Below are 72,089 nucleotides of genomic sequence, written 5' to 3' on the forward strand. Positions count from 1 at the left end.
TATATATTTTCATACCTATATTTTCTATAGAATATATAGTATGTATTTTCTATAGAATTTTAAAAAATATGTACTATGTATTTTTTCATACCTAAATTTTCTCTATGTTCTTTTTTATGACTTCTTCACTCTGCTTGATATTACTGATATCCTTTCTTATCTCTTTGAGAATAATTAGTGTGCTCATTTAAAATTCTTTAGGAAGATTTTCAGGCTGAAGGAAAACTTACACCGATTATAAACTTGGATCTACAGAAAGGAATGAAAAACATAAGAACCAATAAATGTGTAGATAAAGAAGACCTGTATTTAACCATTTCTTCGTATGTTTAAAAGATAGTTTGCTTTTTAAAATAAAAATAATAACAATGTGTTGTGGGATGTATAACATATGTGAAATTAAAATGTGTGATACAATAGCACAAAGGAGGAGGTAACTGAATGTATTTATATTACACATGAATACCACAATATTAATTCAAGGTTGAGTGTAATGAGTTAAAAATATATATTGTGATTCACAGGCAATAACCAAAAATACAAAACAAAGAGGTATGACTAAAAGTCAATACAAGAGATAGAAGGAGTACTTAAACACTCTATCCAAAAGACTGCAGTAAAGCAGAAACAAATGTATAAAGACCAAATGGGACAAACAGAAAATCACTAACAAAATGGTAGACAAAAGTATAATTATTAAATGTTCAGAGATAAAAGGAAGACTAAAAACCATAGGGCAGTAGTAATAGGATCATTGGAGGGTAGGGTGTCAGACAAATTAAAAACAAATACACTTTTTAAATTGAAAAATATATTGTCATTGAAATGAAAAACTCATTAGGTGGATTAAACAACAGCTGAAGAAAAATAGTGAATCAGAAGTCAGATAAAAGGAAATTATTCACAATGTAGCATAAGGAGCTACAGAGGTGAACAGTTAAGGGACATGAAAGAAAGAAACATTAGAGGGCAAAAGTCAATGGGATTTTATTTTCAATGTGCTAAAAGAAAAATAAGTCTAACATTTAGAATTCTATACCCAACTAAACTCTCATGCAAGAGTAAGATGGAATAAGACTTTTTCAGTCAAAGACTGAGAAAATTTATCTCTATAGATCCTTACTGAAGGAAAATACAAAAGTTGTTCTTCAGTAAAAAAGAATTAGGTTTATAAGGAAACAGTGAGATGCAAAAGCAATGACAAGCAAAAAATTTAAAAATTTAACAAGTGGCCAGGTAAGCATTGATTGATTGATTGATTGATGTGGCAGCTAACATGGGGGACTAAAACAATAAGAAATTAAAATCCTAGGAATTATAAGATATAAGATGGCAGAAATGTAAAAAAAACTTTACAAATTCTAAGATATGTGGACTATTCAGTAGACAGAAGAAATAATTATTACCTTTAGACTTGTTAAGTTAAATAGGCACAGTACTATTTTAAGAGTTAAAAAGAAATATTAATAGTATATATAACTTTAAAACAAGTAGGTAAGAAAAAGAGATTTTTAAAAATATTCAGCTTCTAATAGAAAATAAAATGATGTTTTAAAAAAAAGCATGATAAATAGACAACAAAAAGAACATAAAAGGAATACACTTAAACATATTCATAATAAATGTAAATGGATTAAACTATCCAGTTAAAGATCCGTATTTCCAGATTAGATTCTTTAAATTCAGCTACATGTAAAAATGTATCTACTAGATCTACCTGTATAAACATAAATAAAGCTCATAATATAATGTTCAGTGAAAAAAGCCAATTGAAAAAAGAATAGAATATCCTCCAATAGAATATACAATTTTAATTATATATTTAAAATATGTAAAGCAAAAGTATAAAAACAAAGTGTTACATACCAATTTTAAGATAGTGGTAATTTCTGGGGAAGAATGGAGGAAAATTTGATGATGGGGGTGGATACAGATGGGAATTTCATTTGTACCTGTAGAGTTGTATTTCCTTAAAGAAAATTCTAAAGCAAACATGAAGCAAGATTTTAAAAATTGGTTAAATCTAGTTGGGCAACTATTATATTTTATATTCGGGGTATGTTTAAAATATCTCATAATAAAAAAATTAATTGAGTAACTGAATAAAATAAAATTACATATATAATAAATCTCAATTTTATGTTTTTTTCAAAACGTTTTCATGTTGGGAAAATATACAAATATGTAAAATATAATCCCTATACTTTTTTTTATTTTCCCAATTTTCTATGAATATTATGTTTTTATAAATAAAAAATATTCATTTTAAAATAACAGAACATTTTCTAGACAGAAGAATGAATAAAAACATTTTCTCAGAGAAAGACTCTTTCTATGTAAAAATAAGCCCATTGCGTTCAGTTACTCCACCTCAGCAAGACCCTGTACTCTGATGGCGCTTGAACCTAATACCTTTTCCGACCAGCAGGTGGCGGTAATGCAATGGTCATTTTAAACCAAGAACTTAAAATCCAGACATCGTTGCTGATGTGAAATAGTGTTTAGGTCACATCTGATTTTTGTACCAAAGTGTCTGGCTTCTGTGTGTTCTCCCCACACCCATCCGTTTCTCCCCGTTCACTAAAGAATCTGTTCCAATGCTTTGGGTCTTCCCCCTCCGTTTGCAGAAGCAGTCCCCTGGCGAAGCAAGGAAGTCGCAAAGCCAGAGGTAAGGAAGCGTGGAGCTCTGGCCGCCTCATTCCTTTCCACTAATGTTGTGAATTCAACATTTACCAGCTTGCTGAAAAAAATGTGAAGCAAAATTCAAAACTTTGCCGGATGTTTCCAGCATTCTCTGAAAAAACTCTCACCACCTAAATGCCACCTCTGTACACTCTAAAGTGCTCAGAGGGAGAATCCTGCGAATAGTTAAGGTTTGTCTAGTGCGTGTTGAAGGTGGAGACATCTCTTAGCCCACACACGTGTCCTGTGATTGCTAACTCAGACTGGACATTGGCACCTAACCGCATAAACCCCGTGTTCACATCAGCCCAGACTCTGACCGCGGAAGCTGATGATTCTCTCCTCTGCCCTCCCTGAGGGCTTGCTGGCTATGTGAGTGACTTGCTTCCCAGAAGGTTCTCTGTCCACCTCCTAGTGTCCACCCAGAGACTTCTTCCACTTCCCATCTCCCCAGACTCTTCTCAAAGTCCACAGAGACATTTCAGCTACTTCTTTGCACATTAAAAAACCCAGACTGAAGGCAGAACCCTCCCAGCTTCCTCTAAAGAAGGAATGTTCTGATCATTCTTTACCTCTTTGCTTTGCTTTTATCTCGCATTAGTCACTTCCAAGCTCCATGGGCCCCTCCCTAGGGTCATCTGCCATACATGGAATGAGGGAATGACAGAAGTAATCTTGTTTGCATCCCTTCAAGCTGCTTTGGGCATCGTTGCACATGGGAAAGGCAGGACATTCCTTCTGCTGCTAGTGATTATGAAGATAATGTTCAAGTCACTTTTACTGGGGAGGGACCAACGAGTCATTCATTGTACCTTCGAGGTATATCACAGGCAACAACAGTGACTACTTCTCTCACCTCCAAATCTCACTCACCTTCAATCTGTAAGGAATCATTTTTTAATTTCACTATTTTTTGTATTTTTGTGTCTTTAACATATTACTTCATTGAAGTAATTGAAGACCCACCTGACTGGGCGACTGGACTCCTTATCTCAGAGTCCCTATGCTGATGTCACTGCACACCCCAAAAATGTCCCCCTCTTCATATGACCTCCTTCCCTGGGATTCTACATTCATCCTTGTAACTGCCCTATGATGTAGGTACTACAGGATTCCTGTCCTGAATCTCGCTGGTAGAATATTTGTTAGAAAGCTTTGCAGAGAGGTTTACCCCAAATTCACTATGTGGTGCTCCTGCATCTGATGAGACGCTGCCTGAGGCTGCTCTGCTGTCCCAAGACCCAGACATGCTCATTCACTGATTTAATTCAAACATTGTTTAAATATGGTGTGTCTTCCTGCAGTTATCTTCTCTGCATTACTATGCGAAAATGTCTTCTAAGAAACTGGAAATCCTGTGAAGAAATCCTGTGAGATTCAGAGGCCTAGAAAAATGTGTGCATTCAAAGACAACGTCGAAGTGAGAGAGACAGACACATGAAGACATACCTGTGGTCATAAACAAGCCCACAGGACTTGATTATTTTTCTATGCATAAGAAAACAAAGAAAATTATAAAAGTATGATTGGCTGTGGAAAGCTTCACAGTGTTGCTCAGGAAAGCATAATTGAAAAACAAAAAACTAGCAAAAGCACCTGGTAAGGGGCTCTATGGCCACTATGGGATGTTGCCAGCACCCTTTGCACACAACATAAGGTGAAGATCATCTTCTACATTTTGAAAAAGGTGCAGAAGAAGGGGAGAGAGAATTCAGCGGGGAAGCTCAGTTTTGAACCAAGGTCTGGATGGTTGGAGAAAGACAAGGAAGAATGAAGTATGAGAGATTGAATGCTTTCAAGATCACAGGTCTCCAGCAGCTGCTGCTCACAGTGAGGCTGCAGCCGGCCACCCTCCCCAAGGCGGGCAACCACAAAGCAAGTTTTTGTGTTGATAAAACTACCTGCTTTTTAAAAATATACACATGGCAGGCCGGGCGCGGTGGCTCACGCCTGTAATCCTAGCACTCTGGGAGGCCGAGGCGGGTGGATTGCTTGAGGTCAGGAGTTCAAGACCAGCCTGAGCAAGAGCGAGACCCCGTCTCTACTAAAAATAGAAAGAAATTATCTGGCCAACTAAAAATATATATATACAAAAAATTAGCCGGGCATGGTGGCACATGCCTGTAGTCCCAGCTACTGGGGAGGCTGAGGCAGTAGGATCGCTTAAGCCCAGGAGTGTGAGGTTGCTGTGAGCTAGGCTGATGCCACGGCACTCACTCTAGCCTGGGCAACAGAGCAAGACTCTGTCTCAAAAAATATATATATACACATGGCATTTTATATATACATTTCAGAAAACAAGAAAATGTACCTGTACAGAAATCCTCTAAAGAGAGGCTAATGCTATTTTGGGAGGAAATCATGAAGAAGGTATTAAGCTACAACTCTTTGATTTATTATTTCAACAAACGTAGTGCCCTTTAGAGCCACGTTGGGGGGAAAGCGTGTCTATCACATAGCATTTGAATCATAAGCCTGTACCGATGATTATATAGGAGCTTTCTGTCACTATCCATTAAAGAATATATGAAGAATGAAAATTTTGCAATCAACACTTTGTTGTTGACAGAGGATATTCCTCCTGGGGCTGGTAATTATGAAGACAATGTTCAAGTCACTTTTGTTGGGGATGGACCAACAAGTCATTGTACCTTCGAGGTATATCACAGGCGACAATAGTGACTACAGTTCCATCTCCCTTCTCTCACCTCCCAATCTCACCCACCTTCAATCTGTATGTCTTCAGTCTGTAAGGAATCATTTTTTTAATTTCACTATTTTTTTGTATTTTTGTGTCTTTAACATATTACTTCATTGATCATTTATATTAGAGTATATGTTTGATGAAGCATAGAAGGAAAATAATTCCTATAGTTACTATACACACAAGGATACCCACCAGTGAGTTAATTGTTTAAAAAATGAGATAAATGATATCTCATAAAAAATGAGATAAACTTTGTGTTATACACGAATCATTAGTAGATTATAATGAAAATGTCTGAGTTTTAGGAGTTTAGAGGAAGTCAGTTGGGACCTTAGGATGAGCTGGACAAGTATTCGTTATTTTTCTCACAAGCGAAATATGCCAAGCACAAAAAGACAAATGCCGCATGCTCTCACTTACATGTGAAATCTGAAAAAGTCAAACTCAGAGAAGCAGAGAGTAGAACAGTGGTTGCCAGGGGCTGAGGCAAAGGGGTGATGAGGTGATGTGATGTTGGTCAGAGGATACAAAATTTCAGTTAGACAGGAGGAATACATTTAAGAGATCTATCTATTGTGTATCCTGGTGACTACACTTAATAGCAATATACTGTATTCTTGAAAATTGCTAAGAGAATAGATTTTAAGTGTTCTCACCATAAATAAATGATAAGTATGTGAGGTAATGTATATCTTAATTACCTTGATTTAGTCATTCCTCAATATATACATATTTCAAAACATCATGTTATACACCATAAACATATACAATTCCATGTCAATTTTAAAAATAATTAATTAATCAATTAATTAATTAAGTGGATATAGACCCCTGCTCTAGGAATATTCATTGCCTTGCATAGCTTCGGGAACAAATTTGTTTTGGATAATGAAGGATACTTGTATTATTATCCTCTTATATAGTCGAGGGAGCTGAAGCCCAGAGAATTCCAATAACTTGCTCAGGATCGCCCAGAGCAAGTGGCAGAGCCAGGAACTGAACCATACTCAGCCACCTCTGCAGCCCAGGCTGTTGCCTCTACACCACGCCGGCTCCCAGGAAATACTTGTCAGGGTAGGAAAAAAAAAAAAAAAAAACAGAGTAATGGCCCAACCAGACTCCCCAGACTAGAAAAAATAGGAATGCATGCAGTTTAAAATATTTCAATAGTTGAAAATTCCATGTGACAAGCAAATACATTACATGGTATTATCTGCTCTACAACAGGCTCTTTAGCATGGGGCTAAGAAGAGTATTTTTATTTCAATTTTGCAAAAGAATTTATTGTCAAGTTCCTTGAATCCCAGATTTTTCTGGTTTGTCTAAACAGCACATTGATTATTAAAGAACAGTATAATTTACCATAATCCAACCACACAGAACGTGTAAATTTAAGTGACACTCATACCTGGAAGAAAAAGTTAATTCATATTGGGGAGTTATCATGAAGTCCAAACTTCAGAACGTGCCTTGGAGTCAACAAAGACAGGTTCTAACTATTTTGCAAATCTAAAGTACTGTTAAAGTGAATTAAAATGAAGACCAGGCCTGAAGAATCCCTGGACAAAGCCAGTTAGGCTTCATAAGGGACATGAACCTTGCTTGATTTGCAAATATAAGCAAAATTAATTAAACTCAAGCTATTTCTTGTAATGCCCACATGAAAGGAAAACAGAACTGAAGCTCAACCAATTAGAAGCATCCAACAAGCCTATAACTACCTAACTAGGGACTTTCCAGCAGGATAGACCAAGTAAGGCAACTTGATAACTGTAACCAATTCAATATTTTCTTTGCATTATTTCCCCTTTCACTCTGTAAAAACCTGCCCCTTATGCTTCTGAGTCACTTTTTTGGCTTTTTGTTTGTTTGTTTGTTTGCTCTGTTGCCCAGGCTAGAGTGCTGAGGCATCAGCCTAGCTCACAGCAACCTCAAACTCCCAGGCTCAAGTGATCCTCCTGCCTCAGCCTCCCAAGTAGCTGGGACTACAGGTGCTCACTACTATGCCTGGCTAGTTTTTTATATTTTTGGTAGAGACAGGATCTAGCTCTTGCTCAGGCTGATCTCGAACTCCTGAGCTCAAGCGATCCTTCTGCCTCAGCCTCCTAGAGTGCTGGGATTACAGGCATGAGCCACCGTGCCCAGCCTGAACCACTTCTGGTTTGGAGCTAATTCATGAAGCGTTGTTTGCCCAAATGGACTGTTTCCAGTTTTGTTGTGCATCAGTTTACCTTTTAACAGTACTCAGCATTTATAACTAAGAGACCACAAAGTTTATCAAAGAAAACAATAAAACACATTTTATGTGTCTGTCTTAGTATATCATTGGGCAAAGATCATGATATTTTCTGTTTTCTACTTGATGTGAAATGTCACTGACATCTCTTCTCCAGGCCCGACCTATCCGTTAGGCCCAGCAGGCACGAGCCCAGGACCCATAGTACTTCTAAGGGCATATGAAAATGTTCTAATTTCTCCTAAACCCAGAATTTTTTTTAAAGAAAACCACACGAACTATTAGATGGAAGAAAAGGTTTTAATACATAATAGAAATAATTTCATCTTTATGCCAATAGGTCTCAAAATACAATTTTTCATATTTTTAATGGAAAGAAAAGGCAAAAGTGCTCAAAGTCATGCCACATTCTTGCTCTTCTCCACCCATTATTTTTTCAACCCCCCCCCCCAGGCATTTTTGATCAGTCTCCATCTTGCTGTTCTGGGCAAAAAGGAAAGAGAGACAAAGGAAGGACCCGCAGCTACCAGCTACCGAGCGCTGCCCATGTGCCCAGCACTGTGACTGGGGTTCCACAGCGTCTCACGGAGGGGGACAGGTGAGTCTCTGAGAAGATGCATTCAGGCTGAGCTGCAATCTGGTAATTGATCTAACAGAGAAAATCAGCCCTGAAAATATAAATTTAAAGAGAAACATTCCGAGCTGCTCCTTCTGCCTTCACTTCCTTTTCCGCCTGATGTTACGCACCCTGACTTGAGATTCCACTTCTGCAATGTCACAGTCCGGCGACTAAACACCAAACACAGGGTCCCCACGTGCACGTCAGCTCCACGAGAAGTTTCATCTTGACATTGAGCCCCGACACACACGCACTCGTCGGTGCGTCCGCCGTGTGTGTCACCAGCCAGATCAATCCCACGCAGCTCGGCATGGGTAGAAACCAAGACTAATAAATCATTTGCCCGCTCTCAGCCCACAGATGGTAAGCGTGGTTCAATGCAGGTAATTATAAAAAAAATGACTTTGGGAGCAAAAAATCAAAACATGAGAGTATGTGTCTAATAGAAAAGGCCTGCAAAGAGATTTGGGAGTTTTAATGACTCCAAGGAGCAGGTGAAAGGTCTCAGCGCCTGACAGTAGCTGGGCAGTTTGTGTGACAGAATCGATCCCTTCTCCCCTCCGACATCGCCAAGTCCTGTGTCTGCTCGCCTCCGGGTCCCCCGTGCCAGGCTGTGGGGAGGCTGGGGGCTGGAGTATTCCCTCCTGCTTTAATGTGTTTGCAGAAAAGAGCCCCCACCAACCCATCAATTACCAAGACTGTCAGCCCCAGAGAAGGTGTTGGGACAATGACAGGGTCGGGTAAAAGCCTTAGGGGCTACAACTAGACACATTAAACCACTCTTTGTGTCACCACCTCCTGTCCCCCCGTTATCTCCCCTCCCTGCAAAGAACATATATTTCTTTTCCCTTTAACTTTCACAAGGATGTTTCTGGTTTCTGCAAAAAAGTAGCATGGGTGGCATGTCTTTATTATTTCAGCTGTCATTCATTAGAAACACAGGTCCTCCCGTAGGCTCTACGCTCCCTCCCTGTCTCCAAGCACAAACAGGTTGGTCCATGCTTCTGTCCTTCCACCATTTCATACAGAGACCATCTTTTCATAAGAGATGCAAGCGTCCTCCTGCTGGAGGTGAGAGATGAAAGACCAACTCTCCTCCTAGATTCCCTCAAAGAATTTTGTTCATTTGCGGCAGAAGGAGAGTTTCTGGATGTCATTCAGAGCTGAAATTTTCACCTTCATTACCAAAAAAGTTCTTATAAGTTTGCTGGTGGAAAATGGCCTGTGCCCAAGCAGAATTCGACCGTGATTCATTGGGCCCCTTTCAATCAAATACCCCCAACAAACACTGTTAACCAGGTAATTCCACATCTCCAGGAATGTATACATACCTCTCGATGCCCAAAACAGCCCATGAGTAGGTTAATTCAGCAAATGAGCAAACTAAGTGTGTCAAAGTAATTCAGCCAATTGTTTGACAGAATTTATCCATGACTGCATCATTAAAGAACTGTCCGCTGAATGCCCACCTGTGCTAGGTAGGGTGCGAGGCATTCAGGATAAAGAGATGAAAACATTCCAGTTCCAACTAACTTCAAGGAAATCACAACCAAAAGTTTAACATCTATGTAGACAGCTTGGGTGATTTTTTTTTTAACCACAGCAAGAAAAATGGAATTCATGTAAACAGATAAAATGTATCCCAGAAAAAAGAACTAGAAAAAGGTACATTCTCACCCCAGATAAAAGAAAAAAAATCTATAAACTCAGGGTGCAGAATTTACCTTGAGCTGTGAAAGATATCAAGTGATGTACTTTAGAAATCTGCTGAAGCTGCAAATTAGATTAAAAGGCATGGAAGCAAAGCTAAGTAATTTAGCTTCAGGAGAATTGCAGTCAGCGCCTTGGAACCAATTCCCAGGAGAGGCCTGGTGATCACAACCCGGTGAGTGAGCCCCCAAGTCCAGGTAGGGGCGTGAATTTGCCTCACATTTTAGACACTGATGAAGCAGCACTTTCTACTACTCCTGAATGTGTTAATCCCCGTTCCTGATATCTACAGGGTCAGGTGAGGGAGATAACAACTGTTCTTAGAATGCACTTATTTCTCTTTAAATACAGAAAATATTCAAATACAGCATTACACACTGTAGAATTACAGTCGCCACAAACTGAATGGCATTCGTTGAACTGCCAGCCTACCTTCGAGTGGCTTTCCATTCAACCTCATAAGCAGTGTGAAGAATTTGTTGTGTTTATAAGCTCTAAAACAATTCTCACTAGTAACGATTCCTCATAAAGCTGAAAGTGAGACAGACAGACAGACACACACACACACACACACACACACACTGAGGTCTTTTGCTTCCTGGAGCCCACATTGACAACAGGGCCAACAGTTTCAACTTAATTAGCATCTTTTTCTACCAAAGCCTCCCCGGTGAGGTGCAAAAGATGCAGCAATCACTGAATCACTCTGTCAGCTGTGCCAAGCAAACACGTGAAAAGGAATGAAAGGAGGGAGGCAGAAAGCCTCCATTTCAGATGCACCCAAGGAAAACTGTGGCACGAAATCAAATAACCTTGAGTGTCTGTCATATGTGTATCACACGCAAGACACCGCAGAATGAAAAAAAATTATTAAAAAACAACAACAACAACAAAACAACATCAGGTACAAACCAATTAAAACATTCTCATGAAAGGGCTCTCTGAGAACTTTCCAATACTTCTTCTTGGCCACCATCTGAACTCACTTGGGAGAGAACGGATCATGAGAATACAGTGGGGATTCAGTCAAAATAATTAAGAGGTTATATAATTGACCATATTGCACATCTCACCTCTGGGGTCCAAGGTCACCTGGTGCAAGACCCCAAGTGGAACGCAAGGTCACACCCAGCAAAAGTCATTCTCTCACCTCCCTGACTATCCAGGTGGAAATTAGAGATCCCAGGATACTCTTCAAAATAGCACAGGGGATCACCCAGCTGTCTGGGCCAACAGTCCCCAGTCTCCATAAAATCCAATTTAATGTTCCCGGCTGGGAATGAGCCCTTCTTGAATATAGAGGGAGTCTGTGTTCATGGACACAATTATTAAACTGTCCTTTGAGCACTGTAATTACTTTACAATCCACAGAGGGCTTAAGATACTTGGAGAGTGAAGGATGCTATGAAAAAGTCAATTCGATTGTAATTTATAATTGAATTTATTCACAGAGAAACAAGTGGTCGCTAAACGAAAGTATCTACTGGGGAGCAAATTGACAGGTGTAGGCTTTACAACTACCAGTGGCTTAGCGCCAAGAAAATTCAAATTCTGCAACAGTAGCTTTCAACAGAAACATAACTTTAGGGTTGAGTATTCATATTTTAAAAATATTCTCCACAAGTAGCATTTTAATAGCCCAATCCCCCACTAGTTTGATATATACTCAATTTTGGGGAAATAAACCTAATGTGTAATGAAAATAAACCTAAACAGAGTTTCCATTACCTTCTCCCAGTTGGTCTTTAAATAACAATGGATAGATGTTGTCTGCTTTGTTTAAAAAGAATTAATAAAAGTTAAATCTACCAACTATATTAATCTTATATTAACCGGGTTCCAAAGAAAATACTAAGAGGTAATGTCTTCAAGGGAAACAAAATAACATCAACATTTTATGCAGCCAAAGCTCATATGAACAGCCATAAAAGACATATCTAAATTTAAATATTGTATTCATAATCCATCTTTCAGCCCATGATCTGGAAGCTATTTCTGCAGTATATGGGCAAGCAGATTTCCTAGAGGAAAGTATCAGCAAAGAATAGGGTAATGTGTTATTTTATCTGTTGCTATATTTAAAAAATCCCAAAACTTAGTTACCTGAAACAGCAACATTTACAGCATCATAGTCTCTCTGGGTCAAGACTCCAGCCACAGCTTAGCAGGGTATCTCGAGCCCAGGGGCTCTCACAAGATTGCAGTTAAGGTGTCAGTAGAGTGTGGGGTCTCAGGTCAAGACCTGACTGAGAGTGGGTCTACCCCCAAGCTCACACACGCAGTTGGCAAGATTCAGTGCCACACGGGCTGTTGGACGGAGGGCCTCAGTTTCTCCTGATGGTTGGCCAGAGACCTCCTCTACTTCCTTCCACATGGGCCTCCATAGAGATGCTCACAACATGGCAGTTGGCTTCATGAATGCACGAACCAAGAGAGGAAGAGGAGGAGCAGTGAGGAAGGAAACCAGAGAGTCCCTGTAACCTAATCCCAGAAGTGATAGCCCATCACATTTCCAGTATCCTGTTTGCTAGAAATGAGTCACTAGGTCCGGCCTGGGAGGGGAGGGGATTGCACAAGTTGTGACTACCAGGAGGTGGGATCAGTGGGAGCCAGGGCAGAGGCTGCCTGCCAGGCCCCTGTGTGGTGGAGCATTAACTTCACCCAAAGAGCAGCCTTTGAATTTCTAAACCCTTGGAATTGCCAGAGTGACAGCAGTGTCATCGCTATTCCTGGTGGATCCCTCTTATGCTAATGAGTGACTCTTGGCCAGTCACCTCTTTTATGCTAATAAATGACTTAAAAGAAGTCATTTACAGGAAGATGTTCATTGACGCTTTATTTATAATAATAAGGAAATGAAACAATACAGGTTTACTTCAAATTGTTTAAAAAATAAAGCTTTGTTCAAATGAATGTCACCCAGTCTCTCTGGGTCTCTGTCACACACACACACACACACACACACACACACACACACACACACACTATACTTTACAAATACAGAAAAGAAAATTACTATTTCTCCATTCCTCTCACATCTGTTCACTCCTGATAGTCCCAACATTGTATTTCACACAGTACTTTCTCATCTGAAGCTTCTCATCTAACCGTGTAGTTGTGTTTGCATTTGCCCAGGAACAGCCTTTGTGCAGCCTTCAGCCAGGGGAAAGGACTAACAGTACATACCATGATTTTCGAACTCCAAACCAGATGGGAGCTGCGACCCTCTGAATGAAGAGGCTGTGGCTGCATCTATGCACAAACAAATAAACTGTGTGATGAAAATACATTGCATAAATCTCCAAGTAACCTGAGCAATTGCTTATCCAACAATGTGGCCTCCCGTGGCCACGGGACAGCGTCCCTAGCAGGCATCTTTCTTGCAGTGTGAAATGCAGGCTGGCTCCCTGGATGCCCTGCTGACTGGGGTAGGGGTTGCAGGGGAGGGGGCTTCATCTATTCCATTAGCAAGCATAATCCAATCCTAAACCATTGCCTGGACAGTTAGTAAACATCATTTAGACTTTAACATGAAATCTGATTTTCTTTCAGAAGGGAAAATGGTTGTTGAGTTCATATATTTTCTGACATGTGCAGGGAATGAATGCCTGGAGGCAGAAAACTGGTTATTTAAGGGTGTTTTGCACCTTAAACAATCTAGCGCCTTAACTTCCCCTCATTGGAGACAGAAGAAGTGCCTGGGACCATTAAAACATTGTGCTCAATGTCAATGTTTGCCTTTCCAAATTCACATGTTTCTGGTCACTTCGTGACATGTTTATTGGTCTTGACGGGCAGGGAGTAGAACAGGAAACTGCAACCTGGTACCGCCTGACCGGTCTGTGGGCCGAGCAGCCTCGGTCTCGGCTTTGTGGAGCTCCACGTGGCAGCTGGAGCCCCTCACATCCGATTCTCTGTGAAATTTGTACCAGCAAGTCTAAGGCAGTTAAAAATATGGCGTGGGTAATTAAACAGGTTACAGATGAATATTCTTTGGTCTGCAAACAATTCTGTAAAAGATTCCAGAGGGTTGTGTCTTGAGGATTGTACTTATTTGTGGGGTTTTGGCAGGAAATGGCTAATTATGACACCTGCGCACGTTTCCATGCAATTGGGCCCTGGGGATTCGCCAGCCTGTGTGTACAAGTCAGGCTCTCCGTGCGGGTGGGAGCCACACGGCAGAGGCCGGCGATCAAGAGGAGCCTTGTTAGCAGCGCCCGTGGAGAGAACAGCCCAGCTCACCTTCCGCAGGGCTGGAACCCTCCTTCTCTGTGTTTCCCCAAGCAACCCGTCCGGGAATGCCAGCATCGAAATTAGCCCCTTCCATGCCGCCTGCCCACTCCAGGCCTTCTGAAGGTGCACCAGCTCTTCATGAAAACGTCACTGCACAGACTGGACGTCACTGGAGAACAGCTTCTCTGGCCCTCTACATCGGGATTGCATTGCCGCTCCCTATGCCTGCAAGCAGAACTGGCAATGGTTATAAGCATGGAGAGACTTTTTGTCTATTTCCCAAAGATGACAGATTGTGACTTTGCGTGGTGAGAATGCCCCAGGCTCAGAGCAGTGGGGGATCTGTAGAAGGACTTTAAGAAAGAGAGTGTGGCGAGACTCCCATCTGACACTGGGGCCATCTCCTCCTGGTCTTCCTGGGCAACCCAGCTGCCCGGAGTGGTGGCTGTGGCCTGCGGTTGAGTCCTCGCCAGTGGAATAAGAAAAGGAAGGTGGCGCCTGTTCTGGCTGAGGCTTTTATGCTTTTAAGAGGTGTCTGTCCCTCCTGCACATCCTTTCCCCTTCTACCAGCTCATGCAGAGGATGGCAAGCTAGTAGGAGACAATGGAACCACAAGACGACAGGAGCTCGGATTTCTGAATCACCACATCGAAGAAAGCTTCCACCAGCCAGGCATGGCTGCCTCGGACTACGGAGCAAGAATAAATAAAGAAATAAACCTCCGTAGTGCCGAAGCAGTGCACATGCTTACAAAGAACACCCTCGTCTACTCTAAGAGAGTGAGTGACCTGGTCAGGTTTGCATTTTAGAATGGGCCTCCCATTCCAAATATAGTTTTTGTGATGAAGAGAAACATCGGGCTTCCACTCTCCAACAATCCTTTTTGTATTATCACTTTTCAAAGTGCCCGACACAACCCACTATTCCCAAAGCACCCAAAATTTCAGACAACAAAAAAGCATTTTATTTATAGATCGGCTGCTGGGTGATCTCCTTCAGACTCCTGCACAAGGGCAAACAGTCTTCCCATACTATTTCCCTAAGTATTACATCCAATTTTTCCTTGAATATCTCTAGTTCTAGTGTCTTGACAGCTTTCTGAGTGAAATGATTCTACTGATTGACATTCATCGTTCGGAATTTTCTTTGTCTCCACATCAGACTTCAGTTTTTTTTCTTCTAGCTTTGGCAAACAATCAGTGGTGAATGAAATAACACCACAGTGAAAACCAGAAACACAGACTTAAATGACTTAAATTAGCCTTAATTACTCCCTAGGCGTGAACTCATTTAACCCTTATAATAAGGGGAGGGGTCATGACTCCATTTGACAGGCCCTGAGATTTCAAATAATTCGCCCACGGTCACAACACTAGGGATCTAGCCATGGTGGGACTGGGTCCTCATATGCCCAAAACCCAGCCCCATCCCACTCCAGCTGGCTGTCCAGGGTTCAAATGAGAGAGGCACTTGGCCACTGATTCATGCTCAAGTTCCTCAAAAGTTTGAAGAACTAAAACTTTGAGTTCATTGAATATTTTAGCTGTGGCAGAGTCCCCTTCCCAGGGCTGCAACAATCTTGTCTCTGAAAGTATTTCAAGTCCCTTGAAAGTGACCCGGGAGATATTTTTATAGGCAGGAAGTATACAGAGAGGGTGGATTCAAGAAAATCCACTTTCTCATTGCTCAAAATGAGCTTCCAGAACCGATTAGAATATATTCACTCTGAAAAGGTGTTGGGAAATTTTGGAAATTTTATATTGGTCTTGGTCAGATCCCTGTGTTCATGCACTGAAGATCAGAGACCGGGGGCCTGGGTGTCTCTTGTCTCTCATCTTCATTCTCACCCTCCCATAAATGGGAGAAATCGCCCCCAGACCCTCCAGCACATCCTGGCGCTCCCGTAATCTTTGTTCAGTGATACCCAGCCGGTCTGTGCTGGGGGAGGCCGAGGGAGGCCTTTCTGAGACAAGGGAGAGACGGCCACTCCCGCCCATGCTGGCCTGGGCAGAGGTGCCGGGTCTGCGGGGGTCAGGGTGGCCCTGAGCCAGCTGCAGCGGCTGTATGTCCGTGCCAAGCTCGTCGCCAGGGCTGGGTAATGAGGTCAATGTGAAAACAACCGGAAGGCGTGTTCCCCAGGAAACACAAGCAGAGTGGAAACGGCACGACCTTATGTTGCAGAATCCAAACCCATTGAGTCAATTGCCGGGAAACATGACATGACCTTTCAGATGCAGTGAACGACGCTCGGAGAGCAGGCGACCCTGCTCTTTTCCATCCCACTGCTGCCCCCGAGGCGGCAAGTCACGGGAAATAATAGCCCAGGCTCCAAATCTGTGCTCCTTTGATGAAACGCACACGCGCAGCATCGAGCTTGACACTGGGGCAGCCGTGTGGGCGCGTGTGTGTGCACACAAACACACACGTATGTACGTGTACTGTGTGTGTATATTCTTATTTGTATATAAATCCCTTTCAACATAACAGTTCACGTCCTATATTAGAATATTCATTCCGGGTTATATTCTGAATAGACATCTTTGGGATCCAGGGCATATTTTTGAATGAGGAAATAACTTTCACAGCCTCATTCCCAACAGCAGCCAGTGACCGCCCTCCTTGAGATCAATTAACAAAGTCACTTCCCCGTCCAACACTGACCCAGCCCTGAAATGGGCCCAATAAATCCTGCACTTACATTTCTGTTGTCCTCCCATCTTTTCTACACCTTATTAGAATCTGGATGCAGAGCATTTTCTTGATAATTAGCAATGGCACATTAAAGGAAGGGACACTGCTCTTTCTTCAGAAAAATTGTAGAGAGGTAGGGAGTTTGGGGTGTAAAAGAAATAAAATAAAATGATAAAATAAAATAAAAATTGTAAAACTTGTACTTGAGGCTCGAACTTCAAGACAGAGCTGCTTGCCTTGGAAGCCCCAGCCAGGTTTGACACATAGGCAGAAAAAAGAGCTCAAAGGTCTCTGATCAGGAAGCTCCTTTTATGAAGAGATTAGAACAGGGTCCACTACACGTCACCCCTCTGAAGACTTTGCAAAGAATTTACAGCTCTCAACTTTTTAACAGAAAAAAACTTTCTTGCAGGGAAATGGAAAATGCTAACACTTCACTTGGAGTCTGAAAAATAGGGTCCAACTTTTTTAAAAAGAAAACTTGGAGGGAGTGTGAGGGGGTCCAATGTGTAATTCATGCAATGTTTCGTTTTTGTTGCTGAAGACAAACAGCCTCATCATGGGCAGAGTCTTTAAATCCGGATTAATTACGTGGATGTTGCATAGACCGAGCTCCGAAGGGATGACGTGTGCCAGGATTGCTCACCTCCGATCCTGGGCTCTGCTCAAAGCTTAGAATGACAAATAGGGGAGCTGGGAGGCCTCCTGGGAGCTATGAAATATATTCCCTATAGATTACAGAATACTTTGAGCAGTCATTAGAAAATGTAATCACTACTTCATCATATAAAACTGTTTCTCACTGTTGGAGGTTGATCTTTGTAGGTTTAATATAGCTGTAGGTCATGCTTTATGGATTGCTCTGCAGAAATGCTTTGCTGGAAGTTTCCATCAAGGTTAGGTGAGCCATGAGGAGGTCAGGGGGCCTAGGCAGGAGTGTGGCCCTCCTTCCCACAGAGTGGAAGACGATCATAATTCTGGAGCCCCCTGAGAAGACAACTTTGGAGATGTTCCCAGGGGAGAAATCCCACAGGTCCCGCTTTCTCTAGGTAAGCCCCACGGAACTCATAAAGTCAGCAAGTAATGGAAAAGGCACATCGTGCCAAAGTTGCCCTTGAACATCCCGAAGTAGCTTGTTAAGACTAATACAATGTGAGTACCATACACCAGACACTAAACAAGGTGATTTATATCATTTCATTTCATTCACTAAAAACCCTAGAAGGTAGGCAGAATTATCACCCATTTTATGAAAGAGCTAACTGGGAGCTTACCCAGAATCTTACCTTTTAGAAAGGGTAGAACTGAGAATCAAGCCCAGGTCTGTCTGGCTCTGACGCAGATGCTCTTGCCACCATGTGAAGCTGCACTTTCCTTTTAATCATCCCCTCCTCCCTCCAGGGTCTCAATAACCAAACAAGTAACAAAGGAATCAAGGCTGACTGCATTTGAACCTCTGACCACTTCTAACAACTCTGGGAGAGAAACCGATTCAAATGCAACACTCCCTGAGCAAATGTTTCAAACTGGCATAGGCAATGCACTGACTGTATGCCTTGCACTTCTCTCTCAGTTGCTGTGCTGACGGGATTGGGATGCTCCGGGTGGCCAGGGTCAGCACCTGACTTCCCTAAGCTCCCCCCGTTAATGTGCAGGAGGAAGTAGAACTCATCGAGTCACTTTTGTGTCATACACTTCTCACTGTGCGGTGCACAGAAGCACGATTTATAGAGGCCCATAATTAACGCATTCATTCTGAGGGAACAAATTCTATTACATAAACAGAGAGCACGAAACTCCCTCAACACATAAAACTAATCCGAGGGACGTTGGAAACCTCACCATAATGAAGAGGAGAATGAATTGGCATTTTCAGCGGTCTGAAATGGGAATGCCCTTCCATATGGCAAGCACCGTTCATTACTGATCATAACTGGGCCCCCAGTCAGCCCAAGCACTAGCTTTCGGGTGTAAAAAGACATGTGTCGGAGCATTTGTGGCATAAAGTATATCTTAGGGGAAAGTGGAAGGTTTGTTAGTTGCCAGTACAAACCGAGGGAAATGGCCACCCTGTGGTTTGGCTCGTTGTGAGACTTATGTTTCAACCGCCCCTCCCTCTTCCACTTTCCAGAAAGTGAACCTGGAAGCATGGAGAGTGTGCAGACTGAGATCCACAGTGCTGCACCCACAGGGCTGGAGATATCTGGCTGACCCCAGCCAGGGGGACCCTCGGGTTGGAGCAGGTCATGTCAGAGGCCCAGTGCAGAGATGACTGCCCAGGACACCAAGGCACCACGTGGGACCCAGTGCAGCAGCAGCAGCAGGACTGGATCCGGACTCGGCAGAGGAGCCAGGAAGAATAAAGGCCGGTGAGAGGGGACAAGCCTCGGAAAACGAGCCTAGGACTCCCTGTGACCTAGAACCGCAGGTAGAAACACGAGTGCATTGGGGACAGCGGTGGAAGCATTGGCTGTCCTTGTCAACAACAGGAGAGTCTGGAGAAGCTCGCCCACCCACACCCCTCCATCCCCCTTCTAGGGTCTCTCCCCCTTGCCAGGAACCAGGGCCTGCAGAGGGAGCCCACATTTCCTGACACCCAGGACAAAGAAGCCAGAGACTATCGATTAATGCAGGGGAAAAGCCACGATCAGTCCACACATACAACCATAACAGAAGCTTAGCTGCAGCTTATAAGCTTATAATTCTTTTTTTTTTTGGCTGATGGGGACAGTAGGGAGGTCAGGATGGTCTACCCAAAATGTTCTCTGAGTAGAGCAACCCATTAGGCATAGAGGCTTGAACACTCTGCTGTTGATAGGTTTCTACTGAAGACCCAGGAAAATCGCAGGCAAGGCCAAAGGGTTGGACTTTGGTTAAAGGTGCCCTTAATACAAATGCTTGGATTGAACAAGGAGACCTGTGTTAACAAGCAAGGAGGTGGGTAGGGACCACCTCCCTGTTCTCTGCAGACAACAGAGGCTGGCAGAGAGAGTCTGAGAACTAGGCCCAGAGTCCTAACGCCACTCTTCACAAGGGGCGTGGATATGACCTACGTTTACCCTTCTGTAAAACTGGGATTAAAAAAAAAGTCCCTCTACAACATTTTTGTGAAGATTCAATGAGATATTGTTTACAAATTATGAAGTGCAACATAAGCACAAGTTATTATTATTAGCTATTTTCCTGTGTCACTTTTCGTAACTTCTGTGTATTTATTATCCTCTCTTTTTACCAAACTTAGCCTCTTCTCATAGACAGACCACGTAGTTCATGGAGTTTTTGCTTATAGAGTTCCTAAGTCCTGCTCGGCACAACACAAGATTGTCCTGAGACATGCAGTTGGTCTCTGGACTCAAGGAAACAAAAATACTATGCAAATACCATCCCTCACCCCTTTACAATGGTTTTGTTGAAAAAGTTTATTCGAAATGAAATTTTTTTAAAGTTTACTTGCCATGAAAATGCATTCTTCCTACTGCAAGTCTTACAAACCATATTTGAGTACCCAGAGGAGTCCAGAAAAAACATGCCTGATTCCTAGCTAACTGATTCTTATTTAACATACAATAACAACAGTGTTGATTATGTATTTTTCCATCTCAAAGTTCACATTTATAAGTACAAGGTGAGAGGGAGGGGAACACCAGAGACAGAAACAGCAGCAGAGTGAAATTAACCACAGCCTGATAACGCAGGAGAAACAGAACGAACCAAGCAGAAGTTCAGGAAAGCAGCCTGGGGACATTTAGTGTGAGAACATCTTGATAATTTCTGAAGACTTTGCAAGGCTTTACAAGGTAGGTGCATAATAACTTGAAGTTATGAAGAAAAGATGACACTGTATTCATTTCATGAAATTGTGGGAAATGTGTCATCCTTATTGAAATCTCTTCATCCAAAATACTTTGTATAAGGTTTAAAGCAAAAAACAATAACCTGCCTGAATAAGCCCCGAATGGAGATATGATAAAAGGGTTAAATGCAATATCCTTCCTGAATATAGGGTAACTTCATTGCTGTGACATAAACATCTCATCACCCAAATACAGCGACACTAAATAAAAACAGTTCTGGGAACACAGCCCAGACTATGTACGCCTTTAATCACATTTTCTATTATTTCCAAAATGATAAAGAAGAAACTGATCAGAAATTTTTCAAGTGAGAAAAATACAGACAAAATGAGTCTAATCACATGCAGAGGTTCATTCACTTCCTACATTATTTACTGAGGCATAAATATATTACGCATTTCTTGCTGTTATCTGAACTCTTAGAGTTTAGAAAGAAGAGAATGTGAAGCTTTGGAATACGGAGGAGACAGAAAAACAGACAGAGTAATAACCATAAATCCTGACGCCTGTGGATAAGTGGGATGCTGATGCATGGAAATAAAAGCTACAGTAACGTGGTGTTAAAACAAAGACACCCGCCCACGTAATAGAAAAGGGCTCTCAAGGTTCCATTCATGTGAAAGGATCAGCAGATTTCTGCTCCATAATAATAACTGTTATTATTATTTATTAAGCACCTATCATATAGTGGATGCCTGAGGCACTATCCATAAATGAAAGCGAAAAGAATTTTTTTTAAAAAAAATCAGTGCTTGGAGGCCTCATGAAATAAAAGGATTCTCTATCCAATATAGCAGAGATAGTAATTGCAGCAATGTGCTGTTCTCTTGTGCTTCATTTTATGGTTCCAATCAACACCAAAGGAAGCTCCTTTGCCTTCTGGCCTTGAACGAAAAAGAGAATCAATTGTGAGTGGCTGCAGGAACACAGGACCATAGGACAGTTGTCATGGACCCACTGGAGCTTCGAATTTACATGTCAGCTCCACCTTCATTAATAACAAGCACCTATGCATGATAATAAACATTACGAGTGAATCATATATCAAAAACAGGACTGAATACAAAAACAGACTCTACTGAAATTTTTTTTAATCCAGGACAATGTGTTAATATTTTAGCTGGGTCTATGTAACTGAAACAATTGATTTGGTCAATTTCACTGAATAACAAATTGAGTTAGTAAATAAATAAATTCTACCTTGCTTTGTAGATGAAAAAGATCTGACAGTATTCAATAAAAATGGATAGATGGATGGATGGATGGATGGGTGAATGGATACAAGAACTGAGAATGAGAGAGAGAGAAAACTTCTTGCTGATAAAATCTGTTTCAAACCCCTTCCTAACCCCAGACTCCAGATTTTAGCTATCTTCCATCAGACTCACATCATCCCCAACTGAGCTCCAATGTGGGGAATGTCATCATTCTGGCTCTACTTCTCCCCCGTGGCCAAAAGTCACTTAGGATGTTTAGTGATTATCTGCTGGGCTTGAATCCTCCTAGAGGAAAATGATTTTGTTCAATTTTATAGATGCAGAGTGAGTGGACTTTGCCAACTGGAAGTGAAGAACAACATAATGGGGAAGCAGAGAGATACCACAGAATTTGATTAAATTAGTTTATACTGGGTGAGCTCGAGAATCTCTTAAAGCAGCCCCACCTAAAGGATACACTGTGCATTGGTGATGGATGGGTGTTTGAGAAGCCCCCAGAGCCCCGAACAAAAGACCAGCACATCGTGTTGCTGAGGTCCAGCTGTGGAAATTCATAGAGGCTGTGCCGTAAAATGATGTGAACGTTCTCTGAGCACTTCCCCGTGTACAAGCAAAATCATCATCTCACAAAGCCCTGCATCATTATTCCCATTTCACAAATAAGGAAACTGAGGCAAAGGGGTTAGTTAACTTGCCCAAGAATATACATGCTGGTAAGCAATGGAGCCAGAATTCAAACTTAAGCTGTCATGTGGGTCTACCCACCACTTCACTAACAAGGAGACTCTGCCACTGGCAGACACATAAGTGTACAGCAGACAGAGCAAGGGGCATCAGGGAAGAGCCTGTGCTGACCAGGGGAGAGGTCTCCTGGACAAGGACCATCCTTGCCCCCTGCTAACACCTCCAGTCACCCTCCTCACCCCCTTGCCCACCTCAATGTACCCTGTATATTGTGTTTCACAAGCCATCCCAAAACACCTGCATACCAAGTCACTCTCATGTTCTGAAACCTCAGATGGGTCCCAGGGCCTAAAAAGAATCTAATTCTTGGTCCTCACCCTGATGCTAAAGGATGCACCCTGCATGCTCTGCCTCCTCCTGGCCACAAAGCCTCACCCGGTCCTGCCACCCCTGCTGCCCCCAGACTTATTGTCCCCCAGCTACCAGATGCTCTCTTCTCTCCCCTCTGCCGTTCCAGCTCACCTCAGCTCCAACTTCCTCCTGGAAGACTTGCCCCTTTCTGACCACTCCTGACATTGACTGTGGCATTTGAATATGTAGCTTCTTCTGTTCTATTCCAATTGTTTCCTTTCTGTGTTTTCTCCCAACTCTGTTTATTCATTGAATGCATTATGCTTGGTGTCTTAGCCTATTTGAGATGCTATAACAAAATACCATAGACTGGGTGGCTTATAAACTATAAACACATATTTCTCACAGATCTCCAGGGCTGGCAAGTTCAAGATCAATATCAGGTTCTCATAGAACACATCACACATCATGGAACAGAGAACATAAAACTCAGGCAGAGACTGAGAAGGACCCACAACGTGAGCTCTGAAGTTATGAGGGAGGAAGAGGTGGATTTCCACAGGATTAATCTGGAGAAGCTTCTTAGAAGGTGAACTGGGACTCAGAAAGAACAATCAACCGTTCGTTGTAGAGAAAATGAAAGCATATAACCAAAGGCACTCGGTTTACCACCCATGGAACCACATGAGACACAAGGAAGTTCCTCCTCATCTCTCGAGAGCCCACCACAGGGCGTGGGGCAGGGACATAACATCACACTGTGTCCTTCCTACCCCAGGTTTCTTTATCTCGTGAGCACATTGAACTTGTACATCTCACAGGCAGGGCTAGTGTATAAAAATAGGGGACAGTGACAAACGGGCAACCAGATTCTTGTGGTATCTGTGGAGTTTGTTCTAAGGTACCTGTGGAGTTTGACTGCCTCTACCTAGAATAATGTCATGCTCTGCAGGAGCTAGATGCTTCTGTGAATTATTTGGGGCCACATAGAAGGCTACTGAACACAGTACAACCCTTCAAAAGTGTGTAACTTTCCTCTACCTCCAAAGTATTTTTGCTGCACAGGAATTGTGGACCCCATGTTATTAGGTCTCCTGACTTTTCAAGAGAAGCTGGAATTCTAGATGACTATGTAAACTCTACTGAGTTTCCCAACATTGCCAACTAATTGTGGCATATGCACAAACCCTTCCTTTGTCCTCAGCCCTGAGATAACCACAATATCATATCAGCACTTATCTTTCCATGCACTTCTCTATGTCTATACAAATATAAATGCATATGCAAATGCACATCATTATCTGTATCGTAGATGTATCTACCTGTGTACATATGTGTGCACATAACATACAAATATATATAAGTATATACAAATATATAAGTATATATAGTATGCATTTTATATATAATATGTACATGTATTACATATGTGTGTTAATATAGAAAAATTTTGAAATTGAAAATTTGAGTTTTAAATTCTAGAAAACCTTCCTTTGCTCTGCTGCATACCATTAAAGTTCTCTCTGGATAGCTGTAGATTCAGACACAGATATAAATATAGATATAGATAATCTATACACACAGAGTCAGAGAGAGAGGAAATACACATACATATCTCTCCATCTTTATCTCTATCTCTTTGTCTCCTGGCTCCATTGATTCATTTAATTCTGTTCAGTTGTGGCTCCCTATGCCAGTTCTTCAACCTGGCCCTCCTCCCTCAGGTTACCAAGTCCCTTTCAATGGTCATACTGTTCTGGCCTCTTGCTGGTTGTGTCTAGAATATGCACACGTCAGGTTGTTTGGGTCTTTCCAGCAGCAGCGAGCCAGAAGGTTGGATGTCAGGTCAGACCCCACCCTTGTGGGCTGGTGGCAAATGAAGTGATTGACCTTTACGCTTTGTGGCAGTCCCAGGGTGCACTCCTGAGAGAAGGGAGACCCGAGCAACACCTCTGGGGTAAAGAGTACGATAAGCTGACGGCCTCGGCTGCAGCATCTTTAGGATCTGCCAGAGTGCTCGAGCCGAGGCCATGATCTCAGCCGCTGCCAGCCAGTGCCGGAGCCAGTGGGAGGTACTAGGCCCGGCCACTTCTGCCCCATATGGACACTGGGGGCAGACTTTGTGCTGAGGCTCTGCACGGGGACAGCCGACTTCTCAAAGCTGCAGGGCAAGCCTTCTTCCTGCCGCTCTTCTGGAGCAGACAGCAGACCCGCATCACAGTCTGAAGGCTCTCCTGCCTATCCCTGCTCCTTCTCCTTTTTCACAAGTATTAACCCCCAAACTACCTTGCACTTCTGTGTCTTGGAAGCTGCTTTCTGAAGGATCCAAACTGACTCATTTCTCAGCTGAGGAATATGGAAGGAGCCTCACCATTCTTAGGTTTATTCCAATTCAACCAGCTGGTCACCTCCCAATCCTGATGTCCACAAGTAGTTCTCTTGCCTCCTTGTGAGGTCCCTCCAAGTCTCTGGGGTCAGCACTATGGACAGCTTCAGAGCAGAAGGAACAGATGCTGAGATCTTCTCAAGGGGCACCATGTCTGGGGTCTTCCTCTGGGCTGCCTGGAGAGCCAGGCCTTCTCTGGACTGGTCCCTCCAGTTCAATGCCTATGCCCTGGAGAATGCTACCTCCTGCCTGTCTTCCTTAGAGAGCTTGGGCAAACTGACACCCTCACCCGTCTTGGTCATTGTATTACTCCAAAGAGGAAGAGGCCTTCAGAGATGTACATGCAAGCTGCCATATTCCCAGAGTTCCCTGGGAGGGACGCAGGAAGAGAGCAGGGAGAGGTCTGGGTACAGGCCAATGAAGAGGGAGAGACAAAGGAAGAGTGGTAGGGGTTGCCCCACACAGATATGACCCACTACCCAACACTGCCAAATAATTGGCCTCCTGGACAGATCTCTGGCTGCCTTTCATGCCAAACAGTACAACATAGATCTCCGTCTAATAATATGAATCTCACTGTCTAATTGCTTTCATTTTGTGGTTGTCCCCACACTCCCAAACTGTCACAAGAGTCTCAAGACTGCACAAGATTTCTAGACTGGTTTCCAATCTCCCCGACGTTCTGAATCCTTCAAGTTAGCATCTGTCAGTGAGTCTTGTCGGATAACAGGGGGAAAAAAAGCTGAGACGGAATAAAGAACTCAAAGAAGCAGTAGCTCAACAACGGTACTGTATTTTTGCTATTCAGTATTGATTGCATGTCGTTAACTGTTGGATTGTCTTCCACCTTTTAACTTCAAAATTATTCCAGGAAGAAATGAATACTTCTTAGTAGGTGACAGAGATCATCAAATGTACTTCTGAACTCTTCTAATGAAAGACAATTACTTTCTGTTGCCTTAGGCTCTTTCCAACCAACAGAATGTCGGTGTCAAATTCTCCAATTAAAAGGGACATTTTTTGAAAAAGACTAATAAAAACTAGAAAGAATAAAGTAAGTTGAGCAGCCATGCTAGCAATCAGAACTTCCTATCAACTACCACGGCAGCTACTGCTGTGTCGTAAAAACACATGGAGGAGTCCTGAGACCTGGGTTCAGGTCCCAAACCTGCCACATAAGCTCTATAACCTGAGTAAATCATCTGCCCTACTGAATGTCAGTTTCTTCACCTTTCAGATGATGGATTTTCAAAATATGTAGCAGTGAACCACTTTTCCAATAAATCTTATCCAGAGCTCCAATTTATTAAGAGCATTTATTATGGGTTGAACTGTGTCTCCTCCGAAAGAGATACATTGTAGTCCTAACTCCCAGTACCTCAGAACGTGAGGTACGTGAAGACCCTATCTGAAAACTGGGTCTTCACAGGGGTGACCAAGTAAAATGGAGTAGGCCCTGTCAATCGAAAAGAAACCAAACTTTGTAAAATAATTTAAAGGGTTTATTCTGAGCCAAATTTAAGGACTATGGCCTGGAGTCATGCCCAAGAAACCTTGAGCAAGTAGACTCACTGTGGCTGGGTTACAGTTTGGTTTTATACATGTCAGGGACACAGGGATTACAGGTAAAGTCATAAATCAGTACAGGGAAGGCATACATTGGCTAGAAAAGGTGGGACATCCCAAAGCAGGGGCTTACAAGTCATAGGTGGGTTTAGGGATTATTTAGTTGACAATAGGCTGAAAGAGTGAGGCTTTGTCTAGAAGACCAGGAGTCAGAGGAAAGGAGTTAAGACAAGGGTCTTCTATCTTTCATGTGATGCTATACCAGAATCAGGTTGGGAAGTAAACCACATTATATTGGGTCAACAAAACCTGTTTAGTGAGATTTTATCATTTGTACGTGTGACTCACCAGGCCCCCTTAGAAAGGAATTTTAGGGCAAAGGAAAAGATCAGAGTTCAGTCCTCAGCCCTGATCTAATCTGATGGTGTCCTTTTAAAAAGGGGAAATCTGGACACAGAGACATGCACAAAAGAAAGACGACGTGAAGGTATTCAGGGAGAAGATGGCCATCTGTAAGCCTGGGGCTACCAGACGCTGAGAGAGAGGCCTGAAGCAGATCCTACCCAGACACATACACACACACACACATATATATACACACACATACACACACACATATACACACACACATATATATACACACACATACACACACACACACACACTCACACACACACACTCACTCATTCTGAACTCCCAGTGCTTTCAGAGGAAACGCAGCCCTACCAACACCTTGATTTCAGACTTTTGGCCTCCAGAATTGTGAGACAATAAATTTTCGTTTTCCTGAGTCAACCAGTTTGTGGTACTTTGTTATAGAAACCTAATACAGCATAAACGCCCAGGCAAAATCTTCCATTGTTTATAGAGTCCCACAGAGCACAACCCCAAAACCCCTTAACCTAACTGATGGCTAAGAGCTCTGCCGCCTCTCCTGTTCTCGCCTGACCCTGAGGCCCTAAACCTTCTGAGCCCTCCCCAACAGGAGGACATTCTCGCATGTGACATTTGAAGGTGAAGTGTGTGCTTGTGCAGTCATGTCTTTAAACATGACTGATGTGTGTATAGTGTATCTGCTCCTCTTAATAGTAGAATTTGATGATGAAAGAGAAACCTGTTTGGGTCCAGTTTTAAAAATACTTAGGGGACAAAGAGAGACAAGGAGACAGATATTAAGATTGCATTTGTAGCCTCGTAGCTGTGGGAGCCATGTCTAAAAGTGCTCGAAGGTACGACCCATTGCCAGAAAGAAATCTTACCACAGGAGGACAGTGGCCACACACAAAATTCAATCCTTTGCCCTTCCCATCCCTGCCTGGGGCAGTGTTGGGAAGGCCCCTTGTGCTGCTCTGTCCCGGCCTCTGCGTCTCCTGGAAGACCCCTAGTTCCCAGCCCACCAGATGGGAGGGCTCCTGAGAGCTCCTCTAACTGAGTCATCCAAGTCCTTCCAAATGAAACACCTGCGGGACCTGCAATCAGCTCTCCTGCCCACCCGGGCTGCCTCTTATAGCACAGCTTAGATAAACTGTCTCTTTTTACCTCTTACCCCCAAAATTAGATTAACTGTCTCTTTTTAACTCTTACTCAAAAAATCTCTTAGAAAAGGATGCAAAACAGAGACAGGAAGGTAATAAAGGTTGAATGTGGAGCAGGAGAGGAAAAAGCCCAACCTGCCATCCATTTTATCTATGTTCTATCCATATGCGTGTAAATCTAGGAAAATATTTCCATATTTACACTCACAGCAGTACCAAGATAGGATATAATACCACACAAGGAGAAAAGGGCTGCTATATTTAAAACTTGGTGAGTGACTACAAGAGAGATGATGATGATAAAAGCTAGAGCCCCGAGACATACACAGTGGCACTAAATCTGAGCCATCAGACACCATCACAGAGATGCTATCATTGCTCCCAAACACTCTCTCTCCTGAAGAAGTCAATTGGTTCTCCATGACAAAGCAGCATTTATTAGGCTGCCCACCTGCTTCATTCCTAAGGACACCATGATCTCTGTGGGGCACGGCGGTCTGCTGACCCCTCATCCCTGCTGCCCATTCCCACGTGGGGCACCGTGGCCCTGTGTTAAGTGCTGCCACTTGATCTCTGCTACTCAGGGATCCCATCATCCCCACTGCAGTCCCAGAGTCCACCTGAGTGGCAGCATCGCCCATGACCATACAGCCTTCCTCTCACCACTGTGCTTCTCAGATCCTTAACAAAGGGAGGAAGGTGCTCCGGGCCTTCTTGAGGGATGTAATTGGAGAGCTAAGGGGGTTGGGAGAGGAAGGTTTCAGATAATAAATCCACTTGAACATTCCTGTCTCCCTAAGCCTTTAGATCCCTTCCTCTAGGCTGTGGCAAGGAAGTTCTGGCATCTCATCCTCATTAAGTAAGGGTCCCCACTGAGTCCAAGCTGGAGTCATCCAAACCAAATAAACCATCAGATCCCATTCCACCAGACGCACATTAAATCCAGGCTCTCTGTTAGGTGCAACCTCGTACATACAGAAGTTAGGTCCTATCCAGTATGATATCCTGTCTTTTTTGTCTAACATCCTTAAAATACAATGCTATCCATATTCCCCAAGTTTCTGGTAATATAAATTAGCAAAATCTTGCAATCCTTTTAAAATATAAGCTATTTCCTCTGGTAGCTGACTTTGTACTTGTTCTCTAGACCATGCTGAGCAACAAAGATGGCTGGTGTCTTCCAGCCTGGTCTCCTCGGATACCAGTGGCAAGCTGCTTCCACCAGCAAAGAAGGACTGAAGTGACCCAGGACTCCAAAAAATTATCAGCTTCATCTGAATCCATCCAAATGTCGCCATACCAGGTCTCAGGGTCCTATTCCTTCCCAAAAAAATGCCATAAATTTCATGTATAGACTTGCTGTAGCTTTGAACTCACTTTAGGTTGCAATTCTGCATCCTGCAAAATTAAGTCTTTTGTCTGATTTTCAGCAAGGTCAGCCCTGGAACTACAAGAAAAAGAGATTTAAGGGGATCACTCTGGCTCTCTGACCAAGATGTAAACCAAGAATTTAAAGACCTGAATTTGTCCTTTTCCTTTCTATAAGTGCCCCGGGGCACTGAGGAAGAGCCACCCAACCCCACAGTCCTTGTAGTCACCATAAGCCTGAATAGCCAAGCACTAGCCACTTGATCGTCCGACATTTGCTTCAGTAAGCATTCCATTTACATGCCACCACAGGTGGTACGCTGATTACTCATGATGCCACTGCACGCCAGGACAAGGAGCTCAGCAACCTATTAAATGCAAGGAACAAATCCTGCTAAAATCCCATCTTTAAGGATCTTTATCCTGGGGTCACTCTTGGAACCATATTCTGTATCATAAAGTTTCAGTCAAGAGACAGAAACCACACCAACTATTTTAATAAAGAAAATTTACTATAGAGAGAAGTGTTCACTAAATCATTGATAATAAAAAGGAACAAGATAGACATGGAGTTCTCACAGAGGTAATACCTAGAACATCTCCCAAACGAGACTCCTCAGCAGTTCCTCCAGCCTATAATATTTGGTAATAATATGCAAATGACAACAACATTAAAAAGGCCAGTGCCATTTAAAAGTTTAGTTAATAATATGTTGCAAATGTTTTCTATAGAAAGCAGCTACCTGCAGGAAGCAGCTACTACCCATAGGGCTGCAGGGCTAAAGAAAGAGATTGGGAATATTAAAATGTAAAGGCTCAAAGGAAAGATCCTGCAGAAGTGGAGCTCAGACTTTTGAAGAAAGGCCACTGCTCCCCGGGGACTGGCCACCTTGCTGGCTTGTGCTAAACCTCAGAGAAGATGCAACAAGGCTGTTTCAAGTAGCATAAGAAGACTGCAAATGGGAATCACCTGCTGCTGCTGGACTTGACTGGACCAGCCCGGGTGGAAGCACATGGCTGCAGTGACTCTGACAAGCACAGAAAGCCAATGGAAACCGCAAATCCCTTCTTCCTCCTCCAACCTTCCTGCCTCTCTCCAGGGGCCCCTACTGGCCATGCATAACAGAACCATTTGGCAAAGGGGAATACGGTTTCCAGAGTCCCAGCCCCAGCATCAAAACAGGTGTATGGAAGGGTGGGTTTAGCCCTCAAAGACAATAGGTTAGTAAACAGCAGGCCCACATACAGAGAAAGGCATGAAGCCTCAGCATACATGAGTTTAGCACCACCAGCTCCAAGAAGCTTCTACACTCTTTCCCTTTCCCAGCCCTCACCCCATCCCACAAAGACAATGGTGATCCTGAAGTGCAAGGTATCCCCTTTCTTTATAATTTTACCACTGGGGCATGCATCCCTTAACACTATCATTTATTTTTACCAGTTTTCAAACCTCTAATACGTATTCTTTTGTGTCTGGGTTCTTTCACTCAACACATAACTGGTGTAGTTGTAGTTTATCCACTTTCATTGTTGCATAGAATACTGTGTATGAATATATTATCATTTTATCCATTATAGTTGAAGCACAGCTTCCAAACAACTATTGCTTTTAAGGCACAAAGGTACCCATTGGTGCATCAGAAGTGATAACTGGGATAGTTATTCTTAAACTTTCTGCACTCAGGACCCCTTTACACACTTAAGGCTTATTGAAGATCCCAAAGCAATGTTGTTTATCTAGGTTTTATCTATTAATATGTACTATATTAGAAATGAAAGCTGAGAAATATTAAAATATTTATTAGTTCATTTTAAAAGAACAATAAAAAACCCATTACATGTTAACATAAATAATGTATTTTTATTAAAATAAATATACTTCCAAAAAAATGAAACTAGTGAGAAGAGGGGCATATTTTCCAAATCTTTTTAACATCTGCCTTCACAGAGACAGCTGTATGATAGGGTCTGCTTCTTCCTCCAATCTGTTGCAATATGTTGTTGGGTTGAAGTATATGAAGAAAATACAGCTTCACACAGAAATGTCATTGGAAAAGGAAGGATCTTACAGATCCTCTGAAAGAGCCTTGTAGATCCTCAAGGGTCCTTGGACAATCTTTTACAAACTGCTGATTTGGAAGATGGTCTAGAATATTGAATGTAATTCCTAAACAGGAATTACGTGGAGGAAGCGCAGGTGGGTTTTGGAAGTTCCAGTATTTAAAATGCACCGATTCATGTGTCTCTTCTCCCTTTACAAGCCTCCTACCTTACCCTCTGCAAAAGTAAAACTAATAATAAAATATATACAAATCCATTGTGGGGGCTAACAGGATGGGGTGGGCATATGGGCAGGAGGGCCGTGGGAAGGAGGCACATCCTCACCCCTGCTGAGCAGGCACTTGCCAGGTCTGAATCCCAGTTTAAACTCAACCAGAGCATCTTCCCCAAGTGCATTTTGCACAATTTCTACAGGAAACACATAATACATTTGTAATAAAAAATAGACATCATTATCTAGAGAACAAAAAATAAATAAATGAACGAGGAGAGGGAGAGACAGAACATCCAGCAACTTCTCCCATTTTCTGATTGGACAATGGGAGCCCCTGAGGTGGAGACCAAGGTGGCGGTGCAAGACACCCACACAACACGTGTCAGGATGTGACTTCCTGTTCCAAAAGGAAGAGGAAGGTGTTTTTCTGAGTCCCTATTTCCCCATGCATGAAATTGAAATGCAAATCTCCAGAGTCAGGAAGAGAAACAACGTGCAAGCAGAATACATTAAGACCCTTCCGCAAAAACCCTCGGTGGTGCCTCCCTTTTATACCACACTCCGTGCTTCTGAGTTCCTGCTTCAGGGAAACCCCAAGCTCCCAATGCCATCCACAAACTCAGATAAAGAAACCATCTGCAAAGCAGAACCGCCTCTGACCACAAAAGGTGCGTCCTCGCTAATGAACAGGAGCCTGGATTGACAGTCCAGGCTGTTTGCCAAACTCATTTGTTTCCAAACTTTCCATTTGCCAACTGAAGTTGTCAAGAATTAACAAGCCCCCAAATATTTCCTTGGATGCATCATGTAAGAGCTGCCAACTCTGGTCACTTCCAATGATGTTAAAAGACGCAAAGTTAAAATGTAAGGAAAAGAAAGAGCCATGGTGCCATAAAGCACACTCCAATTAGAAGCCATTCCAACAGGAACTGTCAGTAAATTTGCTGCATTCACAGAGAGGAATATTTATTCAAAATTCAGCTTCTGATCTCAAGTGTAAGCAGGCTACTGCTGAGAGCAGGAGAAGGGAAGCCTTCTTCTACTGCCCTAAATAATAAATAAGTGTTCAAATTTATAGGACTATTCACTTGAAACAATCCAGATAGTGTGTAATAACCTTCCTTGGGGGAAATTTTAGACAGTAAATTTTAACTGAAACATAGAATAAAAAGTGAAGTAAAATGAAAGGAGAATCCTGATAAAATGTTAATTCTTTGATAAACATGAGAGAGCTCTTTTTAAAAATAAACTGATTGAACTCTGGTTTTGAGTCTGGCATGTAAGGAGTTAAGAAGTAAAAAGTTCAACAAACTGAAAAAACTGAAAAATCAATAGTTTTTCGTAGATCTGTCAGAGAACTGAGTTCACAGGGCAAACTGATGCCTCAAAAGTCAGAAAGATAAACAGACAGATATAGAAAATCACAACTTCCCAGAACAGAAACCCACAAGCAGAAACCTCCATGGGAACCAATACTGGAATAAGAAACCCATAACCATAACTGATGAATTATTGAAGGCTCAGTGTGGACAAATCTGAGAGCTAAAAACTGTGGAGGGACCCAGTCATTAGAGTACAGTGGTGTGATCGCAGCTCACTGAAGCCTTGAACTCCTGAGCTCAAAGCACCACCGCTTTTTAACATTGTACTGAAGTTCTAGATAATGCAGTAAGACAAGAAAAATAAATAAATAAAAGGTATACAGATTGGGAAGGAAGAAATAGAACTGTATTTATTTGTAGATGACATGATCATCCATGTGGAAAATCTGAAAGAATTGATCAAAAAAAAAAAATCTTCTGAAACTAATAAGCAATTATAGTGAGGTTGCAGGATACAAGGTTCACGTATAAGTCAATTGCTTTCCTGCATACCAGCAACAACCAAGTGGAAAGTGAAATTAAAAACACATTACTATTTATATTAGCACCCCAAAAATGAAATACTTAGGTATAAATCTTTTAAAAATGTAGAAATATGAGGAAAACTATAAAACACTAATGAACGTTATCAAAGAAAAAGTAAACAAATACAGAATTATTCCATATTCATGGATAGGAAGACTCAATATTGTCAACATGTCAATTCTTCCCAACTTGATCTATAAACTCAATTGCAAACCTAATAAAGATTCCAGCAAGTTATTTTGTGGATATTGACAAACTGATTTTAAAGTATATATGTAAAGGTAAAAAACCCAGAATAGCCAACTCAATATTGAAGGAGAAGATCAAAGTCAGAAGACATATACTACCCAACTTCAAGATTTACAATAAAGCTGCAGTAATTAAGACAGTGTAGTACTGCTGAAAAGAATAGACACATATATCAATAGAACATAGAGCCCAGAATTAGGCCCACATAAATATAGTAAATTGATCTTTGACAAAAGAGCAAAGGCAATACAATGGAGCAAAGATCATCTTTTCTACAAATGTTGCTGTAGCAACTAAATATTCACATGAAAAAAAAAAACTGAATTTAGGCAGACTTACACCCTTCACAAAAAATTAACGCAACAGGGATCATAGACATAAATGTAAAATATAAAACTATAAAATTCCTAGAAGGTAATATAGAAGAAAAATCTAATTGCAGGGGTTGGGGGGAGAAGTGGATGAATAGGCAGAGCACAGAGGATTTTTAGGCCACTGAAACTATTCTGTATGATACTGTGATGGTGGACACATCATTTTACATTTGTCCAAACCCAAAGATTGTACAACACTAAGAGTGAACCCTGATACAAGTTATGGCCTTTGGCTAGTAATGTGTCAATGTAGGTTCATCAATTGTAAAAATTTACCATTATGGTGGGAGATGTCAATAGTGGGTGTGGTTGGGGAGGCAGGGGTTACATGGGAAATCTCTGTACCTTCCACTGGATGTTGCTATGAATCTAAAACTGTTCTAAAAAATAAGGTTTATCAATTTTTTTAAAAAGAGAGATTGGCTTGCATATTATTGGCTGCATTTCCTTTCAAATTATATATTTTCTCATGGCACACACTTACCCAAACAACGTTAAGCACCTTAAATTCTGAACTTGCCCCACCCTCTGTCAAAATTCTGGAACCAAGTCTGTGCAATTAATAAGCATCTATTGCTTGTTGATAGAGCTCACTGGGCTCACAGTACAGTGTCCAGCACTTTTATATATGTTATCACTGCAGGACCTAAGAAGATTAAAATATATATATACATGTGTATATATAACCCAGAAAGGTGGATATTTTTATCTCCATTTTCCATATGAAGAAACTTAATTTCAGAAATGAAGTAACTTGTTCTCCGATATATAGACACAGTCTCAAATGCACTACTAGTAGAGATCAAAACAAAACAACATAAAACTTTAACCTCTATATAAGTGTGTGTGTGTGAGAGAGCACATGTTGGGGGCTGTGGTAGAAAGCTATGAATGTGTCTACAGTTATTTCCATAAATTGAGAATAATTCCCTACCAGCTAGATTTTAAAAAGTGGCTGCCAGAAATACAGTTCTGTATTTACAGAAAAACCCAAGAAGGAATTTACACACCATTAGAGAAAAACCCTAAGAGACTAAAGACAGAAAAAGCTAATAACTGGGGCCTGGGAGCTATTTGCATGCCTTTGTGGCTCCATCTTGGAAAACATAATAGTGTCAACCATCCTCAAAGAAACATATAATAGTTATAGGAATCTCAAGTTAGAAGAGAATGTCTCCACCAAATCCTTACACCCATCCCAGAATATCCAGGACATTGTTTCTCCCCACTAGCCGTCACGACCTTGACATGATCCAACACAGACATTTGTGTGTCAGGAAGCCAAGCAGCCTGTATTAGTCAGGGTTGCTAACACAAGCTACTGTATCAAACAACCCCCAATTTCTCATTGACCAGATAGACCGATGCAAGCTGGGCAGCTCTCCTCTAGGATGTGTTAGACCTCTTTTATCTTGTGGCTCAGACAGTGGGTCTTCTTCAAGTCCCTCTGGATGTTCTGCATTCAAAGAGTCTGCATCACACAGGGCATTTTAGGGGCCAGGACTGAAAACAGCAAAAATCATTTCTTCCCAAACTCACTGTACAATCTGGGTAGAAACAGTTTAGCTGTGTACCTAAGAAGGAGTGGAAACCCAGATCTGTGCATGCGAGCAGCTCAGCCAACAGCCTCTGTGATTCCTGGGGCTCCACCGAAGGCAGGAATGTCTGGAGAGGAGGAGAGAGCCACATGGAAGCAGTGAGGGAGAAGGAAGAAGTCGCCAGTGAATTCAGCCCAGCTCTGCCAGAGAATAACTTCATGATCTTGGCCCAGATACTGAGCCTCTTAAAAGCCTCAGTTTCTCATATATGACATGAAGCTAAAAATAACTAGCTGGAAATTTTTTAGGAGGACTGATTGAAGCATTGCATAGCGGTGTGGGCTTTAAATGATTCAGGATCAAATACTGGACCCTTTGACCAAGGAAGGACTTGGATAATGTGACCCAGGAAGTGTGATGGAGCTGATGCCTCCAGCGGGTGGGAGGGGTGTTTTTCAAATTTGTTCCCTGTTCAAACCCAGAATTGCCTGCTCAGCACACAGCCCTGGCACCCCAGCTCATGGCCTCAAGTGCAAGCCCATCACAAAGAAGGGAAACAAACTGCCCAGTTCAGCTTTGCTTGGATACAAACAGTGGCATCCTAAGAGCAAGGGAGCTGGTGAGTGGAAATCCAGTCCTCTCTGTCTAGACAGTGACCTTTAGATATTTGCAGGAAGAGGAACTAAAGGGTTTTTTTCAATTTCTATTAATCTAAAGGCATTGATACCAGGATGCCTCATGTTCAACTCAGAATCCATCCAGAGAAAACAGAACCGACTGGGACCCTGGAGGCAGGCATGTAACACACTGGGGGTGACCGAGGAGTCCCAGAGGGGACCAAAAGAGCCACATGCCACAGAAAGCATCAACACCTCCTCCTTCCTTCCCGTGCCCAGAGAAGGTGCCACAGCTGGCACAGCCCACCGTCTCAGTGGCCAGGAGGCAGACACACATCTTCTACCTCCGGGGAGGACAGGGAAGCCTCCCACTGAGTCCTCCCAAATACACCCTATTTCTTTTGGCTCTATGCCTGAAATCAGGAAAAAGATTTTATTCTAAATCTAAACTTGTTGGTTTAGGGCTTGATCAGCTAAGATGCCTGATGGCAGAGCCCCCTCCTTCCCATTTGCCCAAGGAAATCATGAAGGAGCCAGGTTCCTTCTAGCTGCTGGATCCACCATGCTTAGGACAGAAATGTTATCCCAGTGGTTACAAAATGGCAGCCCAAGCTCCAGGCATTCCACTGCTGTTCCAGGCAGGAAACAGAGGGGAAGAGAGGGCAAAAGGCAAAGGGCAAAAGGCACGTGCCAGCTTATCCTCTCTCTTTTTATCAGAAAAAAAATAAATAGCCCTCCCAGAAGATCCACCAACAGACTTCCACTTAAATTTCTTCAGCCACACTCACCTGCTAGATGTCTGGGAAATTGCATTCCTTGGTCTGTGCATTGTCTCCCTGAAAACAAATTGTTAATAAAGAAAAAGGGGAAACAGATATTAGGTAGGAAGCCAACAGTATTGGCCTCAGAGTGTATCCAGCAGGCTGACGGAACTTCACTTGGGGGAAAAAATTAAATCCAGAGTTGGGACTAAGGTGGCTACAACACCCCATTTAGTGACCTCTTCTGACAGTCCATTTCCTCCATGCCTCAAATGCCTAGAACATGAGTAGTGACAGCACATCAACCTGACTCACTCCAATAGCTCAAAATGTGTGCATTTCCACATAATTACTGACTTCCTCAACAGATTTAATGTCTAAGTTTATCTTCACTTTAATCCAATTTCATGCCTGGAGCAGAGGGATTCCAGCAGAAGGTCTTTCTTAACCTTCTGATATCATTAATTATTGCTACATTGGGAGTTACTGCACAGAACAAGCAAGTTTTTAAATAGAAATCATTTGTCTCTCAGCAGGGAGACTCCACGGCTTTATTTCCGAACATTCAAACTGCTGCACTTGAGTAATCAGGTTTCATGGTGATCTCCCTGTGCTCACCTCTAAGCAGAATAAATCCTTCCTCTTTGGTTCCCAGATCAGCCCAATTTGCCACCTGTAGCGGGAAGCATCCATTTCCTCCTTTAATTGTTGAATAGGGTTTTCTAGAAGGAAAGGCCAGCCTTTCCCCGAGCTCTGGGCACTTGGTCATGCTTCCTGGTGATTTTCTGCTAAAGGAAATCCCCTAACTCATTAAAAAATAATAATAATAGATTAATTGACCAGTTCAGTAACAAGTCGCTCCAGGACCCAATAAACTTTGCAAAGAGTACATTCCAATTACAACTGCGCTCAGCGGGAGCCCTGCGGGTAAGCCAGCATAATCTTTCTCAGCACGCAGGAATTTTTATGTTTTCTTCTCCACTCATGTCACTCTTTGCTTCAGCGTGGGCTTTGGGTCCATCTGCAGTCCCCGTCCTGTAGAAATACCTGCCACTAAGACTCTGGTGACTCTCGTGACCCAGAGAGCCAGCAAATGACTCCGTCAAAGCAACGGGGTCTCAGAAAGGGTTACTGAAGGCTCGGGTTTGCAGAATCCCTTGAAGTGGAGCATTTGGGTTGAGTAGAGACCGTTGTCCCTGGAACACAAACATCTGGGATGCTGGAGGAGTCCTGGCTGGCGGTGCAGCTGCGGCTCGCCCCCACACGGCGAGGTCAGCAGGACGCCGGGACTTTGGTAACTAGCCTGATTGCAAAACCAGGCGGAGGAAGTGTGGCCAAGTCTGACATCATGAACCTGCTGAGAGGCGGCGGAGGCAGAGGATGCTTCTCGATGGGGCTGCTCCCTCTTGGACAAGCTCCACCATCATTTGGAAACCTTTGACACCATAAAAACATTCCCCGTGAAAGGGCAGCAGAGTGTAGGAGATTTCATGCAAGATCAAATTCCAAATCAACTCAACAAATGTTTATTAAGCGTCTCCTCTGGGAGATGGTGGATGTGTTGACTGGTTCTACCATTTCACTACAAATATGTGTATCTTATAACATCATATTGTATAGCTTAAATATAAACAATAATATTTATTTTTTTAAAAGAGAAAGAAAGAAGCACCTCTTACGTGTCAGCCGTGACCTAGAACTCATGGGTTACAAAACACTAAGCCAAGGTCCCTTGCCTCTCCGGAGTCACTGCTGAACTTTCTCTACAACAAAATACGATCCAGAAATAAACTTACAGAGCAGCAATAGCATTCTCAACTCAGCCTCCTTCTTGGCCCTTTGCCCCTTAGGATTTTTTTCCTCATTTCAACTTATACTTCCCCTCACCAGTCCCACTTTCTATGCAGGACGGAAGAAAAGCAGCCCCAGGAGCGCAGGGAGGACAAGAATTGTTTTCCACACACGAAAGGGCAAAGCAAACTCCCTGGTTCTGGGGAATCCTTGGCACAGTCCATCTATGCACAGACTTGAGGTGGGGGGGGTTCCTCCTTCTAGAAACCCACGGTGACCTTCAGTGACCACGGCTGTGCGTCTCCGAGCCTGTCACTTGCTCCCATCTCATGTTTTCAAGGCCATGAGTCAAGTTTGATTGATCTCGATGTTCCCAGTGACAGGCCAGAAGCTCCTAGGTACGAAGTCAGGGACTCTAAACGTTGCACTGTTGACATTTTGGGCAGGTAATTCTCTGTGGTGGGGGCTGTCCTGTGCACTGTAGGATATTTAGCAGCGTCCCCTGACCTCTACCCACCAGATGCCAGTGGCACCCCTCACTCTGGTTGTGACAACCAAAAATGTCTCCAGACCTTTTGTCTGGTTGGGAAACCACCAACAAAATAAATGTTTTTTAAATGAAATGCATAGATGGCCACTGTAGTGTCCAACCATTTAGCTGTGCCAATGCTGCTCTCGAATTCTAATTTCCAGTATTATTTCCCAGATCTGTGTAACCTCACAATCTTTGTAGAAGACAGACCTGGGGGCGATGCTGAATGGTGGGAGAGCGTGATTTGCTTCTTCTGGGCAGTGGATCACAGTGTATTAAATAGGCCCTTGGGCAGAGCTAGCGAGATTTTCCCAGTGTCAATGCTATGGCCCGTGGGTTGTCTAAGTATGTCACCCCGCTACCGGAAATCCCCTCAGGTGAAAGTCCACCGTCCTTAGCTCCACTTGAAAGCTCTTTTATGATCTCGAGTGGCTGTGTCTTTGCCAGCCTCATCCCCGACCCCCCACCTGCCTTCCATGGCCCCCTACTTGCCAGACACCAAGCCAACTTCCCAGCATTCCCCAAGCCTGCTCTGTCCTTCCCTCTCTGCCCCTGGCTCGTGGCTGCTCCTTCTGCCTGGCCCCTTCCCTGGCCCCTTCCTTGGCTCCTTCCCTGCCTCCCTGCAAGACGCCTTCTGAGGGTTCCACTCTGGGCTCCGAGCTCACCCCTACTCAGGCAAGGTGAAATACTCCCTCTCTCAAACCCCACCTGCCCCAGCCCTGCAACCCCTGCAGGGAGGACACTGCTCTGCTCCAACAGGAGCCAGGAAGCTGACAGGCACTCTGTGCAGGTCTGATGAGGGGCTTCATTCATGGTCAAAGCCCAACACCACTGCTGTGCCCTCAGCACCCACATTACACTGAGTGACCGACCCTCTCCATGGTCTGAGGCAGTCACACAGAGTTAACTCAGGAGCTGTATCTGTCAAACCAGTTTTGTACATCATTGAGAAAAATGTAACAACCAGTTGATTAAACTGGATTTGGGGTTTTTTCCTACTGGTTATTTGGGCACTGTGAGTACACCATCAGAATTGGTTCTCGGAGCCCTACAGTAGCATTCTGAGTGTGCCACAAATATTCAAAAATTACACTCTGCTGTGGGAGGTGTTTTTAAAAAAAAAAAACGCATTAGTAAAATTGGATCTATAGCACCAAGTGTTAGCAATGGTTTAAAATATTAATGCACATTAGATGCCAAGTTATTTTGAAGGCTCAACCAGGCTTCTATTTGGCAGGAACAATTTCGCATAGACAATTAGATACACGTGCAAATATTTAACTGTAAGCTGATGCTTACACCACTGAAATACAGTGGTGCATCTACTAGCCACCTGGTTGGCAGAGCCCATTAAGGATTTGCCCATACTACAACTGAATACTCCCCACCTTTTCCACATTCGGGAAATACAAGCAACTGGGGGAATTGTGGGGGAGGGCAAGAAAGGATGAAAGATACCCCTAAATTCTAAATTCTCAATGGAGGCCAAAATGCTGGAAATACGCCAGCTGTATACACTTCTCCATACATCACATTTCATGCCTCCTAAGAGATCATGAATTGATGAGTTGGCTAAGCACAGTCAAACTCATTCTTCAGTTTGGGTGTATTTTCAACAATTGCATATTTCATGTAAGACATGAACATTTCCAAAAATTAATTAGCATATCAAAGATCAACTTTCATTATATATATTCAGTGGTAATGCTGATGTATGTATAAATACACACACACAGACACAACACACACTAGAGACATATCTACAGAAATTTGTAATAAAGCCAGAATTTTCTAATCTCTGACTTTATCACTTGTCCTAAAGAGCTTAATGATAGGAAATTCATCATAGCATGCTGGAGTGGGAACTGGGCATGGAATCAGATTGGAGGATCCAGCCTGGCTACTTTGCTTAATAGTTTGTGACCCTCAGCAAGTTAACCGCCCCCTCTGAGTCTAGATTTCCTCGGTGGCAAAGTAGAGAAAACAGTATCTGTCTTACAAGGTTACGTGTGGTGAGAATTGAAATTGATGTAGTCAAATGCTCACTGTCTTCATTTGAGGAAGAGGGAAGGCCAACTCTCCAACCTGCCTTTGGCAGGGCCTCCTGGTCTGCTGGGACGCATTGTTTATAGTGCAGGGAGCTTTCTCTTGTTTTCCAAGAGCACACTGTTGGGAGTGGTCTTTAAAAGCCATGCACGTATCCTGCAACATTTCTAAATTTATGACATTTTATTCCAAATTAGACTGACAATGGATCAATGCTTTGACACAGCGTGATATACAGTGAGACTGGACCCAGTAACATGAACTACTGTGGTGTTAAGTTGTAGGCATTCCAATAATTCCAAGAACCAACATTTTTCAAAAAAGCTAAAGCACATTTTAGCAATGATGCCCATATTTCATGTTTCTAGCTTTTAAATATACCAGTCCCTTCAAATTCCCTACCCTAACTCTATCCAAAGAATTTTCAGATACGTATATTCTTTCTCATGAAGCCCAACGTAGCAAACTTCTACAGCACTTTTTCTCTTACATGCTGTGTGCAAAAAAAATCAATCCCAATACCAGAATGGACCTTACTTTTTATTGGTTGTTCAGGCATTTTCTAAATGACAATGTGATCCTCAAAAATCTCAACATAGACACCTGTTAGTATCTTCATGCTGAGGACCTGGGAATTCACCTCATTTTGTTTCATCACCAACACTAGACCGGGCAAACTCTCCCCATGTTCACACCCTCTGTTCTTCGTAGCCCCGTTTCACCTGGAAAGGAGAACATGAGGGTGAAAGGACAAAAAGCCTGCCATTAAATGAGGCTAATCTTGCTGGTTGCTGACTACGTGACACTAGATAGTCACTTACCCCTTCTGAGTTTCCACCTCCTCATACATGAAATGCAGTAAAAATACCTGTAACTTAGGATCATTGTGCCCACTGAGTGCAGGCAGGGCACCCCAAAAAGCAAAGCACTAAACCCTTCCCTCTGCACAAACAAAATACCAAACACAATGTGCTAACCTTCTCCCTTGCTGCCATTACTGACATGGGATCATTTTTCTGATGAACAAAAATTTTCTTTGGAATTTTCTCCTAATGTGGCAATGAGTGGTCTTTGATAATTCAGGAAACCTTGAAAGATTTTCTGGTGACATCGTCATCTGATATGTCACAATGTGACACCCTTTTGGTGGCTGAGCTGATGCAGCAAACTGATTACTAACTTCTCTTTCATGTGTGCAATTTTGTTAACATTTCCTTTGAAATAATTATGTACTCACAGGAAGTTGTAGGGAAAAAAAAGTGAGTGGGTGCACTTGGGTAGCACGGAACTATATAACAGTGACCTCATACAGAACAGTAGAACAATATCAACACCAGGGAGCTGACTTAGGTACAATACTATTAACTGTACTACAGACCTTATTCAGTTTTCACCTGTGTTTACATACTTTTACTATGTGAGTGTGTGAGTGTGTGTGTGTGCGTGTCAGGTGTGTGTCTAAGAATCTATTCCTAGACCACCACTATCAGGACACAGAACATTCCATTACCACATAGGAATTCCCTAATGCAACCCCCTGATAGTCACACCCCAATACCAAATTTTAAAATTGATTATTCACAATAGATAAAGGTGGAGGCAAACCAAGTGTCCGTTGGCAGATGAATGGATAAGCAAAATGTGGTATAGTCATACAATGAAATACTAATCCTTAAAAAGGAAGGAAATTCTGACATATGCTATTATATAACATGGAGGTACCCAGAGTAGTCAAATTCATAGAGATAGAAAGTAGAATGGTGGTTGCCAGGAGCTGGGAGCTAGGGACAATTGGGGAGCTGTGGATGGTCACAGAGTTTCAATTCTGCAAGATGAAAACTTCTGGAGATGGATGGTGGTGATGGTTGTGCAACAATGTGAATGTGCTTAATGCCACTGAACTGTGCACTTACAGATGGCTACAATGGTCATGTTTAGGTTATTTTATCATAACTAAAAATAAAAATGAATTTGATTGTGATTTTGTGGCCTGCAGACACTCCAGGTGGACTTTGGTGCCATCATGAGGAGGAGAAAGTATGACAGGTGGTTAAATACACAGTTGTTGGAGCCAGGAAGGCCTGGGTTCAAATCCCAGCATGGGACGTTTACTACTCGTTTGGCTTCAGCCAGGCACGTAACCATGCTGTGCCTCCATTTCCCCATCTGAAAACGGCAATAATTATAGAACATACCTCACAGGGCTTTTATGAAGATTAAATAAGGTGATGTTCTTAAAAGGTGCCTCGCCTGTGCTTTGCACTCGATGAGTGAAAGACCTTGGCCTGTAAGGCCACCGCCCTCCTCCTGGGTATCCAGACTTCCCTGCAAGGTGGGGACCTGCGGCATCCTGAAAGGGATTGAGATAAGCCGTCCACGTCAGCCTCTTCCACCGACCGACCTGTGAACCCCGACTTACCCCAAGGGCTCCAACTACTCACCCACCCCACTGTGGTTTTATCACATTTCTACTGATTTGAAGTCAAAACAGTTTTGTGGGGCTTTTTTGTTTCAGTCCTAAATCCCACTTGCCCTGGATTGGTAGCTCCAAAAATGTGAGAGGTCAAAGAAAATATAGGCCAATGAAAATAACATTGCAGGAAGAAATTAATTGCAAAGCCTGTTTAATATGACAGGGGATTCCCCAAAATCCTATTATGCCGTTCCCTGCTTCCCTCCGTCGGGCGCGCCGATTCTGTGCACAAAGGCCAGGGCAGGCTCCCCGGTGCATTGCTGCATTAATTTGACATTTCTGGCTCCAATTAACCTTACATTTCAGCTATTTTCTAAAGATTGTTCTTTTAATTTATGATAAGGTTATTTTTTTTTCCTGTTGGTGTTTCACTGACTTGTGCACAAAGGCCCGCTGTAGAAAATCCAGCCCCGTTTCTCCATGTTTCAAGGTAACACATCATAGTTTAAACTTTTCCTGTTCATAAGCAGAAGAGTTGGGTAGGAGGCAGTTTCCTGCCATGCATGCTAGCATGGGACAGGTTAGGACTCCTGTAGAGCTGGTGGAGTGACCTTACGTTGGCAGAGTGGGCATTGTGAGCCAGCAGCCTGTACGCCAAGGCGAGTGCAAGGAAATGAAAGTGTAAAAAGAATGATGGATTCTGACTCAGTAGATCTGGATTTGAATTCCACCTGCATCTCCTACCAGCTGTGCTACCATAGGCAACTTGGCTGATGGAGCCTCCATGTTCTCATATGCCAAGTGGGGCAGGGCCACCTCCCTCCATGGAGTATTAAGTAAGGGCTCAGTAGGAAAGTGCCCTTCTCAGAAGAGACCTTCAGGAATCTGTTCCCTATTTACCTCTGCTATTGTCACCGACGGTTCCAGAGTAGTGGCTGGGAAACTATGGCCCATGCGCCAAACTGGCCTACTGCCTAGTTTTGTAAATAAAGTTTTATTCAAACACAGCCATGTTCATTCATTTATCATCTGTGGCTGCGTTCTCACCACAACAGTGAAATTAAGATGCTGTAACAGAGACGTTATGGCCCCAAAAACCTAAAATATTTACAGTCTGGCCCTATATAGACAAAATTTTCCAACCTCTGTTCTAGAGGAAGGAAAGAGAGCAGAAAGGCCACAGTCTTGGCACCATGGTGCTGCTCCTTTGCCCCTGTGGTCGAGCTTGGGTGGTGGCTGAACCCTAGAAGGTTGGAGGACTGGGGAAGGCGCCTGTGTGTTTCTGCCATCCCTGCTGCCCTGCAGCCCCAGAGCAAGCCTTCAGCTGGTACCATGCGTGGCTCGTGTCTCCCACCCAACAGAGGACATCGGGATATATAATTTTTAGTTTCAATAATCTACTTTCTGAGCTACCCCTAACTCTAAAAATTCATCGTTCAAGTGGAAGCCCATCATGGGACTAGATCTGACCTCTGCAAATAAGATGCTAATGTCCATAAGACAATTTGAGCACGGGGGCCTCCTCCTGCCTTCCTTCTATAAACTCTCACCTTTTAGCTCCTCCCATGGGAAAGGCACTGCTCCATGTAGGACAGATGGGCGGGGGGGCAACAAAAATGAACCAGACGTGAACCCTTTTCTCCTCAATTGATACCTACAGTCTGGTTGGAAGGCACACTTATAAACTAAGACTTGTGGAACAAAGTGCCACACAGGTGTCAAACGAGACTCACTGCGCCATGCGGAGGCCTGGGAGCTGGTTAGAAATGAGAAGCACAGGCCTTGCAGCCCTGCTGCTCATAATCCACACTTTACCAGGAGGCTGAGGGACTGACGAGCAAGCACGGCAGCTGGTTCCTCCGGGGCAGACGCCCAGCTGGAGTTGGAGGTGCAAGAGGTTTATCAAGGGGAGAAGGAACAGGAGCAGGAAGGGGGCCTTCAACTTAGGATGCAGATCAGACATGTGGGAAAGAAGAGGGAAAGGAAGGAGAATTGAGAAGGAACAGCCTCACCTTGGGAGGCAACCCTGAGAAAGTCACAGCCAGTCCAGCAGAGGGTTCAAATGAACTTGAGCGCGTTGTGATCATGTCAGTGAGGGAACCTGCACTTCTTCATCACTGTGCTGCCCTTTCTTCCTTTAGTCCCGAATTCTTCAACTGTCCCTTCTATTCTTTTGTTTTATAAGCCTCAAAACTTATGTGTATAAATACATATTTTTTAAATTCAAATAAATCCGTTTTTAGTGATTGGATGTGAGTAATCATTTCTCAGAAGATTACCCTTGTCATAAACATTTAGACCACTTTTATACCAGACCAACACTTCAATGAAACTGTTCTTTGGCTGAAATGTTTGGGATCGTTTCAAAGTGTGTACTGTAATGGCAGAGAGACACAGGCATCCTGTCAACGCTCTGAGTTCCCTGTTAGTTAAGAAAAACTTTCTCAGCACTCGGTGCCCACAAAAGGAATTAAAAAGAGGGTTTTTTTTTTCACACTTCAGGCATCAGATGTTGGGTCTTAAAATACCCTGCATGGTGTGAACTTAGCTTTCAACATCAAATGCAGCTTTTCCAAGTTTGAAACCAAGTGGCGGAGAAATAAAGATGTTGGGCAGCAAAATGCACATGTGCAGAGCATCATGTTGCTAAATCAACATATGTGTGGGCAAGTGTGGCCGTTCACATCCAAACAGACAGCTGGAGGTCCTTCCCAGATTCCCAGCCCCCACCCCCAGTGGGTGTGCGTGCACACACACACACACACACACACACACACAAACGCACACAGTATATCAGTTACGAGACACACCAGCTGAAGCACTGTGTGTCTTTTGCATTAATGTCTGGTTCCATCCATATGTGTATTTGACGTGTGCATAAGGTAGAGGATGCTGTGGAAATCCCTAATGAATCAAAGTTATTGTTCTTCCTCCTCTTTCAAAAAGAAATAGCCCTGCACACCTTAGATGTCACTAGGATTTTGTAACATTCTGATTTGTTACATTTGAGCAACCAAGAATGGCTTCAATAAAAAGTTTTACCTGAGCCTCTGCAGGATCTGGGCCTTGTTGGCTGCCTGGGGGCATACCAGTGCATGACACGGCTAGTGATGTGTGTCCCTGGCTCCCACACTAGCTCCACGTTTCCAAGTTTAGCCCTTGTGAAGGGGCCTGTCCTCATGGCTGTTCTGATTTTGTTTGCTGAATGCTAAACTTCAAAGAAGGCAGATAGGCAATGCAGCAAAAAGAAACCAGATTTCACATCGTAAAATCCAGCGCCAGTCCTAGCTCTTCCCCTGGCTCCCTCTGTGTCCTGAGTGAGCCTCAATGTCAACATCTGGAAAATGGGTCCATGCCACTTCCTGGAGTGGCCCGAGTAAGGATTCAGGCCGTGTAAGTGAATGGACTTCATCACCCGTGCAAGGGCGTGCAAATTAAGGTATCCATCCTTACAGCAGCTGTTACAGAGTACATAACTGTCACCAAGGAAAGGGCAGAGCAGAGCCTGCCCAGATTTGAGAAAGCTCAGTGCTATGGTTTGAATATTTGTCCCCTCCAAAACACATATCGAAATTTAATCCCCAAGGTGGCAGTATTGAGAGGTGGGGCCTTTAAGAGGTGATTGGGTCCTGAGGGCTCTGCCCTCATGAATGGATTAATCCATTCGTAGATTAATGGGTTCATGGATTAATGGCTTATCATCGGAGTGGGACTGGTGGCTTTCTAAGAAGAGGAAGAGACACCTGAGCTAGCATGTTCGCACTGTCAGCCCCTCACCACGTGATGCCCTGTGCCACCCTGGGACTCTGCAGAGGGTCCCCGCCAGCAAGAAGGCTCTCACCAGACACGGCCCCTCAACCTTGGACTTAGTGTTCATAACTGTAAGAAATAAATTCCTTTTCTTTAAAAATTACCCAGTTTCAGGTATTCTTTTATAAGCAATCGACAACAGACTAAGACACTCCAAAAATCACGTACTTCTCTGGATCTTTCCTTGAGTCCCCTTCCAAAGTGCTTCTTCCCGAGGAAAAACGATTTTAACCTTGAATAAAGTAGGGCAAGGCCTTTTCAACTTCAGTACTTCCTTCCAACCCTACCGGGCATCCGCAAAGCTCAGCCTTTGGAGAAGTCAGGCTCCATTTTTGTTATTTTTAAGCCTGATCAAATTCATTATTTTAAAACGTTTAATCATAATTTTATAGTAGCTACAGTTATTGAGAGCTCACTATAATGTCAAAAAGCACTGAGTGCTTTGCTATGTCCTTTAACCCTCATAACAATCCCTATTTTATAGATGAGGAAGATCAAAGCACAGGGGATGAGATTACTTGCTGTAGGTCACAGAGCTGATAAGGGGCTATGCTAAGATTCAAATTGAGGACTGTGACATGTCCCTGCGTGTCCCTTAATGACTGAGCTCAACAGCCTTCCAAGGGATTCCTCAGAGCACTCGCTCTTTGGTACTGATTCTTTGTGTGTCTTAAACCCACAGGAACATTTCAGAGAGCACTTGAAGCAAACGCCAGGACAGTCAAGGTAGAACCAACGACAGAAAAGGCCATGATTACATTGGTACCTCATTTCCAGGAAGACCACTCCTGACTCCCAAGGGGATGCCGGTTGTCCCAGATTAATTATTAATAGCTTCCTCTTTCACTCTTGGAAGTGGTCAGCCTGGGACAATAAACTATGTGGTCATCCTAGGCTTGAAACTTCTGCAAGGATAAATAGACACAAAGTGGGTAATAAAAGGAATTCCCACAGACAACCCTGTGGAAACTGACTGCTGTTTCTCTGCAAAAACCCTTGGCAGATTTTATCTCATGCTTTAAGATTCTTAAGTGCCAAGTCCTTAAACCTCCACTGAATTACAAATTGGAATATTTCTCTGTTAGTTCAAACACCTGACATGTTAGTAAGCAATACCACTCTTACAATTCCAAAGGTTCTGAGAAGTAGAGAATCATTCAAAAATTCTGTTTTAAAACCCTGTCACTTGCTGTTTTAAATACGAGTATTTGTGTGTTGTTCTGTTTTGTTTTGTTTTGTTTAAGTTACATTCTGACTTCAGTTTACCTATTTCTTTCTAATTTGTTCTGTGAGTACAGCCAATAAATAAAGAAGACAATTATTTAAATCTTACCCCAATTGCATAGTTCATTTTAACTACGTTTACACTAAAACTGATTAATGTGTATATTTAATGGAGTTAATAAAGAGTTCCATTTTATAGAGTTATTTCCAGTTACCTCTGCGCACTATAGCTAGTTGATAAGGAAAGTTGAACATAAAAATGTAATTCCCTAAATCTTACCTATTGAAATGTGGTATTTGGGTTAATAATAATTAAGCCATATTGACTCATCAGTGTGAGGAAGATTTCTCTCTATGTTTAAAGGCATAATTTTGTGGGAAGCCCTGCTGTTAGTGTCTGGAGAACCATGCCTACGGGAAGCGGTCACAGTATCAATCCTATTGTTGTGACGTACCAGGGAGAAAATGAAGAACTTTCTGGGTGTGAACCTCATAATATAAAATTGCTGGAGTCCAGAAACGTGGCACAGGCTCCTCCAAGGTGTGGCCCTGCACGGCTCCTTCACCGGAATGTCCTCTTGTCTAAGCTGGGGAAATTGCAGACAGACGAAACTGTTGGTGAAAGAGTTCCAACTTAATCAACCTTAAACAAACCATCGATTTTCCAGGAACAAGGATTTTTTTGACGCTGCCTTTTACATAATGAAATTACCCACATTTCAGATTCTTTTCTCAGAGCCCCAGAGCTGGAACATGAGTTTCCTGCAAAATTGGGACCTCTAACCCCTTCAACACTGCAGTGTATCCCAGGTTGGGCTACTGATTATCTCCTTTTTATTTGAGCTAGCTTCACTCTAAGGACAAAACATCCAGGCCTTGAGCACTTGACCCTTCTGGAAATATTTAACATCTGAATTAAACCGACAGGCTTGGCCAGAAGTGCTCCTCGTATTTTAAGTCTGAGGCTATTTTCCCCCAGCGTTTAATCACTAAAACATAAGTAGATAAAGACAGCTCTGATGAATTGTGTTCCCTGAACTAAATGCCATCAAGGAAATGCCTTATTTTCCCTTTTTCACAGCAAGTGTTATAACGTGTTCTACACCCTTTGTGTCCCCACCGGATTCAATTATTCTGGAAACAAACAATATTGTTCAAAATGAAGATCTGGGGCTATTAGTGTGATCCAACAGCTGTACGCGGGCTGAACCCTGAAGCAATGAGGCGGAGATTCGGGTGGAGGCGAGGAAGGCTGCTCTGATGGAGGATCAGAGATAATAAAATTATACAGCCACCTTTGTTTACTGCCCTTTCGGGATTAATGCCAAAAGGCCCATTCTACGACAATTGGCTGCAAAGAGGAATAATGGAGCTCACTGGCCATTTCCAGAAGGCATGTCTAGACCACCTTTTTCCTAGTGAATCAGTCAACAGTACTTATTAAGCACCTCCATCATATAAAACATGCTCAGCGTGCTGTAGGCACATAGAGAAGAAAGAAAACATGGTGCCTTTCTTGAAAGCGATACGTATTCTTCTCACTGAGCTGAGTACTTATTTCATGCAACGTAACAGGCTGGATGTAAAGAAAACTAAAATCTCGCCCTAAGCTCCAGGAGGCGTGTTCTGGAGTGCCTGCCCCACTCCCGTCCTGCCTGTGGCTCTGACGCCGTGTTTGGGCTGGGTGGCTTTGGCCATAGCTGGACTCAGTAGGGCAAACCCTACATCCCAGGTGTGAAAGTAACCCTTCTGAAGTCTGGCACAAACCAGCGGTGGTCTTTCTTGAGAAGCTGAACCGCCTGACGCAGAGTAGGCAGAGGTGTGGTCAACACAGCAGCCATCAGGCTTGCAGAGGAGGCCGGACAGCAGGAGATGACACAGAGACCAGCAAGATCCTGTGCAGCCTGCACGACCAGAGCTGTGTGTGACCTTGAGGCCCCTGAGAAACAGGACAAGGCCTCAGAGGCTGACCTTGAGGATTTAGTTTGTGAGGTTCTCCCTCAAAGTGGGGCTTTGAACAGAGACTTGGGAGAGCTGGGCAAGGACCCCTGCACTGTGGGGTGCAGTGGCCTGTGTCTGGCTCATGCCTGAGAAACCTATAGGAGAGAGCCTGGAGCCAAGGCACAGGGTCAGGGACCCAGAGAGGCAGCCACAGGCTGGAGCTTGTCTTGGGAACACTTTTCAAGAGGTCATACCACCCAGAGGTCTGTGTGCGGTGAACATCACCCCTTCATGAGGGCCCTAGTCCCTGAAGGACCAGCAGACACCGAAAGCAACACCCAGAACTCCCGAGGTCCAACCTGCAGCACACAAGTCACATCCCTCAGGTGGAGTCTTTAGAAACTTTCCAGCTGCATCCATGGGCCAACCGTGGGCTTCATCATCAGTAAGAGGGAAGATCCCACCACTCACTGACATGGTCAACCTGGCAAAAGAGTCAGAATGTGGGAGATCATCTGGATTTGTATAGATGACAGGGCCTTTCCTGATGAAGGAACACTGACTTACTTAGCAAACATGGAATCTATCAGGGACCCTGAGTTATCCAAATCCCTCTAACCACCCCAGCCTGCAAGGGTCTCTGACTGGGAGATCTAGAGGGCATGTGGGTGATGATGCATCTTACGTCTGTTTGATGTTTCACAATGGGCAAAATGTGTTCATGCACCTCCTTTTCTGGGATCCTTAACACAGCTCTGAAAAAATGTTGGATTCATTATTCCCACTTAGAAATTAGACAATGAGGTTGGGTGGTTAATAAAGGAGAGCAAGTGAGGACACCAGCCCACGGCCCCTGGCACCCAGCCCAGTGTTCCCTCCCTGACGACAGAACCTCTTTGGAGGGGAAGCCCAGTGAGTGCTCAAACCCTGAGGCACCCAGACCCAGTCACAGCAGAGACAATTGCTGATCAGGGCCTGGTAACCCCTATAAAAGAGTTCGGGGGATAAAGATGATGGCATCAGTAGGGAGGGGGCTGGGATTTAACAGTGGAGAACATTATGAACCACTTCCCAGGAGGTCAGCAGAAGGCACACAAGTGACAAAAGAGAACACCTCATTCTTCACGTCACTGCAACCCTCTACGCAGGGGAAATGTCTAGAGGCAAACCAGAGTTCTTCCACCAAGATGAGCTCCCCAAATAGAGCTGGAAGGATACATTTGTGATAACAAGAATTGCTGTGATACACAGAATGGTAACATGATCCGTGTTTCCCTCTCCCTGGTATACACACACTTTCTCCCAGATATTCGAGCCAACACTACCCTAGGTGCTGCCATGAAGGGATTTTTACAGATGTAATTAAGATCCCAAATTAGTTGGCCTTAGAAAAGGGAGATTCTCCTGAGTGAGCCCGACCTAATGAGCTGAGCCCTTAGCAGGGACTGGACTATTTTCAGCAAAAGAGACTCAAAGCATGAGAGGGACTCCATGAGGGGGGATTCTCCATGGCTGGTTTGAAGATGCAGGGATGGGTGTCAAGGGACGTGGGTGACCTCTAGGAGCTGAGAGCAGTCCCAGCAAAAACACAAGGACCAAGCATGGAACTGATTCTTCCCCGGGTGCCGGGGCAGGGCCTAGCTGACTCCCTCAGCAGAGATCCCAGTCATGCCTTAACCAGACTTCTGACTTGCTGATAAATGGGTCATTTGAAGCCACTAAATATGTGGCAATTTGTCACACAGTGGTAGAAAATGAGTGCAATTGCTAGCTCTCAGTGCCCTCTCTCTGCCAGGCAGTTACAAGTTGAGCTAATTCAATTAATCCTACAGCCCTACAAAGTGCATGCTCTTACCATCCCCGTGTTACCGGTGAGGACACCAAGACACGGAGCACGGAGCCAGTTCTTATGCACAACTTCTAACATTTCGTCAGCATGGAAATCCCAGGAGGCTGCCGGCCACCCTCCACAGGGCCCTGGACCACTGAGGGGTGCCTGCAGCCCCCCTGCCATCAGCACTCCAGGCTGACCTCCTGTGCGGCTGGCAGGGAGGCAGCGTGATGGGGCCTATGTTAGTCTGCTAGGGCGGCTGTAGCACAGTACCACAGACAAGAGAACTTCATTTTCTCACAGTCCTGGAGGCCAGAAGTCCCCAAACCAGTGTCAGCGGGGTTGGTTTCTTCAGGGGCCTTTCTCCTTGGCTTGCAGATGGCCTTCATCTCCCTGTGTCCTGTGTCTCCAAATGATCTTCCCTCTGTGCACATCTGTGTCCAAATTTCCTCTTCTTATAAGGACACTGGTCATATTGGATTAGGGCCCACCTTTCTGACCACATTTAACCTCAACTGGGACCCTATCTCCAAATACAGTCACAGTTTGCGATACTGGGCAGGTGTTAGGATTTGAGCATGTGAATTTTAGGGGCACACCATTCAGCCCCTAACAGGCACCAAGTCTAAAGTCAAAGGTTTGAACGAACTTGCCAGAGCCCAGGAGAAAGGCCACCTCAGGGTTCCCACCAGGAATCGATCAGCTGAGACCCAGCAGAGCCGCACGTTGCCGTTCCTATCACTGCTGTCTCCCACCTGCACCCAAGACCCTCAGCATTGGGCCATCATTCCCTGTCCCTTCTAAGACATGCATGCCCCCGCAGAGCACCAGGTACCACACTGCAATCAGCTGGTCCTGTTGGAATTTCAAAGGAGAGCAATATTTAGCAGTTCAAGCAGGGCCAAGGGCTGACATTAAGCAAATTTCAAGGGTTATTTGAAGTTAATTGAGTTTAATCATATAATGATTTTATAATTAATCATAGTGTTCTTGTTTCTACTTGGGTGGACCCCAAGCTCTAAAGGAAAGGACGGAATCGGGCAGGAAAAGGGCCCGGGCAGCAGCAGGAGGTGGAGGCAGGGCCGGGGAGGAGATCATGGTGTGCACCTGAGCCCACGGGGTGAACTAGCGCATCAGGCTTCAAACTGCACCAGCTGTGAGCTGGGATCCAGCCAGGGCTCCCGCTCTGTCTGCTGGAGCTTTCTCCTTTTTTGCCCTCCTTACCTGGGGATATGTCCCATCTGAGTTGAGATGGAGCTCCATCACCAGGGGCTAGCGTGAGGAAATGTCTAAGGTGACCAGACTCATCATAAACTCCGCAAATGCTGCTTCAGATCCAACCATGAGATTAGTGGGGCTATTAGGTCAAAACATGCACTTAACCTGTTGGATCAATAGCTTTGAAATCCTGGGCAATTATTAGTGATATCTGTTTGCCAGGATTCAATCCCTGCAGATCTCTAAGATGGGCACTGTGAACGCCCCATGGTTCTCACCCAACCAGACTCTGGGCTGAAATTTGCTTCCAATGACACAACATTTAGCTGCTTGGGACCTCATTGCACCCCTGAATGATGGAATTAGGAATGGCCACAGGGAGTCCTGTGAAAGCTTTGCAAGGCTGGGCTTCTCAGAAAAAGCCCAAGTCTTGGGGTGGGGGGTGGGGAGCAAGACTGGCCAGGTGGACAACATCCAATGTGTCACTGTGTGTGTGGGTTCCAAAACACCAGGTAATATTTTCTCTGAACTTCATGACCACACACTGGGAGAGCTGTGGAGAAGGAAACTATCATTTATTGAGCATTTACTATGGTTCAACCACTGTGCTGTCTCTCCTTTCTTTCCCACGGCCAACCTCTGGGATCACAAATGAACAGAGGCGTGGAGAGCAGTCACCTGCGTGAGGTCCCACGTTCAGTTCCAGACTGTGTGACTCCAGCACCTGGTACCAATCCACCACCCCATCCCCACCAGAGCATATAAACAAGGGCTGGTGGGAAACCTGGGTGGATTCGTGCAGAAACACCCCCGCCACTGGGCGGACCCCTGCACCGCCATCCACCTGAGACGTCCACTCACTGTCCTCCCCAAGGGAAGTCGGGGATTCCAGCTCGCAGAGGAAGTGGGAGGATCTCATCAGAGACAGACACGCTAATGCACTAAAGCTTTTCTTTGCCTTCCAAGCCCTTTCCTCACAAAGAGGTCAAGTCTACCACGTGAATAGGATTCCAGGGAAATGATTCAGTGAGACAAAGACATAGAAAACTCTGAGCATGGACCCCAACCTCTTATTTAATTATTTGATTATGGAAACACTAAAAATGCACCATGCAACCCAAGTGCCCACCTATGGATGATTCGATAAGCCATGTGTGGTCTACACATATACTAGGACTATTATTCCACCTTAAAAAGAAAGGAAATCCTGACACATGCTACAACATGGTGAATCTTGAAGACATTAGGCAGATGAAATAAGCCAGTCACCAAAGGACAAAGACTGCCTGATTCCATTTACATAAGGTAGCTAGATTACTCCAATTCACAGACAAAAAGTAGAATGTGGTTGCCAGGGGCTGAGGGGAGGAGGAAATGGGGAGTTATTGTTTGATGAGCACAGAGTTTCAGTTTTACAAGATAAAAAGAGTTCTGAAGATGGACGGTGGCGACGGTTGCACAACAATGTGAATACATTTAATACCACTGAACTGTACGCTTATAATAGTAAGATGATCAATTTTATGCTATGTATATTTTACCATGCTAAAATAAATTGGGGGGCAAGGCACAGTGTGCGTCAGGCCTGCACTGCTTCCCAGGGCTCCTGGGTGATCCCTCAAGGCCAAGCATCCCCAACAGAACCTCTATTTCTAGAACAAGCAGGGTAAGGCTGTGGGGCTGAGGCCAGTGGGCAGATCCCAGCCTGTCTGAGCCCCTTCCTCATCCTGCAGAAGTTTGTCCCCAGTGAATGCTGAGCCTCTGACTCAGGCTTCACCGCGACAGCTTGTCTTGTACAAGTCCAAAGTCACAGTCAGGGGCAGATCCTCAGCGAGTGGTACCACGGCCATGGGGCCTGCCCTCGGCTGTCCCCGGCTGGCACCATCTCCCCTCCCCCAGGCTCCTGTTGCTGCTGGTCATTGAGCCTCCCCCTTCCCTTCACAGGGAACCCCAAGTCGGCTGAAAATTGGAATGTGCTTGAGCCTTATTGTAGATGTTGTAGATGGTGCTGTGACTACGCACATGTAGAACATGGTGCAGAATGACATACACTGCCTCTCTTCCTCCCTCACACACACGCTCACACCACAAATCACCACACGGTTTCCAAGGGCCCATCCCACAACACTGAGGCAAAAGGGTATCTGCTGGCCTCCCCCAACCCCAGACTGCAATTGGTGCCCTCAGTCCCTACTTAACTGAGGGCCCAGTGTGACTATGAAGATGACACAGCTCTATCCTCAAGGGCCACAAAGTCTCCCAAAAGGCCCAGCAGTGAGAGGAAGAGGCAATGCTTGGCAAGGGGCAAGGACAGAGGGAAGCCCCCACTGCTCCTGAGCACACAGGACAGCTTCATCCTGGACACTGGGAAGGGGCAGGACAGGGTTGCTAGAGGTAGCTCTTGACTTGAATCTGGAAGGACAAGGAAATTCAGGTGGACAAGGGGGGAAGAGTGGCCCAGGACAGAGCAACAGCTCCTGGGGAGGAAGGCAGATGAGAAACACCATCCTTCCTGCCCAGACTCTCCCCTTCTCACACTTCTCTCTCCTTAGCTAAGAGTCTTGCTCACTGGAATCCAAAAAGCTTCCATTTCCTTATCCATTAGAAGCAGAAGGGTAGTATCTCTCCTGCTGGGGGATTTGTCAGGAGTCCGCGAGACAGTGTTTGGGGTTGTGAGTCCCCTTCCTTGCAAAATGGCCTTCTGCCGCCATCTCCCACCCCACACACGCCCTCACCCACCTGTAGCTCCTCATTTCTCAGCACATGGTGTTGCCTTTGTTGCTTTTTCAAATCTCCGGGCTTCTGTTGTTTCCCTCTTCAGCCCTAGTCACTTCACACACACTCACACACACACGCTCACACGTACACACATGCACACAGGAATACTATGCACATGCACAGGTGAACATACAAGCACACACTCACACAGTTAATCCCTCAACCAATCTGATTATTTCTTCCAACAAAATCCTGTCATCTTCCCAGCTGCTCCTACCACTGCTGAGGCTTCAAAGCAATAGTCCAAAGACTTTAGCTTAAAAAAAATTTGCTGGAAACATTTGTTAAAAGTCCAGAATTCTGAGCTCCACCCAAGGCAACCATACTTTCTGTGGACCTGGGGCCGGAAGTTTGCAATTGTAAGAGATGACTTTGAGGTAGGTGAGTAGGTGGTCCTGGATCACTCCTGCCTTCCCCCTGAGATGCATTTTCTTCTCTCCCTGCGCTTCTAGGTGTGGATCTCTGCTGGGTACTGGAAGGTGCCAGAGGGTGGTCTCTGACTATCTGAGGTTTTGCTGTTTCTTAAAGAAGAAACCATTTTAAGGCACTGCTGAATGTAATTTCTGACAGTCATGTGCTCATGACAAATCATTAAAGCACGTCGCCTAAGTGGAGCTGGTATTGTTGACTGCTTTTGACCATCTAGCAACCTGCTCACCCGGGGGAGGGGGGGGCATCAAACACCCACACTCCTGTCCCACGGGACATGCCCTCCAAGCCCCTCCAGCAGGAGATAAGGGATTGACCTGACTGGCTTCACTGTGGGCAACACACGGTGTTTCTTTTCAGAACTTCTGTATCTCAAACTCTCTTCTCACACCCAATGGCCCAAATTGTGAATTTTATACTGTTCACCAGAGCCATTTGGCCACATGTCAGGATCGAAGCTTATACCCACCATACCTACCACTGCCCAGTTTGGGCATTTTCAACTACAAGCAACAAACAAACTGGATTCAAACAGGTTGTAAAATGTGGCCATTGGTTACTTCCTATAACAGGGTGTCCAGGGTATTAGTATTGCTTTGCCAACTCAATGGTGTCTTCAAAGATTGTCCACAGTCTTTAATTTCCCTTCACCCTGGTCCCGTAGAGGTCCATGGATGGCTGCCAGCAGCAGCCTTCCATCAAACAGGTAGGCTGTGCATCCAGGTGGGCCAGAAGGTAGAATGTTCTTATACTGCAAGGGCAAGAACCCCACTCACATGAGGACCTTCGGTACTTTTCTGATGGGGCTAAGGTAAGTCCTATGTTCACCCCTCATCTCTGAGGGTCTGCCACACGCTGGCTGCCCAGCCCACTTCTTGCCTCCCACAGCTGTACCAGGGAGGGAGGGAGGGCTAACAAAACCAGGTGCCTTAGAAAGAAAGAAGGGAACTGGACGCTGGGTAGCTGGCACCAAGAGACACGGCAGCTCCTGTGACATGGACTCAACACTAACCTGGAACCAGACCCCCTCGGCTGGTGCTCAGTAAGAAGCTGGCGCATGCTCCATGCAGTGCCTCCCTCCAGAAAGGAAGGATTCATCCCGGAGCTTCATGAGCAGATCCGGGCAAAGCCAGCCTCCCCCATCGCCAGGACTTTCATCGGTCATAGGGGTTTTCAGGAGTTTTTCAACTGCTTTGCTCTAAGCACCTGATTAAACATTAATAAGAGGTCATGGTCATGGTGCGAGGGACCTCCTGACACAATCACTCCCCTCTATGCCCCAGGAACCCTCTTGTCGCAAGGCCCTGTTTTCTCTCTTCCCCACCTCCCCGCTTGCCCCGTGGCTGTCTGAGGGCTGAGAGGGACGCCGACAACCCGCCTTTGGTTCCTCATTGCCTTGGCGTGTAGGAACATTTTCAGGATTTGGGGCATTTGTGGCTCTAGTTTAGAGAGTTTTGCTTCCCCACAAAGCACTTACAACCGAGAAGGAACAGATGGTCATGTGAAGGGATTTCTGCATTCAAGGCCACCTTTCCTGTAGGTTAGTATTATTGATCACCCACGCTTCAGGGCCTGACAGGTAATCAATAGACCCTGTGACCCAGATATGTGACTTGGCCTGTGGGGGCTTTAAAAACAAGAAGTGAACATGGCAACTCTGGTTCACGCTTTTCATACACGAGAATTACATTTTTTTTCCCCAGAGCTGCAAAGCTGTTTCTGCTCAAATTACCCCGGCCATCTTAGGAGCGCATAAGCAGAAGCTTCTTTTCATTTTTTTTTTTCTGCCAGATAGTTCTGCAACCAACCCCAAGCCACTAAGAGCAAGTGACAGGCCAAACTTTGGGAAAAAAAAAAAACAAAAAACTATGCCCCTGAAGAGCTAGGATCCCAGACCACATTCTTTAGGAGGAGCCATTAACCTTCCAGGTAAGAGATGTGGGAAATAATGATCCTGCAGTGGGGACAAGAGAACAGCAAGGGGGTGAGAACCTGCTGGGCAAAGAGGGTGGAATATAGGAGCCATTGATACTGTGACCTCCAGAAACAGAAGGATCATGGCTGGTGATAGTGACATTGACCTTCAGGCTGTGAATTTAGTGGAATGCAGGTAGGAAGGAGTGTGAAAGACTCTCAAAGAGAAATACAAGACAAAAACCTATAAAACTATCATCTCCTCCAGAAAGCCAGCCTGACACAACTCCACACCCTGTCTAGACCAGGAGCTACCTCCACAGTGTACTCACACTTCCCTGGGCATAGTGATAAAATTTTGTGTGTGTGTGTGTATGTGTGTACATACATATATATATATATAATGTATATGTATTATGTGTATGTATATAGTGTATGTATATATATTTATACACACACATATATATATCTCCTGCTAATGCCCAAAGTCTGTGAGTTCATTGAGGTTAAAGGCAGAAATCATAACCAGTTCACATCCAAATCCAAGTCCCAAACAAAACCCAGCACCTGATAGACTCTCAACAAAGCCTACCGAATGAGGGAATGAATGAATGAGTGAATCAGTGAATAAACTTATGAAAGAATGAGTTTATAAGTAAGTGAATAAATGAATGAGTAAATTTATGAATGAGTGAATGAACGGAAATGTGGCATCCAGCCAAACACAAAATATCAAGGTGCTAACATCCTCAAGGAAAGGGGCACCTTTCACCCCTCTCCTAGAAATTTGCAAAGGAGAATTGGCTAGGTGAAATTAGAAAAAAAATAGACATTTGCATCCAAAGTTGAGTTCAAATCGTGGCTCCACTAGCAAAGTGAATTTAGGCAAGCTATTTAGCCTCTTTGCACCACAGTTTCATCATCTGAGAAATGGGAACAAAATGTGGCCCACCTTGTGCCATTGCACCTAATAACACATAAGGTATACTCAGTGCCTAGCACATGTTTGGCACTCAATCAGTTGTAGCTATCAATATTCACCAAGCCCTGCAATGGAGTGGCATGGCCAAAGCTGGGGCATCTGTTTTCAAGCCAGGAAGGATTAGCCTCCCAAAATATGCCAAGGTCATTCTAAGCTATCAGACCACTAGGCCAAGTGGCCAAAGATATTAGCCAACAACATCCCTCTTCCCAACTTTGAAAAAGATAATAAATTCTGACCTTCTAATAGGCCATCAGTGAAAATTCCCTCAAGGAATGTGAATTGGTAAACCAAGAAAGGCAAAGACATTGCCTCTGTGCAAGTGAAGTTATAGTAATTATTAAGTTGCCAAAAATGCCAACACTGTGTCATTCAGGATATGCTAGGTTGTGCTGCAGTAACAGACAACTTCCATGTTACGTGTCCTTGGCAGGTCAGCAAGGGGACTCTGCTCAGAGATCCAGGCTTACTGAACGGTTACCATCTCAAACGGTGCTGACCACCAGTGCCAGGGGGAAAAAGAGCTCTGGAGAGTCTCATAATGGCAATTAAATGTTCAGTCTGTGGGTGACATGGTCCATGCACAATCGTTGTCTTGAGCTGATCACTTGGCACCACCCAACCACGAGGGGGCCAGGAAGTGCAACCCCAGCATGGGACCAGAGTGGGAAGAGAAGGCAATGCTTGGTGAACAGCACTAATGGGCACCGCACATCACAAGAAAAGGAGACATTCAGTAAGCTCCATCCAAACCAGTCCTGGGCAGTGGTGCCCACAAGAACAACTGGAAGGCAAAGGAATCACACACCATCCTAAGATCTATTAATAACAGCTGAGTGAAAAGGGGGTCATTGCAGAAGACAGCTTTGTTCTGCATTTAGCAAAGTGTGAGGGAGCTCAGAATTTCCTCACTGCTCTCTTTAAACATCAACTATATTCATATTAATTAGGCATCCGCTTCATATCAGAATACCGCCAGTGTTATGCAAAAACAGGGCAGAACCACTCAAAATGGTGGATTCTTGCACAGGAGGGAGAAAGTGCTTCTTTCCCTGATTTGGAAGAGAGTTTAAAAATGCACAAAGAAGCAGGAAGTCCTCTGGGCACGTTACCCTGCCAGGTATGCTTGAGTTATTAGCAGCAGCTCTGCCAGGCTTACAGGGAGCTTAAGAAAGGACCTAAGATCGTTAGGGGATTTTCTTAGCACCTTGGTTTCAGACTCTATATGTAACCCATCTTCTGAGGCCTACGTAAAATTAACTGGGTCCCCCATTCTTTGCCAGGTGGAAGGCTCAGTGCTCCCCAAGACATCTTCGGCCTGGGAACTTACATGCCCGTGGGCCCCTGTTGTGCTGCTTCCTTTCTCACTGGCTCTCCATCTCACCTGCCAAGGGAAGTACCAGCAAAGCACAAAGGTGGGAAGAGCTGGTGTCTCTGTAACAGCACTGGGTATGGGGCTGCAAGGACAGGACATAGGAGTCTTGAAAGGACAGCTGGCTGGGGGCCTGTCAGAGGGTCATGGGTTCCACAGAAGGAAGCCAGAGAGGCTGTTGACAAGGCATCTGCACCCACTACTCTGCCCACTAAGCTTCATGTAATGCTGGAAGTATCTCCGTTCCATTGAAAAGTCCAGTGGTTCAGAGCTCACCCAGGAAGTTTGTATTTGTGTCCGTGAAGCATGCGTTCTTGAGGACCATAAACACAAGCCATGGCCTTGAGCAGTGGTCCCCAACCTTTTTGGCACCAGGGACCAGTTTCATAGAAGACAATTTTTCCACCGACTGTGGAGGGGAGGGGGGGATGCAGCAGAGCTAGGCCACGGGCCTGTATCAGTCTGCATCCCAGGGAGTGCAGACCACAGGCTTTGAGGGACCAGAGAGCAGCCTCACTACAAGGGATCCCCAGAGTGAGACTTTTCTCCTTTCCAGGGAGGGAAAGTGCTAGTATCAGCCATGCCTTTTGTCTTCTGTATTCCAATGCTTTGACATTTAGGGCTTTGCTGACCCTGAAGGGACCGCCCCTGCCAGGAGTAGCTGATTCCTACAAATAGCCAAAGACTCGGCCCCAGCCCTGAGTATGTTTTTCAGATGCAAACCGACCCAATCCGGAGCCCACGCCCCCACCTCCAGCCACCTCCATCACTGGGCTCTGGCCCTCCTGGGCCACCATCCACCCGTCCCCCTCACCCCAGGGCCAGTAGCAGACAACCAGGCACAGCCCCTGTGCCCCAGAGCCTGCTGAAATTATTCACATTAGCCAACCCTGAGCCTGCCCACCCTGCCCCGCCCCGTCCTTCCTGCAGAAACCACACCAAAGCCTCTCACCCACGTCCCGCACCCCAGCAACCAGGACCGGCCCTGGCGCTTCCTCGCAGGGCAGTGCCTCCTGCTTGTGGGAAACCGTAATTATGATAAGCCTCTCCTTGGTGACAAGTATTTCCGTATCTGCATGTCTTACCGTACATGATTAAAACTCACCCAGTGTATCCTTAAAACAGTGCCAAATGTGCAAACCTTGTCCACAGGGCCAGGGCGGTTGGCACTCACAGATGCCCGTGCCCACATGGGCCCGCGGCGTGGTGGCACAGCGTCACCGTGTCAGTGCTGGGGGAGCAGGAGAGGCGGTCAGGAGGCGGGAGCCGGGGAGGACACTGCCCTGTGGAAGCCCTGACTGTGTGTGAACCCCATGCCCTTTACATTATCTCTTCTATTGTCACTACTAACCTTGAACCCAGAGGAGGCTCAGGTGCAGTTAAAACCTCACGTCAATTAGCAGTAGAGCCAAGACTCAAACATGGGTTCTCTTCCCACCTCTTCAGGCTGCCTTCCCGAAGGACACTTTAAAGCATCAAAAACAGTGTCCTTTTTCTTTTGTGGGACCAGCGAGTACCATGCAGAAGGGGTGTCACTACAAGGTGTCACCGTTGCTATCAATCCCAGGGTCCATGTGCCCCCTGTGGTCCAGTTCTCCACCATCTCTCCCCAACAACAGCCAGTTATTGGGTCATCTCCAGTAGCCAATGGTCAGTAATAGTTTCCGATGTCCCCTCTTTTGGGGACATTAGCATTTTAGCAGCATTCCAAGTGCAGTGAGGGAGCCCACAGGGCCATGGAGCCTTCCAAACCCTTGCTGTGGCACAGCACACATTGGAGTGTTTTTAAAACTATGCAGCAAAACCACCACAGAGGTAAAAGGTAGATTGTTCCCAGCCCCAGCTGCTCCGTGGGGAGGACTTTATAGTGCAGTCCTGGCAGCAGGGACAGAGAAAATGGCATTTGGGAAGCGTGGGAACAGCCAACATCACTCATGCCTAAAGTCGGCCTTCCTGCTAGAAGCCAGGAGGCTTATTAAGGTCTTTCAACCACAGCTGAGAATGAAGTTTTTTTCGGAGCAAACATTGGAAAGAGAGCCGCCTCCTGATGTTACAAGCATTTGCACAGATCCCATGGTAGCAAAGAGAAACAGAAACAGCTTGAGCTGGGAGAAGTCACTTGAAAAAGGTTCTGATTTTAAATCTCCTTGCAGATGTGACACCCTGAGAAGGAACAAAATCACCTATGCTGTGTTCCTGCATAATTACAAAGGCACGTTGGACAAGCACAAAATAAAGAGCATTCTATTCTTTTTAAAGGGTACAGGTACTGTATGTTTCAAAAATGCCAATGTCATGAAAGACAAGGAAATGCTGTGGAAACGTTCTAGATCAAGGGCCCTAAAGAGACATGACAACTAAATGCACTATCTGCCCCTAAACTGGATCCTGTACTATGGCGGGTGGGGGGGGGGGGAGGGCTATAAAGGACATTATTACATCAAGTGACAAAATTAGAATATGGACAGTAGATGAGATGAAAGTATTGTATCAATGCAAACTGACGATGTTGGTAGCTGCCCTGTGATTCCGTAAGAGGTGATCTCCATTCTTAGGAAATGCCCAGTGGAGTATATAGCAGGAAGGGCCATGATACATGCAATTTGCCCTCCAATGGCTCAGAAAAAAAATTACACACAAGCAAATCTGGATAAAAGGTACATGAGAGCTCCTTTTGCTATCTGCATTTTTGCACCTCTTATAAATTTAGAATTAATTCCAAATAAAAATCTGTTCTAAAATCTCATCTTTGAGTAACTGTGGGCAGAGTTGGAGAATGTTCCTCCCTTAGAGCATAAGCTGGAGCAAACTGTGCTCGGGCACAGGTGGGAATCAGCCTGGGGCCCAGAAGATGATCCATTCTAATTTTCTCAAGTACCTGCTAGGTTTCAGAAGCTGCCCCAGGCCCTGGCACAGTGGGGAGCAAAACTGACAGTGCAGGGAGCTTACAGACAGGAGGAGGAGGCCCAGGACAAACCAGAAGTCACACCAGTAAATGGATCATCACAAAATGTGGAAAGCTATAAGGCAGAAGTTTAAACAGATCTAAGGCAGTAAACGGAAACCTATGAGGAAGTAAAACCAGAAATCTAAATTAGAACTTGGCCAGGCATGGTGGCTTAGGCTTGTAAATGACTGCACTTTGGGAGGGTGGGGCTGGAGGATCACTTGAGCCCAGGAGTTCAAGACCAGCCTGGGCAGCATAGCAAGACCCTATCTCTAAAAAATAAAATAAAATAAAAATTAGCTGGGCATGGTGATGCACATGCCTATAGTCCCAGCTACTTGGGAGGCTGAGGCAGGAGGATTGCTTGAGCCCCAGAGTTGGAGGCTGCAGTGAGCTATGATCATGCCACTGCACTTCAGCCTGGGTGACAGAGTGAGACCCTGTCTCAAAAACTATTTAAAAAGAAAAAAGTAAAGTGTGTTTCAGGAAAACTTAAGCAAAAGCTGAAAAAGGCGCGAGAAACCAGGCATTTTTGAGGTGGGCTGATTCCCACCGTGCCCGAGCACAGTTTGCTCCAGCTTATGCTCTACTGATGCACGAGCCCCGGAGCACATAGCCAGGGAGGGGCAAGGACAGCTTCCAGCGGGTCAGGGCTTGAGCAATTAGGTGAGCAGACCCCACTCACCGAGATGAGACCACCACCAGGAATCCCGCTTAGTGCCGGGCCACCATCCACATGGCTGTTTCTTGCACTTGTACTTCATGCTCATCCACGTCCCCCACTCTGGTTCCTGCTGACGTGTCCAGCTCTGGCCTCCCTGGCCTTGCTATTCTGTAGCTGTGGTCCCACTCCTCTTCTTTAGAAGATGCCTGATTCTAAATCTGCAGCCCTCAGCAATGCCTAACGGTGGCCTTTGCGGGGGAGGGGGCAGCTAGCCCTTTCTTTTAAATCTCCTAGGTGGAATCAAAGCTTTGCCCTTTGGGAGCCTGTGTGATTTCTTCAGGCAGCCCAGGGGCTGCAGAGACAGCCGATCTGGGGAGCAGGTGGGGCCTCCAGTGGAACAATCCAGATCACTGGGGCCCTGGGGCTCTTCTCTGTCCCTGAAGCCAGGGAGGAGACATGAATCTCAAGAAGGCCCCCAGCTGGAGCAGCCCCCTCAGTCAGGACACCACTACACACCTGCAGGGCTTCTAGCTTGGAGGCAAGGAGGCCATGTACTCGGAAGGCCTGGTTTTGAACCCTGCTTCTGCCCTTCCTAGGCCTGCCTCAGCCTCCCTGTGCCTCCAGTTCCCGCCTGTAAACAGGGACACGATGATCCCTCCCTCCTAGGGGGTGGTGAGGACTAAATGAGTTTGTTCTCATTGCTGTCCTTGTGCTTATTACTATTATATTAGGGCCTCACCCTTCAAGGAGACTGCCCCCCTTGGAAGAAGTGGATGCTAGACGTGACCCTGCTGCCGGGCAGCGTGGCGGAGCCCCCTGCAGTGAGTGTCTAGCTGGCATTCAGGCTCTGAGGCTGTCCTGGGCTCCGACCCTGCCTCCACCCTGAACCCAGGTCCCACCCAATCCTGCCACCCTCCTCTGCCCCCACAACGCCCACGGGCCCGTCATTCTCATGCCCCTTCCTGATCTCCTCAAGCCCAGCAGATTGCTCCTTCTCTCTCGGGGCCTCCTGCAGGTTCCTTGCCAATCCATGGTGTTTTTCCGTTTCCTCCCTGTCGCGGCTGAATTGATGACAAAAGACACACAAAAGAATGAGGGATGCAATCAGATTAGAGACTTCCCGTGAGAAGAAAATAGTCTGTCGCCACTTTTATGAGCAGCCCCTCCACCCGACTGATACTGGGGCCTGTGGCCGGAGCTCTGCCACCCCCCGGGGGCCTGGGGTTGGGGTGAGAGAAGCAAGCGGGGGCGTGGAGAGGGAGACTTGTAAAGTCCTGAAGGGCTTTCCAGTTACAGTCCGGCAGTCAGCGCTCCCTCCAGGAAAAGCCTCCTGGCTGCATATCATTTCCTGGACATCTCAGGGAAGCCAGCCTCAGCTCACAGTGGCACGCTGTTACTGCACTCCGGGGACCCTGGGGGGACGCAGGCAGCCAAGCGGCGGGCGGCAGGAAAGTGCAACAGCGCCATCTAGTGGCCGCGCCGGGCGGCGGCGACCCGCGCGCGGCGACCCGGGATCCTCCACCTTGCGGGACAACGTGGTGCCCCCGCCCCGCGGTCACGGTGCAGTCACTCGGCCTTCGGAGCTTCTTAAATAACAGGTTAGCTCTCGCTGACACCTCAGTAAGAGCGTAGGCCACAACGCTTACAGGATCTTCCTCTCCTCGTCTTGGGTACTGCTGAGAGTCCTCAAGGGGACGCTGTCGCGGGATTCGGGTCTCAAGCCCGTCTGCCCCGGCCACAGCCGGCCAGCTCCGGGCGCCTGTTTGCGGGGCTGGCGGGTCAGCAAAGCCGTCACAGAAAGGCCTCCTCCAAAGCGAGGGGGGGCTGCGTTCTCGGGAAGATACCCGAACCGCACGCAGGTCGTGGGCCCTGAGCGCGCACCAGCGTCGCCCTGGGGGCTTCTTAATGCAAGGATTCCTGGCGCGCCCCCGACTCTCGGATTCCTGCGAAGGTCTGGGGCGAGAGCCGAGGGTCTGCATTTCTATCGAGTCCTCTGGTCTGGGGCCCGCACTTTGAGACCCACATCCAAGCCTAATAGTTTTTATGCTGGACTGCTTCTTCCTAAATATTTGAAAAGTTCCCGCGGCCCACACTTGTCTTGCTCCCGCTACTTTGACCAAGTTCCAGGGCCTCAGTGTGCGACTCTGTCTAAGAGCCGGGGAGGCACTGGGGGAACAAGGGGGCGCGGATAAATAGAGCTGAACACCAGGGCTGTCCTCACCTCCAGCTCGGGCAGGCTGGATTCACCAGGAGTTAAGGTCGGACCCAGCCCCAGGCCTGCAGAGGCCCAGGGTCCCACCTGCAGCACAGCCAGCCGTTGAGGTCAGGGTTCTCACACTCAGGAGGGCAAGCTGTCCTTGCCTCTCCCTGGCTGTGTGCTCCGAGGCTCATGCATCAGTAAAACCCATCAGACCACCCCAAAAAATGCCTGGTTTCTCGTGCCTTTTTCAGCTTTTGCTTAAGTTTTCCCGAAACACACTTTACTTTTTTTTTATATATTTTTTGAGACAGGGTCTCACTCTGTCACCCAGGCTGAAGTGCAGTGGCATGATCATAGCTCACTGCAGCCTCCAACTCTGGGGATCAAGCGATCCTCCTGCCTCAGCCTCCCAAGTAGCTGAGACTACAGGCATGTGCACCACCATGCCCAGCTAATTTTTATTTATTTTTTTTTTTTTTAGAGATAGGGTCTTGCTATGCTGCCCAGGCTGGTCTTGAACTCCTGGGCTCAAGTGATCCTCCCCATCACAAGGCCACTGGTCCCTGCCACCGAATACTTAGCCTCCCACCTGGCTGATGTTAGTCAAAGGAGGCCAAGCTTGCACATGAACCCCAGGCCGCCACACCTACATCTGTGCCACTGTCATTCTGGCCAGCTGTTGCTCAGATGTCTGCTGGTGGCCTAACTCCATAGGAAGACAGGGCAGCTACCGACTCCAAGAGCAGGAAGGGCCTTAAAGAGCACCGGAAATGAGCCCCTTACTGTGCAGAGAAGGCAGCCAGCCCCACTTCCCACCTTATACCACCATCCCGGGCCGATCCATCTCACAATGAAACCTAAATAAACATTTTTTCCTTAAAAAGAGGAAAAGAGAGAAAGACACTTGAGCCCCTCTTAAGAATAAATCTCAGCTGTGTGATCTGTCTTGTCACATCACTGACATTTGGGGTATGCTGCCGCCCGCAGGTCCCTGTTGACACAGACCGGCTCCGCTGGCATCGAGGCGGCGGGCAGGCAGGGGCGAGCAGTGCAAAGAGCAGAGTTTCTAGCTGCAATGAAAGACGCCCTCTCTGGCCGGGCCTCCTCGGTTTGTGCAGGACGGCGGGCGGGTGACCGCCGCCTGGCGACAGCGACTTCAGGCTGCGGACGTCGGCTCGCGCCCGGGCAGGCCTTGGTCTGTGCGACGCTGCCACCGTGTGGCCGCCGCGGGGATGTCCTCGGGAGCTGCCGGCCGCGCGTGCGCGTCTCAGCGCCTGGCGCTCCCGGCCCTGGCCCGCCTGTCCTCGGATCGCCGGTTTCTCCCGCCAGCCGGAGCGGGAGCTAAGATGGCAATTAAACCCAGTTAGAGGACAATCAGGTTCTGAAGTTGCCATCCGGGTCTGAGTCTTCTCCAGGGCACCTCCTGGGCGGGGCTCTGAGCCTCAACTGCAGCAGGCGATGATTTCTCCTCTAAGGCAGGAAGAACTTTCTTCCCCGTCGGGACAGTCCAAAGTCCAAAGTCCAAAGTGTGAGGCACACCCGAGTTTGGGCCTGGTCTCTCCCAGGTCATCTTGCCAGACCCTTCCCTGAGCCCTGCCCTCGTGCCAGTTGGACGCAGTCCTCAGAGTTCCTGGAACCCTCTTTGTGCGGGACTGGAGCCCAGCACGGGGCAGGTGTCTGCAAATGGCAGCAGAAAGTCCTGCCTGTCTCCTGGGAGCCTGTGACTTCTCAGCTCGCTCTCATGCCACCAACTCCATCAAAGTTGAGGCTGCCTGAACTGCAGACACCTAGAATTTGAGAGCTGAAGGGAACTGTTTCTCAGCCTCAGCACATTTCGGGCTGGATTATTCTCTGTTGTGGGGGCTGTAGTTGCATAGTGGGATGCTTAGAGGCATCCCTGGCTTCCAGCCACTAGACGCCAGGTGCACCCTTCTCCCAACTGTGACAACCAAAAGTGTCTCCAGACATGGCCAAATTGGAGGGGAGGGGCAAGTTATCGAGCTGAGAACTTAGGGGATTCTGGACAGGTGTACTAGTTTCCTAAGGCTGCTGTAACAGGTTGCCACAAATTTAGTGTCCTAAAACTACATGGATTTATTACCATACAGTTCTGCAGGTCAGAAGTTCAAAACATGTCTCTCTGGGCTAAAATCAAGGTGACAGCTGGGCTGGCTCCTTTTGGAGGCTCCAGGGGAGAATGCATGTCTGTGCCTCCTCCAGCCCCCAGAGGCCACCTGCACTCCTTGGCTTGTGGCCCCTTCCTCCGTCTCCAAAGCCAGCAATGGCTGATTGAGTCTTTCTCACACTGCCTCAAGCTGACAATTCTCCTGTAGTCAAATCTCTCTCTGCCTTCCTCATAGAAGGACCCATGTGGTCACACTGGAGCCCACCCAGTTAATCTGATGTAACGTCCCCATCTCAAGATCCGTGACATATTCACATTTGCAAAGTCCCTTTTACCACGTAAGGTAACATACTCACGGGTTCTGAGGATTCAGATGTGGCCATCTCGGGGCGGGGCTGTTAATCATTCAGCCTGCCACAAGAAGATGCACATGTAAATAGCTCCAGGATCAGGGAATGAGTGCAAATGAGTCACAAGGGCCAGGAAATGGCGGAGACACGCCCCCAGGAAAAAGACAGCAACTTCTGGATCCCATGCGGCGCAAACAACGCTCATCTGTAGACTGATGTGAACCCTCGAGCTTGCTAGTTTACAGACCCTGACTACTCACCCTCTTCATTTTACCAATGAGGACCCTCAGTTTCCCAGAAGGGAAGTGGCTGTCCCAGACCCAGATGGAGAAAAAAGCCAGGCTGGAACCAGATGCCAGGCTCTTCCCAGTCCTGGGACACAAGTCCATATTACCAACCCGCCCCCTAAGGAGACGTTTCTAACAGTGGGATTTCAAGCTATGCATCGAGCTCCCCCATCTACACCCCACATCCTGCACAGGAGCGTGCCTGAGGAACTTGCTGTAAGGACAGCATGGGGACCGTGACTCTTTGGGGACTGGAAGGATGAGCAAGGGTCTGTCCCTCACTTAAGGGATGAAACCAGAGTTTGGCTCTGTACTAAGTGTGGGGCAGAGGTGTCAGTGAAGAAAACAGAAAGGAAATGCCCAGTTGCTGGCTTCAAAGTCTAAAAAGCCAGGCTCGCTTGGGTAGGGATGGCAGGGGAATGACAGATGCTCCCAAATGGATTGGGGGGCTCCAGAGTAGAAAGGAGGTGTGCCCCACTTCCAGCCTGGAGTTCTCAGAGTAGGAAAGGCCCCAAGGAGTGGTCTGAGCCCCCAGAGCTTGAGAGAGGACTACATAGGAGTACAGACAGAGTCAACTTCCCAGTAAAACTACAGCATCCCCAGTAGGGGGCAGACAAATGATTTCCCATGTGGCCAGGAGAGGGAGGATGTAAGCTGAGAGAGGGAACCTGCTGACCACAATGTCACTCCTGGCTGGGACCAGAGAAGCATCAGCAGGTGCCAGTGGAGCCACACAGTCAGAGTCTAGGCAGAAGGACACCAGCTCAGCTCTTGTTGCCAAAACGGTTGGGTGCCTGATACCAGAGACCATGACAGGACAGTCACACATCTCAGCTGGTGCCAATGTGGGCCTCCTCACCAAGGCCCCTGACCTTGGAATTGATCCCAAGAAGAAAGAAGTGCAAAGGAAAATCCTATGTGGAGTGAGGTTAGATTGGAAGGCCTCTGGAATTGACGAGATAACGTTTTCCACCATCAGCCGGAAAGGGTACTCATGATATATATGAAGCTCAGTTACAGGAAAATCAAGTCCTAATTTTGCATGCCTGAGTGTGAACAGTGCAAAGTCAAAACTAAGTATGATAATTGGATGTGTGTCGCACTTTTATAGATGGAAGAGTGCTGTCCTGGAAGTCACGGGTGGAGCCCTCGTGGGCACCTGCTGGGGCTGCTGTTTCCTTCCCACGGATGGCAGCCCAGGCCTGGGGGCTCGGAGCTGTGCAGTGACGGCCCAGCAGTACCTGCAAAAAAAATGCAGGGCTACATCTTCGGACTCAAAACTCTGTGTGTCCCCTGCCAAGCAAGCCCGAAAGAGGGTGGAACGGAGCCCTTTCCCAGGGCCACCTCGTGACCCATCACCAAGGGCTGATGGCTTCTGATGCACCCAGGACCAGGAAGAGAGGCAGGGATTGGCACACACATGATCCAGGTTTGGCAGGGGAGGGAACACAGCCCCCAAGTCAGCTTGGCCTTCCCGCAGCCCAGGCACCAAGCCCGAAGCTGCTGGATCTCCAGAAACAACCTCTCCAGCCCCGGCTCTGGTCCACAGCAAAGGCGGATGGGACAAAAATCAGCACATACATCGTGAAATGTTTTCTTCTGCTCAGATGATGTCTGAAGTGCTCATCAGGAGGCAGCAGGTTAGCGTCTTTCTAGGAAATACTATGGCTACACA

The 72,089-nt window shown here is 45.5% G+C and overlaps 1 long non-coding RNA gene across 1 annotated transcript; it reads right to left on the bottom strand.

Annotated features, from left to right (window-relative positions):
- Nucleotides 1-42,456: 42,456 nt before the first annotated feature.
- Nucleotides 42,457-58,723, bottom strand: LOC123644728. Its single transcript, XR_006737235.1, has 3 exons — nt 58,586-58,723; nt 44,125-44,279; nt 42,457-42,651 (listed from the first exon to the last, which is right to left on the bottom strand). It is a non-coding gene; the product is annotated as an uncharacterized LOC123644728 (long non-coding RNA).
- Between the last annotated feature and the right edge of the window lie 13,366 nt (nt 58,724-72,089).

This window comes from Lemur catta, chromosome 9, assembly GCF_020740605.2.
Source record: "Lemur catta isolate mLemCat1 chromosome 9, mLemCat1.pri, whole genome shotgun sequence".
NCBI classification, from domain to species: Eukaryota; Metazoa; Chordata; class Mammalia; order Primates; family Lemuridae; genus Lemur; species Lemur catta.